The 72,089-nt window shown below is 42.1% G+C and overlaps 1 protein-coding gene across 1 annotated transcript; it reads left to right on the top strand.

The window, feature by feature from the left end:
* The first annotated feature begins 15,530 nt into the window (after positions 1–15,530).
* On the top strand, positions 15,531–54,954 carry LOC101596010 (zinc finger protein 585B-like). The gene is made up of 6 exons (XM_045139639.1): positions 15,531–15,662; positions 19,537–19,626; positions 45,088–45,214; positions 48,352–48,444; positions 51,153–54,173; positions 54,255–54,954. Exons 2-6 carry the CDS (start codon positions 19,624–19,626, stop codon positions 54,341–54,343), a joined length of 3,333 nt encoding a protein of 1,110 aa, XP_044995574.1. The 5' UTR covers positions 15,531–15,662; positions 19,537–19,623; the 3' UTR covers positions 54,344–54,954.
* The last annotated feature ends 17,135 nt before the right edge of the window (positions 54,955–72,089 follow it).

The raw sequence follows: 72,089 nt of genomic DNA, 5'->3' as shown, positions 1-72,089 counted from the left end.
TGTTGGTCTCTGGTGGAAGCTTCAGGCTTTGATGAACTAGTCTGAGGCCCACCATGTGATCTGTCCATGTTGGCATGCACAGGTGTGCAACTCCAGAATGAGACATCAGTGAGAGGCTAGTGAGAGGCCTGTGTCCCTAGGTGTGAGGACTCAGTCTTCTTGGAGGTAGATGAAGTTCATGGTATCCATGGCTGTGGGATAGTGTGTTTTCTGTTTTTTGTTTTTGAGGTAGGGCTTCACTCTAGCCCAGGCTGACCAGGAATTCATTATGCAATCTCAGGGTGGCCTTGAATGCACGGCAGTTCTTCTACCTCTGCCTCCCAAGTGGTGGGATTAAAGGTGTGTGCCACCATGCCCAGCAATTTTTTAAATACATTTTTCTTCATTTATTTGAGAGAAAGAATGAAAGAAATAGATAGGGATAGAGAGAGAGAGGGAGAATATGGGCATGCTAGGGCTTCCAGCCACTGCAAACAAACTCCAGACATGTGCACTTCCTTGTGCATCTGGCTTACATGGGTCCTGGGAAATTGAGTTTGAGTCCTTTGGCTTTGCAGGCAAGTACCTTATCCACTAATCCATGTTTCCAGCCCTGACGTAGTTTTACACTTCTTTCATAGAAAATGAAAGAGAAAGTGTGTCTGACACGAGGCTGTGATGTTATGGAGCTGTTCAGGGCATCTCTGTGTTATAGAGCTGAGAGGTTATTTGGAGGTCTAAATTTCCTGACTTGATATCTCTGGGCCTTGGCCTTGAGGTTTAGATCTGGTATTGGTAGGTCAACATCCCACAGATGAGATTTCAGCTGCTTACACTCTATATTCACAGGGTTGGGGGGCTGCATCAAGGGACAGCTATTGATGAGGCTCCCTTTTTCTTGGGAAAGAATAGCAAACAGCTTTGTGATGTGGTTTTGCATCTTAAGCACCCTCAGGCCTCAAGTATGGCCCATTTGTAGCAACTTTGAGTGGAATGGGTGACAAGGTCGTTCTGTTCCTCTCATGAAGTAGCTTTTCCCTTCTGTGTACCATCGCCAAGGATCCTACCTCCTTGACCAGCAAGGACAATTGTCCTAGACCAGTACTGGCTTCCTCCATCCTGGCTAGATGCAAGCGTCAAAACTCACCCTCTGCTTGTCCCCACTGCAGCATGTTAGCAAGCCAGCCCTGGGGAAGTCCTCTGAGATTATGAGGGGTGAGTAAAAGAGTGAGGATGTGATATAAGTGATGATGGCAGGAATTGCGGGGAAGAGTGTAAGTCTGAAAGTGTGAGGAACTGAGCCAGGGTGTGAGCGAGGCAGAGCCTGCTCTCAGCTTTCCCTTCCTCGTGCAGACTCCAGCTCAGGAGACTGGAGAGCTGCCTGGGTACAAGATCCTCTTAAGGGAGCAGGCACTGGTGCCTCTGGAGGAGGTGCCACCCAGTGCCTCAGCCTAGGCCTTGGACCTTCTGGGACAGGTCTTCCTCTACCCTCCATGCCAGGGTGTCACAGTCTCCCAGGTAGGGTAAGAGACTGTGGTCAATGTCTTTTCTTGAGTCACCCTCCCAACAAATACACTGTCCTAATACTTTGCATTCAGTAGCTGTGAGATCGTGTTTAGCCGCTGACTCTCAGAACCAGTAGTGGGTGTACTTTTGAAGAGCAGACTCTACTGGCATTGTCATTGTTCTCCGGGGTGGGAGTGGGGGTTCAAGAAGGCAAGGGTAATCTGTTTGGTCTCATAGGAGAGTGCAATCTATGTGACAGACACAGGAGATTGGTGTCATCTCCTCAAACAGTATGTCCTCATTGTGGGCCCTGGGACAAGTACTGCCCTGGTCCCTGCACAGACAGCTGCAGCCCCAGGTCCAGGAGATGACCCCTCCCATGGTCAGGCAGCTGCAGGGAGGGTGTGGAGGTGGGTGGACTCTCTCAGGGTGGGGCGGGTTTCAGAACCTCTGGAAGGAGTTGTTTGCCAAAGAGGAGGAGTGGTGAGCAGTGGGCCAGAGGAGATGTCCAGGGGCCTTGAACTTCTGGAAGGCAAGGAAAAGTATGAGGACACAACAGCATGGGCTCATCCCCAGGTGGCCTACCCGTCTAAGCTGCTTTCCACCAGGTAGAGTCTCACTCTAGTCCAGGCTGACCTGGAACACTCTATAGCGTCAGTGTGGCCTCCAACTAACAGTGACCCTCCTACCTCTGCCCCTCAGTGCTGAGATAAAGGTGTGTGCCGCTGCACTGGACAAAATCTTATCCTGTTTAACATCATTAGAACCTAGAAGACAGAACGATTTTGTCCCAGAAGTAGGTCACACTTGTCCTTTGCCAGGGCCCACCTTTGCAGCTCAGAGGAAGGGTGGAATCATTGTCATAGCCCACGGGTGCTCCTGGCTTGAGAGCTGCCACCTTCTCACCCTGTTTAGTCTCGTCCTGTCCCCTATGGGTTGTTGTCCCTCCCCTCCCATTCTCCTTCCTGTCCATCCGCAGTCCATCTCTGGGGACTGTGCTCCTCAATCCCTGCCCTCTAACCTCCTCTCCAGCCAGTCTGCACAGCAATCCTTGTTTCCAGAAAGACGATGTATTTTCTATGTTCATTTGGTTAGTTATCCCTAACACTGTTGACAGGGCAGAGTTTGGTTGTTCCACTCTCTGCCATGTCCCTAGCCTCTAGGACAGTGATGCAGACAGGTGGGCACCTAGGCAAGGTTTTCTGAGTCAGTGGAAGGAGACTGGGGGCAGATGGTGGCTGAACTTTCTTCTCCTGCTCCTTATTTGTCAGCCCAGGCCTTGCTGCATAAGTACATGATCCCAGCTGCCCCACCTGCCTTCTGTTCTGAGCTGTCAATCCCACAGCACCCACGGGTCCTGCATCCAAGACTCACCCAGGGTCCTCCCAGCCAATTTCTTCCACATGGTTTGCCTCTTGAGGAACTGCTTTTGAAAGTAGTGTGCTACTCAGCATTTGAGCTGGTAGAGAAGCTTGCCTAGTTTCTGCCTCATCCCTGCACCCAACACTCACCCAGGGACCCCTCACGCCCATTACTTCCACGTGAACAGCCTTGTGAGGAACTGCGGTTGAAACCAGCGTTGTCCTGGTTAGGTGAGCTATTGGACCAGGTCCTGCCTAGTTCTCAGGATCACCAAGATACCTGTTACTCTACCTCTTTCTGAATCCTCCGTGGCCTCCCATGGCCACACTGGGCCCACTCCTCATCCTATCTCGGTGCCTGCTTTAGGAAAAGGGTCACATTCCTCCTGAAGCAGTTAAGGTGTCCAGCCCCACAAGGAAGAAAATCTGCAGCCCTTTGACGTAGCCACTGGACTGTGGCCTTGCTCAGGGCCACCTAGCACTGGTACAATCTGCTCAGGATATGACCTCCCAGGCTCTGTCTCTGTTCAAGGACATTCCTTTCGTACCACCTCAGGTAGGGGCACAAAGTAACATGACTTCATGGTTGAACATAGCTTGGAGGGATGAGTAACCCAGGATATGATTACAGTCAGGTCCACTTTTGTGCTGAAGGATTCGGTGAGCCTCACATTACTAGGTGCTCACTTGGAAGTGATGGTCAGAAGTCTAGGCCCAGGGATGGGAGGGTGAGGGCCAGCAGCACACACTCCACCTGTCAGGCTGTTAATCACAGTCATGGCACAGACTGAGGGTGAGGGTGAACCATGGCAGTGTGCTGATAAGAAAACTGGCATTCATGGAGTTCACTTATTCAGTAAGTCCCAGTGGAACCAGCCATCTTGTTTATTTTATTTCATAATATCATTCTAAGTTATCAAAATGCTGAGGATCAAAAGGAAAAGGCAAAAGACAAAGACTTTATCTAAGAGATAACAAGATTTCCTACAAGGTATATGTAATGATTCAGACAGGGTTTAGGTTAGATTGGGTCTTTTAGTAACCTTTATTCAAATACAGATCATATTTTTTAATATATATATTTTATTGACAACTTCTATACTTACAGACAACAAACCATGGTATTTCCCCCCCTTCCTACTCTCCATCATATCCTCCCCCTCTCTTTTAATTTGATGTCATCATCTTTTACTCCTGTTATGAGGGACTTGTGTGAGTATTGCTAGGCACCGTGAGGTCTTGGATATCAAGGCCAAATCCTGTCTGGACAGTTGTACATAAGGAGTGATACCCTTCCTTTGGCTCTTCCATTCTTTCCACCACATCTTCCGCAATGGACCCTGAGCCTTGGAGGGTGTGAGATGTTTCAGTGCTTGACATACCTCTGTCCCTTCTTTTCTGGGTCATCCCAGTGGTCATTGCCATCTGAAAAGAGAAGCTTCTCTAACCAGAAGTGAAAGTAGCACTAATATATGAGTATGAACATTAGGCATAGTGCTTTCAGGGCAATTTGGTGAGAGTAATATATGTATTTATCCAGACAAGAGCAGGCTTTTTACCCCTAAGTCTCATGACCTCCCCTGCCATAGGCTTTTGATTAGATTTTCTGTATCAGGCATGTATTCCCTCCCATGGAGTGGGCTCTCAGTCCAATTACAGAGCAGTTAGTTTCCCCCAGAACAGACATCCCATTATTGCCTGTCTGGCCAAATTTGAGGTTTCCAGTATCCACTGTTTTCACCGCCAATGGCTTCTGTCTCCAATAAGGCTGAATACAGTGTAGCTCTTTCCAGATTTCAGTTGGCAGGGCTACAGGGAGAAGGTTTTCTGCTCAGCACCAGCTTGATTTCTCAGTGACTTTGCCACTCAGGTATGTGAAGACTTCAGCAATAGGGTCTTACCATCTCTATCTCATGGGAAACCAAGGGTCTTGGCAATAGCCTATAATGATTTGGAGGCAACAGGGAACTCCCTGGCCAACAACTCATTGGAAGGTATCCCATCCCTGGCACTGAAAATGTTCTAGTAACAATGTATGGCTTCTGGATGTGCCATTATTCAAGAAAGTAGATTTTCATATGTCTTCTTCAGAATATCTTGAATTTTGATTGTCCTCCCCCCAACCTTTCTTTTATACAATGCTTTCCCCTGACTTTGCTTAGGCCTTTCCCCTCCCTGTAATCGGTTCTTCTACTTACATATACACAATACCATACCGTTAAGACCTTCCCTCTCCTCCCTCCCTTTATAGCCCTTTTCTAGCTTGTGGGTCTCTGCTATTGATTTTTGGTTCTAGATCACACACAAGTCTATACCTTTGTAGCTCGGATCCACATATAAGAGAGAACATGTGATGTTTGGCCTGGGTTATCTCACTTAGTATTATCCTTTCCAGATCTATTTCCCTGAAAATTTCATAATTTCATTTTTCTTTACTGCTGAATAGTACTCCATTGTGTAGATGTACCACATCTTTATTATGCATTCATCTATTGACGGAAATCTAGGCTGGTTCCATTTCCTAGCTATTCTGAATAGAGCAGAAATAAACATGGTTGTGCAAGTATCTCTAAGGTAGTGAGAAGAGTCATTAGGATACATGCCTAGGAGTCCTATAGGTGGATCACATGCCAAATCTACTTTTAGCTGTCTGAAGAACATCCACACTGATTTCCACAATGTCTGTAGCAGATTTCATTCCCACCAACAGTGCAGAAGGGTTCTCCTCTGACCACATCCTTGCCAACATTTATTGTCATTTACTTGATGGTAGCCATTCTGATGGGAGAGAGATGGAATCTCAAGGTACTTTAAGTTTGTATTTCCCTGATGGCTAAGGTTGTAGAACACTTTTCCAGGTTTCTGTATTTCTTCCAGTGAGAATTTTCTATTTAGTTCCATAGCCAATTTTTTTGATTGGGTTCTTTGATTTCTTATTGTTCTGTTTTTTGAGTTCTTTTTATATTCTGGATATTAATCCTCTGTCAGATGTGAAGCTGGCAAATATTTTCTCCCATTCTGTAGGTTGTTTCTTTGCTCTCTTCATAGTGTCCTTTGCTGCACAAAATCATTAAAGTTTCATGAGGTCCCAGGATTTTATTAGTAGTTTTATTTTCTGAGAAATTAAGGTTATATTCAGAAAGTCATTACCTATGCCAATATGCTGAGGAGTTTCCCCTATCTTTTCCTACAACAATTTCAGAGTTTCAGGTCTGATATTAAGGTCCCTGATCCACTTGGATTTGATTCTTGTGCATGGAGAATGACAAGGATCAATTTTCATCTTTCTACATATAGATATCCAGTTTCCCCAGCACCATTTCTTGAAGAGGCTGTCCTTTCTCCAATGAATATTTCTGGCATTTTTGTCAAAAATCAGATGGCTTTAGCTGCCTGGATTAACAGCTGGGTCTTCTATTTTGTTCCATTGATCTACATGTCTGTCTTTGGTCCAATACCATGCTGTTTTTGTTACTATAGCTTTGTAATATAGCTTAAAATCGGTATGGTGATATCACCACCCTTATTTTTGTTGCTCAAAATTCTTTTGGTTATTTGAGGCTTTTTGTGCTTCAAATTGAATTTTAGGATTTTATATATATATGTGTGTGTGTGTGTGTGTGTGTGTGTGTGTGTGTGTGTGTGTATGTATATATAATCATTTTTATTTAATTATTTATTTATTTATTAGAGACAGAGGGATGGAGGGAGAGAGCAGTAGAGAAAGAAAGGGTGCACCAGGGCCTCCACCCTCTACAAATGAACTCCAGATGCATGTGCCATAATGTGAATCTGGGTAACATGGGACCTGGAGAATTAAACCTGGGTCCTTAGGCTTCACAAGAATGTGCCTTAATGGCTAAGTCATCTCTTCAGCCCAGGATAGTTTTTTTCTATTCCTATGAAGAATGCCATTGAAATTTTAATGGGGATTGCATTAAATGTGTAGATTGCTTTTGGTAACATTAACATTTTCACAATATTGATTCTTCCAATCCAAGAACATGGGATGTCTTTCCATTTCCTTGTGTCTTCTGCAATTTCTTGCTTGAGTGTTTCAATATTCTCATTGTAGAGCTCCTTCACTTCCTTAGTTTAGTTTATTCCAAGTACTTTATTTATTTATTTTTTTTTGAGGCAATTGTGAATAGGAGAGATTCCCTAATTTCATTCTCCGCATGTTTGTCGTTGGTATGTAGGAAAGCTACTGATTTCTGGGTATTTGTATTGTATCTTACTACATTGCTAAAAGTGTTTGTCAGCTCTAACAGTTCACTGGTAGAGGTTTTAGGGTTTTTATGTACAGAATCATATCATCTGCAAGTAGTGATAATTTTATCTCTTGCTTTCAACTTGTATCCCTTTTGAGTGTCTCTTGACTTATTGATATAGCTAAGAGTTCCAGTACTATATTAAATAAAAGTGGGGACACCCTTGTTTTGTTCCTGAATTTAGTGGAAAAGCTTGGAGTTTTTCATCACTTTGCATTATGTTGGCTGTATGTTTGTCATAAATAGCTCTTATTATGTTGAGATATGTTCCTTCTATTCCCATTTTATATAATACTTTTACCAGGAAAGGATGTTGGATGTTGTCAAGTGCCTTTTATGCATCTATTGAGATGATCATGTGATTATTGTCCTTCAGACCATTTATAAGATGCATTACATTTTTTGATTTGCATAGATGAACTTTCCCTGCATGCCTGGGATAAAGCCTACTCTGGTTGGGGTGAATACTCTTTTTGATATACTTTTGTATTATGTTTGCCAATATTTTGTTCACAATTTTTGCATCTATGTTCATCAGAGAGATTGGTGTGCAATTTTCTTTTTTTTTTCTGCCTTTGCCTAGTTTTGGTTTGAGGGTGGTGCTAGTTTCATAGAAGGAGATTGGTAGAATTACATCCTTCTGTATTTTATGGAAAATTTGAGAAACACTGGTGTTAGTTCTTCCATTAATATCTGATAAAATTTACCAGTGAATCCATTGGGGCCTGGGCTTTTTTTAGTTGGGAGACTTTTTATATCTGTTTGGTTATCTCTACTTGTTATAAGTCTATTTAACTGGTTTATCTAATCTTGATTTAATTTTGCTAGGTCATATGAATCAAGGAAATCATCCATTTCTTTCAGATTTTCAAACTTGGAGGCATATGTATTCTTAAAACATGTCCTTATAATTGTCTGAATTTCTTTGGTATCTGATGTAATGGTGCCTTTTTCAACTCTAATTTTATTAACTTTTGTCTTTTCTCTCTTTCTTCTAGTCAAATTTGCTAAGGGTTTATCAATCTTGTTTATCCTTTCAAAGAACCAACTTTGTTTTGTTGATTCTTTGGATTTTTTTTTTTTTTTTGGTTTCTACTTTATTAATTTCTGCCCTAATCTTTATGATTTTGTCTCATCCACTGATTGTTGCTTTGCCTTGTTCTTCTTTTTCCAGGGACATAAGGTGAAGAATAAAATTGTTTATTTGTGAACTCTCTAATTTCTTTTTATTAATTTTTGGAGGAGGGTCTTGCTCTAGCCCAGGCTGACCTGGAATTCACTATGCAGTTTCCGGGTGTCCTTGAACTCACTGCAGTCCTCCTACCTCTGCCTCCGAAGTGCTGGGATTAAAGGCTTGTGCCACCACACTTGGCTCTAATTTGTTAATATGGGCACATAGAGCTATAAACTTCCCTCTTAGGACAGCATTCATTGTGTCCCAAAGGTTTTGGTATGTTGTATTATCATCATCATTTGAGTCTATGAATTTATTGGTTTCCTTTTTGATTTCTTCAATGACACATTAATCATTCAATAGTGTACTCTTTAGTCTCCATGAATTTCTGTATGCTCTGTAGTTTTTCTTGTTGCTGATTTGCAGTTTAATCTCATTGTGGTCAGATGGAATACAAGGCATTATTTCAGTTTTCCTGTATTTGTGGAGATTTGCTTTATGTCCTAATGCATGGTCTATTTTGGAGAATGTTCCATGTGCTGCTGAAAAAACATGTATATTCTGCAGCATTTGGATGACATGTTTTGTAGATATCTATTATCCATTTGTTCCATGATATCATTTAACGCAGATGTCTCTCTGTTTATTTTTTGCTGGTATGACTTGTCAATTGATGAGAGTTGGGTGTTGAAGTCTCCCACTACAATTTCTTCTTGTATCTGCATTGGCATTTCTTTCCCAATTTGGGGAAAATTTTCTTCTATGATTTTATTGAAAACACCTACTAAGCCTCTGGATTAAAATTCTTATCCTTCTGTTATAGCCTGAATTCTTATGTTTTATCTTTTCAGAGCACCCCAGATGTCTTAAAACTCCCATTCATACCTTGCTATTAGCTTGCCTTTCTCTTTGTCGGATTGTATTAGATCTGCCACCTGGTCTTCTAGTTTAGATATTCTGTTCTCTCCTTCATCCACTCTACTGGTGATACTTTCCACAAAGTTTGTTAATTCATTAAATGTATTCTTCAGAGCTAGGATTTTAGCCTGGTATTTCTTCAGTATTTCTATTTCCTTACTCATTTCTTGTAATGATCTTATTTCCTTAAGCTGGTTTCCCGTGTGCTCTTTCAGGAGTGTGTTTTCTTCTTTATTTCCTTTCCTTTGTACTTTGATTCCCTTCATTTATTCTCTGATTTCTTTGAGCATAGATACCATGATTTTCTTGAAATCTTTGTCATGCATTTCATCTAAAACAGTATAATTGGTGATCATTTCTGATAGATTTATAGTTTTGGGTGGGACTGTATTGTCTGAATTCTTTGAGTTTCTTTTATTATATCGTAGTGACATTTGCATCCTGAATTGATTTGATACTTGGGTTTTCTATTTATTTGCAGTGTTCCCAGATGTGGCAATCCCCTTTTATATAACCCCAGGATATGAGTTCAAGGTTCCAGGTGTAGCTCTTGTCCCCCAATCAAGCCATAGAAGTAATCCTAGGTGTTTGTCTGTTTGGCAAGCAAGTATTATAGTGGACTGGGTGGAATAATTTACTGGCAAGTTGTACACTTCGACCGAGTAACATACACAATCAACAAAAATGAGCACAAAGTATGCAACTGTGGGGATTAAAACAAAGAGGCAGTCGTGTAAAGTCAAAATACCTAAGCGTGTGTGTTGTTCTACAACCTTATTCACGTCAGCTGTGAGGTAGAGATTTCTGTTCTGAATTGGGTTCTAGGTCAACCTGGATCTGGATAGGACCCTGTTCCCAATAATGACAGAAGCAAACAACAAAGGCCCTATATATATGAAAGCATCAAAGGCATCAACATTCAAGCCCCAAATACAGGTTATTTGAAAATCATGAAGCCAACCAAGAATATATATCCCATAGCCTACCCTGACAAGGAAAGAGAGATTAGCTCTTGAAGACCTGTGTACCTTTTTTTTTTTTTTTTTTTTTTGTTGTTGTTGTTTGTCAGTCAACCTCATTACCTTTTGGGGTGACTTCCAATCTCACTAATGCTGAGTGCCCACCTCAACATTTATTGTCATTTGCTTTCTTGGAAAGGATTATTCTAAGTGAGGTAACCCAGGCTTAGAAAATCAAATGTCACATGTTCTCGCTCATATGTGGATCCTAACTACAAATGTTTAGACTTGTGTATGAGCTGGAACCAAAAATTTGTAGCAGAGGCCAGTAAGCTAGAAAAAGGGTATAAGGAAGGAGGGGATTGAAGGACTTTAGGTGATTATATTGCATATATTTAAGTAGAAGAACTGATTATAGGCAGTGGAATGGCCTAAGTGAGGCCAGGGGAAGAGATTAGGAGAATGATAGGGGGAGGGTCAAAGAAAATGTAAGATATTCTGAATAAGACACACTAAATTCTCCTTTTGGTAGATAATGGCACATCCAGAAGCCATAGATTGCTACTAGAAAATTTTCAATGCCAGGGATGGGATATCTTCCCGTGAGTTTTTGTCCAGGGAGGTTCCTGTTGTCTCCAAAACATTACAGTCTATTTGTTTTCCTGTGAGTAACAGATGGTAAGACTCTATTGCTGAAGACCTCACATGTCTTGGCAGCAAGGTCATTGAAAAATCAAGCTGGTGCTGAGCTGAAGTCCTTCTCTCTGTAGACTAATCAATTGTAAACTTAAAAAAGGTGCATTGCATGCAGCCCTCTGGGCAACAGAAGTCACTAGTGGTAAAAACAGTGAATACTGGAAGCCTCAAGTTTGGCCAGCTAGGCAAAATGATCAATGCATGCAATAGTGGCATGTCTGCTCTGGGGAAAACCATCTGCTCTCTAATTGGACTAGAGGACCACTGTATGGGAGGGAATACATGCCTAATACTAAAAACCTAATCAAAAGCCTATGCCAGGGTAGGCCATGACCCTTAGAGGCATAAAGCTCGCTCCTTTCTGGCGAAATGCATATGTTGTTCTCACCAATCTGCCCTGAAAGCACTACACTTAATGTTAATGTTCATACATTAATGCTACTCTCACTTTTGGTTATTAAAATTTCTCTTCTCAAATGGCAGTGACACCCGGGATGACCAAAAAGCAACATAGTGCTGAGAAGAGGTGACAGAGGAGTGCTCAGCACTGAAACATTTCTATCACACCCTCCAAGGCTCAGAGTCCATTGCAGAATTGGTGGTAGAAGGAATGTAAGAGCCAAAGGGAGGGTACCACTCCTTACAAAACAACTGTCCAGACAGAAATTGGGCTTGATATCGATGACCTTGCAGTTCCTAACAAGACCATCATAATAGGAGAAAAAGATGATGACATCAATATAAAAGAGACTAATGGAGAGGAAAGGATTATGAGGGATAGTGGAGGTGTGAAGAGGAAATTGGGGGAGGGGAGAAAATTATCATTGCATAGTGTCTGCAAGTCTCTATCAAATTCCCTCCCTCTCTCAGTTTCTCTTTTATGTTGATGTCATAATCTTTTCCTCCTATTATAATGGTCTTGTGTAGGTAGTATCAGGAACTGTCAGGTCATAGATATCCAGGCCATTTTGTGTCTGGAAGAGCACATTGTAAGGGGTTCTACCCTTCCTTTGGCTATATTTTTTCCTCTACTTTCTGAGTTATTCCAAGGTCAGTGCCATCTGAGAAGAGAAGCTTAATCTAATCAAAAGTGAGAGGAACATTAATATATGGGTGTGAACATTAAAAGAAGTACTTACCAGGCAGTTTGGTGAGCATAGTATATACATTTAGCCAGACAGCAGGAGACATTGCACCCCTAGGGCTCATGACTCCCTGATGTAGGTTTTCAGTATCAGGGATGTATTCCCTCCCATGGAGCAGGCCTCCATTCCAATTAGAGGTTGGTTGGTTTCCCCCATAACAGATGTGCCACTATTGCACCCATTGGCTCATTTGGTCTGGCTAGTCAAGTATAAGGCTTGCAGTGTCCACTGTTGAGTATCTTTACTGGTGATTCCTCTGTCATGCCCATTGAACTGCATGTTGCATGGCTTTTTCCAGCTTTCTGTCAGCTGGTCTACATGGAGGAAGTTTTCAGCTCACTTCTAGCAGAATTTCTTAGTGACCTTCAGCCCAAGTATGTGGAGTCTTCAGCACTAAGGTCTTACCATCTATTCCTGGTGGGAAGCCAAGGGCCTTGGCAATGGCCTGTAGTGTTTTAGACACATCAGATACCTCCCTAGCCAACAACGCACTACACAAGATCCCATCCCTGGCACTGAAAAATTTCTATTAAAAATTAAGCCGGACGTGGTGGCATGCAGCACTCGGGAGGCAGAGGTAGGAGGATTGCTGTGAGTTCAATGCCACCCTGAGAGTACAGAGTTAATTCCAGGTCAGCCTGGACCAGAGTGAGACCCTACCTTGGGAAAAAAAAAACCAAAAATAGATAGCTCCTGAGTGTTCCATTGTCCAATACAGTAGGTTTCCATATGACTTATTTATATCTTGTTAGAGTTTGATTAGCCCTCCATCCACCTTTCCTTTATTCAATATCTTCCCCTCACCTCACTTGGGCTTTTTCCACCTACATTAATCTATTCTTCTACTTACATATATACAATACCATCCTATTAAGTGCCCCCTCCCTTTCAATAAAACTCACTCAGTAGCAGAGGCCAGTAAGCTAGAAAGTAGATATAAAGGAAAAAAAATAGAATTAATTTTTTGTAAAAGCCAGGCCTGGGGACTGGAGAGATAGCTTAGCAGTTAAGTGCTTGCCTGTGAAACCTAAGGACCCTGGTTTGAGGCACGATTCCCTAGGACCCATTTATAAGCCAGCTGCACAAGGTGGTGCATGCATCTGGAGTTCGTTTGCAGTGGCTGGAGACCCTGGAGTGCCCATTCTCTTCTGTGTTTGTGTGTGTGTGTGTGTGTGTGTGTGTGTGTGTGTGTGTGTGTGTGTCTCCCTGTTTCTCTCTGTGTCTGTTGCTCTCAAATAAATAAATAAATAATTTTTTTTTTTTCAAGCCAGGCCTGGTGTCTAAAGCCTTTAATCCTAGCACTTGGGATGCACAGGTAGGAAGATTGCCATGAGTTTGAGGCTACCCTGAGACTAAATAATGAGTTCCAGGTCAGCCTGTGCTAGAGTGTAACTCTACCCTGAAAAACACACACACACACACACACACACACACACACACACACACACGTAAAAACAAGAGTGTTTGGGCAAAAGTACCCTGGGATGGTATACAATGATGCAACCATAAGCTACATCTTGTTAAAAGAAAATACCTGTGAATTGTTGGTCATGGAGTTCCCAAAACAATACAAGTTTTGACCAATGTTGTTGTCAAGCATCACTAGATCATAGGGCCCAGGTGTGAAAGCCAACACAAGCTTTGTTTACAGTACACTGAGAAATCAAGCTGGAAGTGAGCTAGAATCTTTCTGTTGGAGAATTATCATAATACTGGAAACTGCTATTCAGGCTGTTGGGGAAGAAAAGACACTAATTATTTTACTCAGCAGTGGGCTCTGTGAACTATATACCCAGTCACCCAGTCAATTTAGTGTGCAGTAGTGGCTTCACTATCATAGGGTATCAACTTAATCAACTGCTTCCTGATTGTGCTTGAGGCCTGTTCCACAGGATGGAATTTATGCCTGGTACTGAAAAGCCAGTTAAAAATCTATAGCTGGGCAGGTGATAGGCCCTAGAAGGGAAGCTGCTACTTATTTTGCTAAGTGCATATGTTGTGTCTATCAAATTTTCCTCTAAATATTTAAGAGGTAAAGAATGGGGAAGAGTGCTTTGGAACACTGCTTTCCAGATGCAAACCCACATTTGCATTCAGCTTCACAGTGACTGTCATTTCCTGCACAAATTCTATATGATATTAGGTCCTTGTTATTGTGGATATATATATATTTGAGAGAGAGAGAGAATGGGCACGCCAGGGCATCTAGCTGCTGTAAACAAATTCCAGATGCATGCACCCCTTGTGCATCTGGCTTACATGGGTCCTGGAGAATCAAACTGTGATCTTTTGGCTTTGTATGAAAACACCTTAAACACTAAGCCACAAAACAATTAAAGGTATGAGAGAGATTCTATTGTCTTTAAAAGTATTTGGAAGTTGAGATTCCAATTTGAGTTGTCTTAGAGGATTGCTTCACATTTCAAAGCTCAGGCTGCATGCTAAAAAGAATAGTTTGTTTGTTACTTTCTGGGTTTTTTTTTGTTTGTTTGTTTGTTTGTTTTTTCAAGGTAGGGTCTAACTCTCTTCCAACTTAAGATGGAATTCATATGTAGTCCAGGGTGGCATTGAATGCACAGCGATTATCTTACCTCTGTTCTTCCCAAGTGCTGGGAAAAAGGCAGGCACCACTATGCCTAGTCCAAAAGAGTAGTTTTAAATATTTATGGGGGCTGGAGAGATGATTTAGCAGTTAAGGTGCTTGCCTGAGAAGCTTAAGGACCCAGGTTCAGTTCTGTAGAACCCACATAAGCCAGATGCACAAGGTGGCGTAGGAGTCTGGAACTCGTTGGCAGTGCCTGAACTCCTGCTGCGCCCATTATGCCTCTCTCAAATAAATAAATAAATAAATAAATAAACAAATAAATAAATAACTCATCAGAAATTAGAACAGCAAGATTGTCATCATTTTCACATTTGTAAATAAGATAGCTATATAACTTCTATGCTGATACAAGGTTAAGTGCACGTTATGCATTGGGGCCATGGTCTCTCATGGAAAGCTTTGCCTTAACAGCATTGAAGGCTGATTTTTTTATATTGTTCGTTTTAGTTTTTTTAAAATTTTATTTGCAAGGAGAGAGAGAGAGGCATACAAGAGTGTATGGACAGCCAGGCATGGTGGCACACACCTTTAATCCCAGCACTTGGAGAGAGAGATTGGGCGCGCCAGGGTTTCCAGCCACTGCAAAGGAACTTCAGAAGCGTGAGCCCCCTTGTGCATCTGGCTGAAGTGGGTCCTGGGGAACCGAGCCTCGAACTGGGGTCCTTAGAATTCACAGGCAAGCGCTTAACCAGCCTTTTCTCTTTATTTTAATTTTTAATTTTATTTTTTTTGCCGATGTCTCATATAGCCCAGCTGGCTGTGAACCTCTGATCTTCCTTTCTCAGAGCAGTGAACAGCCCCTTGTGGCTACCAGGTTGCAAGGCTTCATCTGCCCTGCGCTTCTTTCCGTCCGCTGTCAGTCACGGTCTGAGGGGCGGGGCTTGAAGCGCTGGCCAATCAGACGCGCAGGCCGGGCCGGGCGGGCTTCCGCTGTCCCGGGCCTTTGTCGCGGGTCGGCCACCTTGGGTCTGCGCCCGGCCGTGTTCTTACCTGGATTCGGGCTTTGGGTCCTGGGCTCGGTGGCCTGGGCCACAGGGCTGCCGCCACGGTGAGTGTGCCGTCCGACGGGGCCGTGAATGTGCAGGAGGCGGAGAGGCGCGGCGGCCTCGGCTCCCGGGCTCCGCTTCCGAGCCGCAGCCCGGCGCTCGGTCCGCGCCTCCCCGCGCTCGCGCCGGCTCCTGGTGCTGCGTGGCGGCGCGGGGCGGCTCCGGGCTCCGGCGACCTCCGGGCGGGGAACCCGTCCCACGCTGCAGCGCTCTCGGTGGCTGTGCCTTGGAGCGCGTGCGGACCGTGAGCCTGGGAGGGAAGCCTTCGCCCCGAGCCTGCACCGCGCACGGGCCCAGGCCTGCAGCCCGCTGCCCGGCACACCCGGAGCCCTTGGCGGGTCACGGTGCCACCGGGAGAAGACCTCCTGGGTTGCTGTTCTTTTGGAGGGGCTGCCCGGCGCCTAGGCTGTGGTGGTGGTGGGCGGGGAGAGGGGGACACTGGCCTCCGATTCCTGTCCATGGGTCCTGGAGGACAGTGGGAAACGGAGCAGCTAGAATGTGTGGCTTTCCTGGTGCCCTGCACCTGGCTGAGTTATTAAAGGGACTTTCGTCACCAGGTGGAGGATGGCCACTGCACTCTGGGCCTCGCTGGGTGGCTCACCATCACACACCCGGGTTTTCTGACACCAGAAATTCAGCATCAGTGCTCTCAGGACCACCGCCCCTCCCGGGTTCTCCCTGAGCCTCTGGTTATGTGTGTCTAGTCGTCCCTCACCTGATCTTTGAGTTCGTTTTCTGTGGATCTTCGTGATTATCTGTGTTACTGTAGAACTCCAGGCCTGTGAGCGGCACCCCCATGGTCTCTGTAATCCCTGGTTCATGTTTTCCTAGTGTAGCTCTGTTTCTCACTGCCATCTCTTCCAAGGATGCACTACTTTGAGGCACTAGGGTCACGCAGATGTGAATAATCCAGATACCATGCACTTCCTTAGTGGGTGACATTGAGTCCCTGGGTGTGGACATTACCTTGGGACTCACTTTGATCAGTTCCAGGCAGTGGCGAGTTGCTGAATGTGTCTCTCCCACTGGAATCTCCAGAACACAAGGTGGATCCTGTGAAGTCAGCATTGGATCCAGGTGGGGAGATTCTGAGAGACATGGAGACTTAGTAAGATACCTCAGTAGGCCACAGTTAGCTCTCAAGGCCCAGGGCTGGGGCTTGGGGTTAAATTCACTGTCTCCCATACCTGAACAGGTCCCGTGGGCTCCAGACAGGATTTGGAAGCACAGCATCTGGGGCGGCAGGGCAGCAGCATTCTCTTCCAGCCCTTTCCCTGGAGCACAGGCCCTAGCATTGGGCCTTTCCTAGTTTTCCCTGTGGACGGGACTGTTCCTGGGGTTGACTCCTTCATGAGTGATAGAGGTCAGGGAGGACGGCTTTGGATACTCAGTGGCAGAGGAGGGAGGCCCAGACCCAAAGGCCCTCCAGGGGGCAGAGATCCCTTGCTGGCTCTCCCTGGCACTGTATATTTGTCTCTCCATTCTTTCCCGATGTTCTTTCTCTTTCTTGTTTTTTCAGGCAATGTCACACTCTACTGTGAAGATGGACCTGAACTCGCTGTAAAGCAAAGGCTTGCCTGATGCTTACAGCAATCCTCTGACCTCTGTCTTCCAAGCACTGAGATTTCTACACATGAGCCACCTATCTTCAGCTATGTGTCTTTTTAAAAATGTTTTCTTCATCTTATCTGTCTGTGTCTCTCTGGCTTCTGTGGCCTGTGTGTAAGACAGTAAAAACCACTGTGTAGCTCTGGTTTGGGGAGGTATTCTTTCCTGACTGAGACCCCACCCAGGTGGATGGTTAACACTGGAGGCAGAATACCAGTTGCAGCTATGCTCAGAGGTCTCACTTCTTCCTGCCTCCTTCCATCTCTTTCTGGGTCTTCTGCCAGCAGTTCTCTGTTAAGGTGAAACGGGGGAGGGGGCCAAAACTGGGCGCAGTCTTACTTTCACCAAAGGCATGTGTATGCAGATTTGTAATTCCAGCCACTCAGAAGACTAAGGCAGGAGGTGGGGACCACAAGTTCCAGAGCAGTCTGGTCTGCAGAGCTATTTCGAGGTCAAACTTGGGTACCTAGTGGCTCTCTGTCTCAAATAAACACACACCAGGAGTGTGAATGTCAGTGACGGAGCATGGGACTGCTGTGACCTGTGCCTCACGTTCATTCCCAGTCACCTCTCAGTGGCACCGCTGGGCAGCCAATTCCTGCCCCTGACTCAGGCTTTTCCTTTTCTAAAAGGAGGAATGTTGCTCCCTGCTGGCTATAGCATGGCAAGAGTGGAAATTTGCTTGGGGGACAACAGAGCTCCTTTGAGGTCCACTAGCCCTCCTCCTGGGACCATAAAACCTAGGATAGCAGTGGGATATAGAGCTTAGCTTTCTGTGGAGTAAAGGACTCTGAGGCCAGGGACCAGGGACTTGGTGGGTGTTTCCCTTACTGCCTGCCAGCATGGGAAAAAAATTTTCCCATGGCTGTATCTTCACTATGTCCCTACGGCTTTAAAATGGATGGCAGAAGCATGAGCTCCTGGTGTTCCCCAATCTCTGAGGATGGATGAGGGGCTAAAGGGTCTGGAAGGAGGATCTGTGTGAGGATGACAAGCCTTATGGGTGTGAAGGAAGAAGTCGAGGCCAGAGAGAAGCAGTGAGGGTTTGAAGGAGAGACTTCAGGGAATGTGTTCTAAGGGAAGACGAGGCTGGAGGCCAGATCTCAGAAAGGAGGGTGGTTTAAGGAGTTCTGAGGTGTCAAGTCATGGACTATAGGCAAAGTGAGGAGACCAGACATGGGGAAAATAAACAGGATATGGGAGGAGAAAGGAGCCCTCACTCTGGGGTCTGCTTCTTATGAGTTGCAAGTCAAGAATTCCAGTGCAGTGGGCTGGAGAGATGGCTTAGCGGTTAAGCGCTCTCCTGTGAAGCCTAAGGACCCCAGTTCGAGGCTCGGTTCCCCAGGTCCCACGTTAGCCAGATGCACAAGGGGGCGCACGCGTCTGGAGTTCGTTTGCAGAGGCTGGGAGCCCTGGCGCAACCATTCTCTTCCTCTATCTGTCTTTCTCTCTGTGTCTGTCGCTCTCAAATTAATAAATAAAAATTTTTAAAAAAATCTTTTAAAATAAAAAAAAAAAAAGAATTCCAGTGCAGGTAGCAACATTTTATGTGATGGTTATTTATGTATATTGAACCATCCCTGCATCTCTGGGATAAAGCCTACTTGGTCAGGGTGAATGATCTTTCTGATATATTCTTGTATTCTGTTTGCCAATATTTTGTTGAGAATTTTTACATCTATGTTCATGAGGGAGATTGATCTGTAATTTTCTTTTTTTTTGTTCTGTCTTTGCTTGGTTTTGGTATCAGGGTGATGAAGGCCTCATAGAAGGAGTTTGGTAGAATTCCTTCTTTTTCTATTTCCTGGAAAAGCTTAAGAAGCAATGGTGTTAGCTCTTCCTTAAAGGTCTGGAGGTTCAGGAGTGATGAATGGGCAGCTAAGAGAGCCCTAGCTCCTGGTGAGTGGTGAGCCAGAGAGAGGGCTGATGGGTCTGGTCTAGTGGCTGGCTCCAGAAGAGGCCATCTGTGGTGTAGCCAATCACAACGTCTGTATTGGACTTAAATTGTAGGAAAGAGACACTCCATCCAAGTAGGGGCTCAGATTGTCCATGGAAAAACACAGGTTTAGGGATCACCTTTAGGCGAGAAGTAGGAAGTCAGATCATTCTTTAATCAGTAGCAAAGTGGAGATTTCATGAACAGAATTAAGGCCATTTCTGCCTTTATTTCAAGGGCACAGTCACTCTACCTACCTCAACAATGATAATAATTTATGTTTAACGCCAGAACATATATGACCTTGATGTGTGACTTTGTTAATTTTCCAGATGGAAACTTGAACTTTTCCAGAATTCTCTCTAAAACTTTGCTGCTGTGGGATCAAGAGAGGACACTTTATACCCCAGGATCTAGAAATGGTGAGTTTGTGCCTGACTTCATAAGATAAACGGTAACACCCTATAGCCATGGTTCAGTGACTCCCCATTGCCTGCGTCCCTTGGTTCCTGAGTTCTGTGACCCAGAACTCCCAGCCCTGTCATCTCCTGGAACCCTCATGTCTGATATACAGGTTATTGCAACATTGAGCCTGTGTAATTGAACACCTGCAGGATTTTATATCTGTTCCTGAGTCATCAGGTTTCTTTTTAGCTCTCAGCTGCTCAGAACTTTGTCTCTTGACTCTTATGATCTTGGGTGATGCCCACCTGCTACTAACCAACAGGAAGCTGTTCACCGTTCTGTGAGGAGCTTGTCATGAGTTAAAGGCATGTTGTGGCTGTCAGGCAGAGGTGTAGGAGGGCTTCAGAGTGGCCGCACGCTGTGGAAGCTGTATTACTGATCTGGATGCAAAGGAGCTTGGGCCTCCTGCCCATGGTTTGTGCCGAGAGGTAGTGTCTGGTCATGGCGTGTAGGAGATGGAGGCCACAGCATGAAGCAGTAATGTGGGTGGTTTGGGAAGTTGGTTTCACCAGGTACCCCTCAGCAGTGAACAGAAGAAGCCGCTCATCCTGTCTGATCATAGCCGAACACTTCCTACGGGCAGCCGTTCTTCTCTGTGCAGCCCCGCAGGGAGGTACATCTGTGACTGAGGCTGCAGCTCACTGTGAAGCTTTGTGGGTCCTGGGTTTACATCTTAGGCTGTTACCTCTGAGCCTTCAGTGCTTCTCAGTCCGAGTGAGTCTCTGTGACTTTCAATGTCTTAATCCAGGCATGTGTGTGCAGCTCCTCTTTGTCCTGTCAGTGGCCTGTCTCCAAGTTTTCTGTGTCTCTCACTGCCTGATCCTTAGGATCCTTCCCTACAGGTCCTGGGCTTACTAGATCACCGACTGGAATTAGGATTCCGACTTCCTGGCTGGGTGACCATGATTAGGCTGTTTCCCTCTCTGAGCCACTGACGCATGTGTCTGTGTTACCTTGGTCTCTGAAGTGACTGCGTCCCTCTTGGATGATAACTCAGGATGCAGGATTGCAGGAACAGCTGTGTGCCCCCATCTCCTTCCACCTTTGTCTGTATGTCCTCTTCAGTGCCCTGCTAGGGTGAAATGGGGAAGGGGCCTATCCCTTGTTTCAAATCTCCCCTCTACCCCAGGCAGTATAAGCTTGTATTCCTATTTAATGAAGAGGCTTAGACAGGAGGAATTTTCTTTACTCCTTTTGCTTTGAAAAATGAAAAGGGGGCTGGAGAGATGGCTTAGCAGTTAAGGCTTTTGCCTGTGAAGCCTAAGGACCCCGGTTTGAGGCTTGATTCTCCAGGATCCACGTTAACCAGATGCACAAGGGGGTGCACGTGTATGGAGTTTGTTTGCAGTGGCCGGAGGCCCTGCTGTGCCCATTCTGTCTCTCTATCGGCCTCTTTCTCTCTCTCTGTCTATTGCTTTCATATAAATAAAAATAAGCAAAAAGTTAAAAAAAAAATTAAAAGGGGTCTGTAGAGATGGCTTAGCGGTTAAGCATTTGCCTATACAACCTAAGGACCCAGGTTCTGTCCCCCAGAACCCACGTTAATCATATGCACAAGGGGGTGCACATGTCTTGAGTTCGGTTGCAGTGGCTGGAGGCCCTGGCATGCCCACATTCTCTCTCCCTCACCCTTTTTCTCTGTCAAATAAATAAATATAAGATATTTTAAAAATTGAAAAGGAAATTTTAAAATAGTGAAGTCATAATTTATAGTGTTGGTGGGACAGGAATGCTAGGTTGACAGTATAAGGGAAGAAAGGGAAACAGCCAACAGGGGCAGTTCTGTGGAGAGGGGATTGAGAATGAAGTATAATGTCACATACATGTGTCACAGTTTAATTCCTTTGTCCACTTGATCAGGTCAGGAATTAAGGGACACGCCTCTTGGCTGGTCCTCGTATGGCCAGCTGTTCAAGTGACAGCCTGTATAAAAAGAAGCTCCAGAGAAACAGGGCCTTTGGCCTGGCTGCCTTGCCACTCGCTGGTGCCTGCGTCTACCCTGTTGCTGCTTTGCATGGACATCTGCACGCAGCTTCCTCAGCCTTCCAGCATGGACTGAAGACCAGCAGTTCCCGGGAATCCTCTAGGCCTCCAGTGCCAGACTGGAACTGCTGAGGCATCCAGCCTCATGCACTGAGCAGCCAGAGTTCTCAGACTCTTCTGTCTGCAGAAAGTACCTGGTGGGCTGCCCAGCTTGTAGCCTGTTAGCCAATGCATTGCATTTTACATCATGTATGGTTATCAGTTTATGGGGGCTGGGGGCGGAATGTGGTGGATTGATTCAGGTGTCCCCCATAAACTTAGGTATTCTGAATGTAAGTCTCCTCAGCTGATAGCAATCAAAAATTAAAGTCTCTTGGAGGTGGTGTATTGTTCTGGACTAGCTTATGGGTATTATAGCTAGTTTCCCCCTGCCAGTGTTTGGCACACTCTCCTGTTCCTGTTGTCCACCTTATATGGGCCAGGGTTTGATGTCCACCCTCTGCTCATGCCATTGTTTTCCCTGCCATTCTGGAGCCTCCCCTTGGGCCTGTAAACCAAAGTAAACCTCCTCCCTCCCCCCCCCCCCCGCCAATCTCCATTAGCTGGGAACCCAGTATTCAGAATAACCTAAGTTTATGGGGGACACCTGAATCAAACCACTACATTCCACCCCTTGCCCTCATAAACTGATAACCATACACGATGTAAAATGCAATGCGTTTATCCAACTTTAAAAGTCCTCATAGTTTTTACCAATTCCAATGATGTTCATATATCCCCATAATCCAAGATCTTTTTTTTTGGTGAGGGCAGGGGAGTTAAGGTAGGGTCTCACTGTAGCCCAGGCTGACCTGGAATTCACTATGTAGTCTCAGGGTGGTCTCGAACTCACGGCAGTTCTCCTACCTCTGCCTCCTGAGTGCTGGGATTAAAGGCCTGTGTCACCACACCCAGCTTAATTCAATGTCTTTTAACTGAGCTATAATACCAAAAAATTCCCCCAAATTCCCAATATGGCACAGAATAAGCATTCACACTGCAAAAAATGGCATTGGGTGTAGCAAAGAAATATTCAACCAAAACAAGATTTAAATAGGGCAAATATCAAAATCTAGCTGTAAGTCCAAAAACAATAGTGGGTGACAAATCTCCAAATTCGATAATTCTAACCAGCAACAAGTCTGTGGAGTTTCAATTCCCTCCCTTCAGCTAGGCTACTCACAGCCCTGGAAAACTTCATCCAGGCTGGCAGCTCTCCTTTGCAGCCATCTTGTGGTCCCGGCATCTCCACTGGGTCTCCATTGCGATCCACAGTTCATCCTCATGGCCCCATAGGGTTTCCATGCAGGCATCCAGCAAACCTGCTTCACACTGCCATGGCCCTTTCCAAAATATGACCATGTTGCAAACTGAATGACCCTCTTTTTCCTGCATTTCTTATACTCCACAATACCAGATAGGGTGCCAATTTGTTAACCCACAGGGAAATAAAGCAGACTTTGAAGAACAGGGCACTGCTTGAGCACTCAGGCCCCTTCAAAAGAGTCTGCATTCTTCCTGTTACCCCTGTGCAGGTCAATTGGCCCAATTTCAAAGGTTGTAATCTCTCATTTGCAGCTGAGCAGGCAGCAGTTCACCCAAAGATAATTTTTTTTCCCCCCTGTGGTATATCCCTCTGTTCACACCAGTTCATTTCTACACAAAGCAACTTGCTCAAATTCTCAGGATATGGGCATAAGAGCAAGCTTCTCACTAACTGCTAGCCCAGTCCAAGCAATGCTCTTTCTCACCCAAATAAGCCAAACCTTACAGTCATAGTTATTATTGCATTCAGGCCTTTCCACACTGGACAGAACAGTCCATCAAGCTGTACTTACAGCACTGTAAGGCATCTCTTAGGCCAAGGTTTCAAATCCTTCCACGTTCCTCTTGAAAATCAGCTCCAAAAGGCCAGTGTCACATAGTCAGGTGTCAGCAGCCATCCCACTCCTGGTACCACTTTACTGTTGCAGTCAGGTTTGCATTGCTGGCAGAAATCACCCAACCAAGAGCAGCTTGTGGGAAAAAGATTTATTTTGGCTTACAGGCTACAGGGGAAGCCTCACGATGGCAGGGAAAAGGATGGCATGAGCAGAGGGTGAACATCACCCCCTGGCCCACATAAGGTGGACAACAGGAACAGGAGAGTGTGCCAAACAATGCCATGGGGAAACTGTCGATATACACATAAACGTGCCTCCAACAATACAGTATCTTCAGGAGGCTTTAATTTCCAATTGCCATCAGCTGGGAGACTAGCATTCAGAACACCTAAGTTTATGGGGGACACCTGAATCAAACCACCACACCCTTATAACATATATTCATTCTGTTAATTCTGTACCTCTATAAATCTCTGACTAGTATTAATTGTGGTACCAGGACTGGTACTAAAGAAACAGAATTTTAAGAATGAATTTTCCATGTGGGCCCAGTGTTAACTATGTCTGTATGTTCAACTGTAATGCTCCTGAAGACCCTCTGCCTCAGCTTGCTAAAGAAGGGGATTCATATCTATTGACCACTATCCTGAAGACGTGCCCACTTTTCTCTCTCCATCTTTGTTACTGTCTGTGTCTTCAGTGATCTGTCATTGAACGTGGGAATGAATCCTGAGCTAGGAAGTAACTTTGGCTGGCTAGGGCCCCACTCTTTTGGAAGGTAAATTTGGGATGAAGGATTCCAGGAGCAGCTGTTCACAAAGGCTTCATCCCCTCAAGACTCCTCCTCTCTCAGGTCTTCCCCCAGTACTCTGTTAATTTAAGTAGGCGGTGTGGCCTAGACCTGCGTTCACATCTCTCTTTCAAGCCAGTCATGCTGGTGGATGCCTATCATCCACCTTCTGATGAGGGTTATCAAGGAAGAAGGTTGCATGTTCCAGAACAGCCTGGGCTACATAGTGTGTTCTCAGCCAGCCTGATGAACTTAGTTAGACTCTGTATCAAGTAAAAAGTGAGTGGGTGACGTTCGGTGGTCGTACCTGTGATTAGCATGGACCGAGCCCTCATCTCCATTCCCATTCACCTTCTCTCTGTGTGATCTCAGAGAATCCAGGTCCTCTCTGGAGACCCACTTGGTTCTTCTGAAGAATGGAGGATGGCATTTCCTGCTGGGCAGTGGGGTGGACAAAGCAAGGCAAGAATGATTGCCTTGGATTGGCCCATCTGCTGTCACTTCTGTGACCATCAAGACAAGGAGAAGAAGGTAGTGTGATGCTTGGTTCAATGTATGAAACGGGATGCTGACTTCAGGAGGGCAGGGCTTAGTCCTGCACTGGCTACCACGAAGGGTCAGGCAGTGCAGTGCCTTGGCTATCACAAGATCCAGAAAGCTTTGTGCAGAGGGGCCTTAATAGTATGTGAGAGAACAGTTGTCACAGGTTCCTAGCCTCTGAGGATAGATGGTGGACTAACTGGTCTGTGAGAGGAGAAGCTGTGCCAGGATTACAGACAGGTGAGAAGGAAACAAGGCATGGTGTGAGGGAGGATGTGAGCGCCTTCTGGAGGTAGCCATTGACCAAAGCTGGGGACTCAGAAGGAGGTAAGCAACTGAGGAAAGTGACATTCAGTGTGTGGAGGTGGAGATGAGATCAAATGTGAGGGAACAAGTGAGGTTGTACAGGAGGAGGGAAGAGTCTGAGGGAGGGGATGCAGCGTGGGGCTTAGTGAGCAGAAGGGAAAGGGGTCTGAGAGAAGAAGTGGATTGGAGGGATCTGGAGAATGAAGGCCAGATCTGATGCAAAAAAAAGGTTAGAGGAGATCTGCTGGGTGAAGGCATGGCTTAGAGCAAGAAGGAAGGAATGAAAGTAAAATTAAGGGGACATGGAACAGGAAAGGACTCCTTCACTCTGGTATCTGACTTGTCTCTAAGAGTCAAGAATTTCAGCATGGTTAACAATATTTGCTATGAAGAGTGTCAGCGTACAGATAATAGTGCTTTTTTTTTTTTTTTGGTTTTTCAAGGTAGGGTCTCACTCTAGCTCAGGCTGAACTGGAATTCACTATGGAGTCTCAGGGTGGCCTTGAACTCACGGTGATCCTCCTACCTCTGCCTCCCGAGTTCTGGGATTAAAGGCATGCGCCACCATACCTGGCGAATATTGCTTCTTTATAATGGTGGTTCAAGTAATATTAAGTAGTAGTGAACTGTGCTTAAGTCCTAAGTATAAATGACCTTTGAGTATGGCCTTACTCCTTTTCAGATATAAGCCTAAAAATTTCTCATATTTTGTGGAACAAGCTACTGTGAAGGAATTAGGTAAGGGCACTGTGGTAGTTTGAAATCTTGACCCCCTATATATATATTCAGGAGTTTGTTAAAGATTGTAGTTTAGATTTGCAGCCTCTTGGCTGGAGGAGATGTCACTGTGGGTGGATTCTAGGGTCCAGCCCTAAGGAGGATCTGAATTCCAGCCTAAGATATGCAGAGTGCTGGGTTCTGCCTGAGTTCCTGCAGTGTGCTCCCTGATGTGTAGTGGTGGTTTCTGTCTCTGTGTGGGCCTGTGAAAGTGTGCCCAGCTTCTTCTCCCATTATGGAACTTCCCCCGGATTTGTAAGCTTCAAATATATCCATTCCTCCTCCCATAAACTGTCTCTGGTCTGGGGGGTTCATCCAGTGACCTGAGGCTGTCTACTACATGAACTTCATGCCCAGGAAGCCAAAAATGGTGAGTTTGTGGACTGGATTCCTTAGCTAGGAAACAGAAGCTGTAACTTCTATATCTCTGCCATAGGACAGTATCTTCTAGCTCCCCATTGTCTATCCCCTTTGGATCCTTGGTTTTGCTCCACAGTATCCCATGAACCTCAATTCCTGAGGTGCACTTTTTTGTTTTTTTTGGAGATTGCAAACAGGTGTCTAGTTCTGTTCAATCTGCCAGCTGCCCACAACTTCCATCTGTTTGTGTGGTGAGCTCTGTCTGTGGACTCTGGTGTTCTTAGATAGCCCCAACCAGGCCCTGGCCCTTGAGAGGCCATGTACTCTATTAGCCATTCTGCCTTGAACCCGAGCTCCAACAATCAGCAAGTTTAGCTGCCAGACACAAGGTCAGGAAGACAAGCTGGTTAGTGCCACAGTGGTATGTGGACTCCATTGAGGCTCTGCATAGGGGAGCATTCAGAACAACAGCATTGTAGGTGGATCTTTGTTGTTATCTGGGTGGTGAGCTGTTGTATCCAGTCCATGGGGAATATGGGGGTGGGGTGCTTGTTGTGGCTGGAGATGGGGCTGTGGCTATAGTGTGTTGGAGTACCATAAGGTCATTCCTCCAGAGACTTTGGTCAGAATGTTACAAGGGCCACCTCCTGTCTGTCCTAATCTCTCCTTGGGAATGGAGTCAGGGCTCTTGATCCCACTGTCTCAACCTGTCTCTGCAGCTTTGGGTGAGTCTCCAGATTTGTTTCTCTGAGTCTCTGATCTATCATTGAATCTTTGTGACTGTCTCTTTGCCTGGTCTAATACAGCTGTTTGAGCTCTACTCTCCTGTTTTTGATGTCACTGGCCAGTGTTTCCCTAGTATCTCTGGGTCTCTCACCACCTCTTTCCTAGGAGGCCTTTCCGTCAGGACCTGGGGACACAGGACAGGAGCTGGGAACAGGATTCCCACTTCCTGGTCCTTTGATTTGCCTCTTCTCTCTCAGAGTCATTTCACTTTCTCTCTTGCACTGTGTGTATGCTTTACTGGGGAGCAAACCTAGAGATTTGTGTATGCTTGACAAGTTCTGTCCCTGAACCATATTCCATGTATCTTTTCTAAACTTACTTTTGGAGACATGGTCTCACTCTGTAGCTCAGGCTGGCCTTGCACTATGCAGGCTCCTCCCTTGGCTTCCCGTGATCTTGGGATTACAGACCTGCGCCTTCAGGACTTGCAGTGTGTCCTTTGTGGACGTGAACAGAATTGCCCATGGCAGCATTGCATTATGTACCCCTTTGACTTCCTGGCTCAATTCTGCCTCCTGCATGCAGTTCCTAGCGTTGTGTGTAGAGGTGGGGCTTGTGCAGTAACACTCAGTATGTCCGTCCCTGTGCGCTTCTTATTCCCAGCCAGAGCCTTTGAACACCAGGTGGTGGCAGCAAAATCCCAGCTGCATATAGCAGAGCTTTGTCAGAAGAGGTGCAGAAATGGCAGTGCATGTCTGTAATTCCAGGCCAGCCTAGTGTACAGAGTTGTTTCAAGTCCAAGCTGCACAAGTGGAAAAACTCTGTCAATTAACATAAAAGTTAGTGATAGAGGATCTACCTTGCAAGGCCTGTGACGTGAGTTCCTTCTCAGTCGCTTTCTCTGCATGACATCTAGGTGAGTGACCTCCCATCCTTGACCTGCCCCTCCCCCAAGAATGGAGTGATGTGGCCCCTGTTCGCTGGTGTGCGGTTTGAACTCTAAATTTAAGAGAAAGGAGTCACAAGTAAGCTCAGATTTATCCCCAGGGCATGACAAAGACTGCATGCAAAGAAGTTGGGAGAAAGAGAGAATAAAGGAATGAGCCCTCTGTCTGTATCCCAAGCAGCAGATAGAGCTCTTTTGCAGATCCAGTTCCTCATCCTGGGGTAGCTAGCTATGAGTTCCAGCAAAGGCTAGGGTTTCAGATGGTGTCAGATCAGTCTTGGTTTCTCTTTTCACTCCTTCCTGCTTTCTTTCCTTCCTTGCTCCTTTGGACCCTCCAATCCTGATAGGAGACAGAAATTAGATAGGCAGTTTAGGGGTATTAGACCCCAACATGAACAGTCTTCTCTTGCGGAAATTCACTGCATTGTCCTTGGACTTGTAAGAGAAAAAACAAACAAACATCTAGTCATGTACGGTTAACTACAGGTTAGAAACCATCTGAAGGGTCTGGCCTTTCCTCATCTCTCCCCTTAGGCAGTCCTTCCAGTCCCTTTGAACAGAATTCTAAAATCTCTGACCCCAGACTCCTGGCATCAGGAGTGAAATGGCTGAGCCAGCCACCCATCATCCATGGGGCTTGTAAAAAAAATCTACAAACTTAGTTCCCTTCACATAGCCCGTATGTACTTAGCACATTATCTACTTTTCCAAATTCCCATAAGGGCTTTTTCTATCCTCATTATACCTTTTCAGTTGTGTGTGTGTGTGTGTGTGTGTGTGTGTGTGATGCATGTGCATGTATGTATATTCATGAGTAGAAGTGTGCATGCATGTAAGTGTTTCAGCATGTGGAGGACAGAGGTTAATGTTAGGAGTCTTCTTTAAGCACTCTCCTTTTTTTTTTTTTTTTTGAGACAGGGTCTCACTCTAGCCCAGACTGACCTGGGATTCACTATGTAGTCTCAGGGTGAACTCATAGTGATTCTCCTACCTCTGCCTCTGGAGTGCTGGGATTAAAGGCATGTGCCACCACACCTGGCTTGAGACTGTGTTTTTTGATCCCAGAGCTCACTTCAGCTTGTCTAGCTACCTGCTTACTCCCAGGGCACCCCTTGTAAGGGAATGTTCAACTTTGGTGAAGGCCTTTTCTGCATCCAATGAAAGAACCAATGTAATTTTTTTTTAATTTGAGAGCGACAGACACAGAGAGAAAGACAGAGGGAGAGAGAGAATGGGCGCGCCAGGGCTTCCAGCCTCTGCAAACGAACTCCAGACGCGTGCGCCCCCTTGTGCATCTGGCTAACGTGGGACCTGGGGAACCGAGCCTCGAACCGGGGTCCTTAGGCTTCACAGGCAAGCGCTTAACCGCTAAGCCATCTCTCCAGCCCAAGAATCAATGTAATTTTTTATCTTAAGTCTAATTAAGTACTGTCTTATGTACATTGTTTTGCATATATGTTGAACCAAACTTGTATCCCTAGATTGATGCCAATTTTGTCATAGTGTATGATAGTTTCAATATGTTCTTGTATTCAGTGTGTCATAATTTTATTGAGAACTTTTGTGTCTACAATGGAAATTGGTCTTATCTTCCTTTTTTTGGTACTATATCTGGCTTTGCCCTTAGTGTATGTGAAACTTTGTAGAATAAATTTGGCAGTGTTCCTTCCCCTTCCATTTTATGGAACAGTTTGTTCACTCTTTCATATTTTAGTAAAACTCAGTGGTGAATCTATTTGAACCTGGGGTTTTCTTTCTGGGCAGATTTATTTATTATTACCATTTACTTATTCAGAATTTCAAAGACACAAGATGTATTTGGATCATGTCGCCCCTCCCACTCCTGCTGATCCCCCTCTTCCTGGGGGAAGCTTGTTCCTGCTTCTGTCGCGTTGGTAGTCCACATTTGTTTTTATATTCCCTTGATTTGGTTAGGGCATATGTGTCTAGGAATTTATCTATTTCTTCTGAATTTTCTCTTGGGAAAAACAACATTTTAGAATATTCTTTAATGGTTCTCTGGATTTCATGGCAATCTGTGATAACCATCTCATATCTAGTTTTATTACTTTAGGTCTTTTCTTTTGTTAGTTTGGCTAGGGGTTAGTCAATTTTGTTCATTTTTAAAAAATTTTATTTATTCATTTATTTATTTGACAGAGAGGGAAGAGAGAGAGAAAGACAGAGATAGAGAGAATGGGCACGCAAGGACCCATCTTTTTTTAATTTTTGAAAAAATAACTGACTCTGGTTGATTGAATGTATTATTTTTCAGTCTGAATTTCACTGATTTCTATCCTAATCTTACTATTTTCTCTGTTTATAGACTTCAGGTTTGCATTTCTATTGTTTTTTTTTTTTGTGGCCTTGAATTGTATGGTTAGGCTTTTTGGGGATTTTTAGTGGTGTCTTTTGTTTGTTTGCTTGTTTTTTGTTTTTCAAGGTAAGGTGTTACTCTAGTTCAGGCTGACCTGGAATTCATGATGCAGTCTCAGGGTGGCCTTGAACTCATGGTGATCCCCCTACCTCTGCCTCCTGAGTGCTGGGATTAAAGGTGTGTGGCTCCACTCCAGGTGATTTTTAGTTTTTTAAAGGGAAGTAGTTATATGCGTGTTTCTTTAACCACAGTGGTCTCTCTACAATTCCTACTTTTCAATCAATTTTGAATTCCAATAAGGATACCTATGTCTCCTCTTCTAAACTGCATGCTTCCTAACATTTGAAACAACTAATGCTTTTACTGTGTATAGCACTGCTGAAACATACGATCTCCCACATAACACACTTCAACTCAGAAGTAGAACTCATGTTTCCTTACGTATTCATGTCTGCATAGGTGTATGTGTGTATTTATACATGTTGACATCAGAAGACCACCCTTCTTCAGCTCTTATATTCTTTCCTCCACCTCTTCCACAATGGACCCTGAGCCTTGGAAAGTGTGATAAGAATGTTTCTGTGCTGAACATTTGTCAGTCACATCTGAGCACTATGGTGCCTTTTGGGTCATCCCACTGTTCACTGCCATCTGAAAAGAGAAGCTTCTCTAACCAAAAAAGAAATGGGTATGACCATTAAGGAAAGTTTGTACAGGGCAGTTTGGTGAGCATAATATATGTATTTACCCAGACCAGAGCAGGCATTTCACTCCTAATGCTCATGACCTCCCTCACCATAGGCTTTTGGTTAGATATTCAGTACCAGACATGTATTCCCTCCTATAAAGCTGGTCTCCAGACCAATTAGAGACTAGCTGGTTTTCCCCATAGCAGACATGCCACTATTGCATCCATTGGCTCATTTGGCCTGGCAGGCCAAACTTGAGGCTTGCAGTGTCCACTTTTTTCACACTGATGGCTTCTGTCTCCCATAAGGCTGCATGCACTGCAGCTTTCTGTCAGCTGGTCTACCGGGAAAAGGATCTTAGCTCAGCCTCATTTTGATTTCTCAGTGACTTTACAGCCCAGGCATAGGGAGTCACCTGCAATCAGGTCTTATCATCTATTCCTAGTGGGAAACGAAGAGCCTTGGCAATGTCCATGATGTTTTGTTGGCATCAGGGGCCTCCCTGGCCAACAACTCACTGGATGGTATCCTATCCTTGGCCCTGAAATTTTTCTAGTAACAGTCTGTGGCTTGTGGGTGTGCCATTATCCAGAGAAATAGGTTATCATGTGGCTTATTCACAATATCCTGAATTTTGATTACCCCTCCCCCTACAATCCTGTTACTCAATCTCTTCCCCGGACCATGTTTAGGCCATTACCACTGAATGGAATTAAGTTGTATAAATGTACAACATCTTCATTACACTATTGAGGGATGAATTGAAGAAATCAATAAGGAAATCAATAAATTCATGGTATCAAATAATGATAAGAACATAACATACTAAAGCCTTTGGGATACAATGAAGGCAGTCCTAAGGGGGAAACTTACAGCTCTTAGTGCCTATATTAAGAAATTAAGAGTTTTCATAAGTAAAAAATTTAATGCTGTACCTTAAGGCCTTAGAAAAAGAACAAAGCAAACCAAAAATCAGTATATGGAAGTAATAATAAAGATTAGGGCAGAAGTTAATGACTTAGAAACCAAACCAAAACAAAACAAAACAAAACAAAACAAAAAAAACAATAGAAAGAACCAGTGAAGCAGAGTTGGTTCTTTGAAAGAATAAACAGGATTGATAAACCCTTAGCAAATCTGACCAGAAGAGAGGGAAGAGACAAAGATTAATAAAATTAGACATGAAAAGGCACCATGACAACAGATACCAAAGAAATTCAGAAAATCATAAGAACATACTTTAATAATATATATGCCTGTAAGTTTGAAAATCTGAAAGAAATGGATGATTTCCTTGCTTCGTATGACTTAGGAAAATTAAATCAAGAATAGCTAAACCAAAATTTGTGCAATATGTTCATAACGATGGCTGTGGTTGCCACGAAGTGCCTCATTTACTTTCACTACTGTTACTGTGTCGTGCATGCAGATGGGAGGGGTGGAACTGTGCACTAAAGTAAAGTGGGGTTTGAACTAGTATGTGTAATTCTGAACAAAATATTGGCAAACAGAATACAAGAATATATCGAAAAGATCATTCACCCCAACCAAGTAGGCTTTATCCCAGAGATGCAGGGGTGGTTCAATATATGCAAGTCAGTAAGTGTAATATACTACATAAATGGGCTGAAGGACAAAATCACAGGACCTTCTCACTATATGTAGAAAGTCCATTTGGCAAAATCCAACATCCCTTCATGGTAAAAGCCCTACAGCAACTGGGAATAGAAGGAACATATCTCAACATAATTAGGTCTATTTATGACAAACCAACAGCCAACATAATGCTAAATGGCAAAAAACATAAAGCTTTTCCAAAATCAGGAACAAGACAAGGGTGTCCAGTTTCCCCACTCTTAGTTAATATAGTACTGGAAAGCTTAGCTGTAGCAATAGGGCAAGACACACGCATAAAATGGATACAGATTAGAAATGGACAACTTTTTAATAAAGACAAAGCTGCACCCTGGGGGGGAGATGTCTCCCTGAAATTCAGCATAGTTTTGAAAGCAAAAGGGGCTTTGTGAGCCATCTAGTGAAATCAGATCTCAGATAATGAGTTACATAGAACAATGATCAAGCCTGGTTAACTACATGAGCGATTTTATCTAAAAATTTAAGTGTATTATGATTTAAAGTGAGTCTGAACTCAAAAGTTTCAATTTATATGGCCATTTTTATATAAATATAAAATAACATCAAGCTACGTCAACATTTTGAAACATAAGCACAGGTAGACAGTACTTATTTATAATATAATTATGCATATGTTCATATACAATATCTAATGGTATATTAGGTAAAAACCAAACACTTTATAGTTTTTATTTAGATGGACCATTGTTACTTTTAAATTAGACTATCAGTTTGCTTACTTTTTATAAGATGCAACAGTCTTTAATCTTAAGCCTAGACACTTAAACACATGTGTTATTAGAAATAAAACACAAAGCTTAGAACATAAAGACAGAAAGCCTTTCATATGACAGTGTTTTGTTTAAGTTGCATGAGTTAAAACTTTAAAAATGTGTTGAAAAATAAACACAAATAGAGTAGCATTTTATAAGGATGCCACAACTATGAGTTTAAGTTTCTCTGTAAAAATTTTAAAAAGTTAGACTTAAAAACAAAGCAACTTTTATTATGTACAAAAAAGCTTATCCAGATTCTGAACATTACCAATTTTGGGGATTGTACTTCTGTAAATTATTATTATGAAATTCAAATGTAGAATAAAGATTTTTGAGAAGCACATTAGCTAAAAATTTATATTTGATGCTTATATATTAATCTAAATAAGAAATCAATTCCAAGTAAGGTAATAAAAGAAGTTTAAGGCACATTATTTTAGAGGAATAGATCATAAATCAGTTTTTGTCTAATATTTGTTATTCATGATTATTTAAAAATGGGATAGATTTAAATATTTTCTCTCATTTTTTTTATAAATTGTTTTTGTTTATTTATTTATTTGACAGTGACAGAGAGGGAAAGAGGTAGAGAGTGAGAGAGAGAGAATGGGCATGGCAGGGCTTCCAGCCACTGCAAACGAACTCCAGACATGTGCGCCCCCTTGTGCATCTGGCTAATGTGGGTCCTGGGGAACCGAGCCTCGAACCAGGGTCCTCAGGCTTCACAGGCAAGCGCTTAACCGCTAAGCCATCTCTCCAGCCCGATTTAAATATTTTCAAAACTGTTTTAGATAGGAAATCATTACTAGGTAGTGAGCCGCTGGTGTAGGTAGCATGCTAGACTGTGGGCTGCAGGGGTCACTGCACCTGCTGTAGATGAATCTAGATCAGAGAAGAGTTCTGTTCTTGCCAGGAGTTCCGTCCCGGCCAGGATGGAGGGGCACCTTCTGGTTCTCTCTCTTAGACTCTGTCCCTAACTGAAACTGTCTAAAAGAGGCAAGCCTACAGTATTTATCCTCATGCAAGTACACTCAATTAAGTCCTCTAAAATCATAGTCAATTTTGGTTTATAGACTTGTGTGGCCATTTTATCCATAGACAACCAAGTGCCTTGGAGTCATTCTCCAGTCCTGCACATGTCATTCACAGCAGTCATTTTGTTCACGTGTCTACCTTCTTTGACACTCAGAATGGCTCAGGTCCCATGTGGATGAAAACAGAAGGCATTAAACTCCCTCTTGCAGTGCTGGGAATGAATTTATGCTAGGCAAACCACTGAACCACACCCTCAGCCCAGGAATCTAGTGTGAACAACAAATACCACTGAGTAGCTATTCTTGCACATCTGTTGTTTCTTATGAGTCAGTTCCTTGTGAGGAGGGATAGTGTTATGAAGCAGAGTCTCATTCTAGCCCAGGCTGGCCTGGAACTCACTGTGACCTTCGTGCTGCAGGTTTCCAAATGCTGGCATTGATGTAATTCACCACACTCAGTTTCTTAATTGTTAATCACAGCTTATTTCTGTAATTTTTTTATTAGTTGTCAATCTCTCACTGTGACAACCAATTAAATGAATCCTGTGCATATTAGGAAAACATAGTTAAATTTTTAGGTACAATATGTGGCTTCAGGCTTCTGTAAACATTCTACAATATATCTTTTGAACTTACAGGTGGATTATTGTTTTAAAGCTTGGTAAACTTAGGAACAACATCTAGAGAACAACATTTTTGTGTTTTGTGTTTCCCAGAAGGAAGTCAGGCCCTTGTGCACACAGGTCAAGTGCTACCGCAACTCTGCTTCCCAGACCCACCTCAGTGTCATAAAGAGCAATGGCCAGCCAGCCTTTTAAATCGTAACTTTTGGAATGTCTTCTTGGCTCCCTTGTCAGCCACGCCTTGCCTCTCTCTGGCCTTGCTTCACATCCAGGATTCACACACTTCACCAGATCAGCCATTCAAATCGTGCATCCAGGCCGACGGTGCAGCTCAGTGGTGGAGCCCTTATCTACCTGCAGTATGTGAGGCCCTGGATTTCTGAACATGTTCCCGGGGGGATGGGAGGGCATCCCTGTGTTAAGCATTCTACATAGCTAATTGATCACTTAGAAAGTCTGCACTGTGGAAAGCTGGACATGCACAGGTTTGGAACAAAATTAGTCACAGGTTTAGAACAAAATTATATTGGGTGATCTTTGTTCACATAAATAGACATGAATTGCTCACCTATGTGTTTGACCTAACTTAGTGAATTACCAAGTAATATTTTTATGGAAATGTTCAAACAGTTGTGTTAAGCTCTGCACACCCATAGGCTTAAGGATGGCATCACAAAACATATGAGGTCTATAGCTGAGACTTCTCTGCTTTGCACACACTTGATGTTTCCATGAATAGACTTAAAACTGCCTTGATTTATAACTTTCTTGGTTGTATTGCTATGGACATTCTGTTAGCCATGTAGGGTGCTTCACATCTTTAATCACAGCACACAGAAGTCTGCAATAGGAAGATAGCTGAGTTCAGGGCCAGTTTAGTTCACAGAATGAGTTTCAGATCAACGTGGGCTCCAGGGAGACCTGCCTTAAGAAGCCAAACAAAACAGAAACCCATTTTGTAAATTTTACTTCATTGAAACATCTTATTTGGCATAACCTAAAGCTGTATTTCTAGACCATCATCACTCATACTTGGCTGCAAAGTAAAGTACCTCTTCTTCATTTTGAGGTGAGAGCTATGGTTTTATATCCATATGTATCATCCCCAGCAGCACAAGAGTAAAACAAGAAAATGAAAAATTAGCACATATTTCCCCCATGAGTTTCAGGTTGCTTCACACCTCCATGCCATTGCAGTTGACATTTTGTCTGCCCTATTGACATGTTGAGTCACATTATGTCGTTGTGAGGTCGACCTGCTCATTGCAGCAGGCTCAGCAGCATTCCTGTCCTCCACAAAGTCAGGTGTGACAGTGTGTGCCCAACCCACAATAAAATAATCAAAAATGACCTCTGACATTACAAAATTCCCACTGAGTGGTAAAAGTCACCCTGCTTGGGTAACAAGGCTTTGGAGGAAGCCAACTTATTCCTTCTGGGCTGAAACAAAGCAACACCCTTGATGCTATTTTTTCTGGGAAGGCCAGAGCAGTTCAGGGAAAAGTGAAGTATGGGTTGGACGTGAGACACATGCTGTGCCTTTGGCTTTGAATAAGTCAGGGCTGGAGCTAATCTACTGTTAAGTGGACATCAAGGAACTATCTTAAGACGGGTGGGGAGGTCATAACCCCAGTCTAATGGTCCAGGCAAGAGAATCTAGGCCATTATGGGGAAAGATTTTAGGGCTTAGAGTGGGTTGGGGTCCCCATCATATCATGTCATGCTGGTAAGAGTAATAGAGGAAAGATAGTGAAATATACATGATAAGCAGCCCAGCATATACACGCTGGTAATGGTTTATCCTGCGTTAACTTTTTATCTAGATATAGTCAAAGCAGGGCTGGAGAGATGGCTTAGAGGTTAAGGCATTTGTCTGCAAAGCCAAAGGACCTAGGTTCAACTCCCCAGGACCCATGTAAGCCAAGTGCAGAAGGTGGCACTTCTGGAGCTCATTTACAGTGGCTGAAGGCCCTGGCGTGCCTATCTGCCTTTTTCTCTCTTGCTGTCAAATAAATAAAATCAATAAATAGATATAATCAAAATAGATATTTAGAGAAACGCAAGACTCACTGGCCTTGGTGTATGCGAATTCCTCCCTACATGGGAAAAAGAGGGCATAAAGAGAAGATAAACACACCAATGGCATAAACCTTGGAAATAACACTGACCAGAGTATCAAGACTAAAGCTTGAATAACTGCCTTTGTTTCCTCTCCTGTATTTAATCTGTTAGCTAATGATAGTATACAAGAAATTTCTAGGAGAATAATCCTCTGTTCTACGAAATTGCCAATTCTCTGAATACAGCAATTTTAACATTGAATACCTGTCTCTGCTCACTGGCTTCTCAAACTGACAAGTATCAAGGACTGAATTCTGGTTTGAGGAATACAGGCACAGTGAAATACATGACAGTTGTAGGAGGAAAAGTCAGGAGTCACTAAACTAACCAATCAAAGCAGTGAGTGGGAAATGATGGAACAAAGACTGTGTCTTGATACCCCACCAAGCAGTTCTCTCATGCATTACAGCCTTGAGCGAGAGGTCTGTCAAAGCCCATAGCACTGTCCCTGCTTCTACACCTGGTGACACTTCCTCCACGTCACCCCACAACCAGCCCACAGTTCTGAGGTAAGCCAAAACTCCAACTTAGGACGGGAACGCACCCATCCTCCCTCCTCTGCCTGGCAAAAGTTCTCTTAGTCATCTCCCACACATTGCAGGCGGACAAAACCTGATCTCACCAGGCCCAGCTTTATGAGAGTTAGGAAGACTCTTTATGTGCAGCATTATCCAAATCTTTTAACTTGAATGTTGAGCGTTTACATATAATGAGGAGAGGAGGTACTCATTTACTTTTCTCCTTTGAAAGTGTGCTTAGCTAAATTCCAATGTCCTCTAAGAGGCAGGCAAGGTAAAAGTCCCAATGAATGAATGTAGTGACAGGCTGTCACCATTCTACTTAATAACCATAGCGGATAAAGGCAATCAGGTTCAAACTTGTGCCATAATCCCAGCTATACAGACAGAAACGCGAGTCTACTTTGTCTACGACTTGACGGACATAGCATTCCTGAAACTGCAGGCATACACAGTGCTTTGAATTTGCCCCGTTTCCATTTCTTTTATTTTATCATCACTGGCTGCTGCACTTGACAGGTGAGAAGTAAAAAACAAAAGCAGCTGGGCCATGTCTCAAGCAGGCAGAAATTGAAAAAAACATTTCTAGAGTTGTCATTTTTGTTAACGAGCCCACATCCCAAAGGCTCCACCAGCTGAAGATTAACTGGGATGCTAAGACACAAACACATGAGGGAACAGGGACATTTTACATTTAAACCACACGGCCCTCTTCTCTGAGCACCAGGGAGCCGGCCTCAGTCCATGTATTCTGGGGGGTCTGCACTTACAGCTCCAGTGGTTCCAGGTGCCCTCACAGGGTCCCCTTGTTGATCTTCACCCCACTTCTGGGTAGCAGGGTCGCTACCTCTTTAAACTTTTTTTTTAAAAAAAACTAAAAACTAAAAAGGAAACTTTCTGTTCCTTATCTAGATAACAATTTGGCTTTTTATTTTCTAGCATTGAAATTATAAAAAATACTTTCTCATATGTTTATAAAATTTGTTTTATATATTTCTTCCATAAGTACATGGCACAAAACTAAACTATCAGTCAAACAAACACTGATGCCACATCTCCTTTTAGATCTAGGTTTTGTAGGTTTGAAGACGGAAAATAAATTCCATCCTTGCAAATTGTAAATTTCTTGCCATCAGGGCAATAGTTATTTCTGCTCTCTTTAAAACTTCTCTGAGGTATTCTTTGATCACGTGCCCCTAATTAGCTCCTACTTTGAGGTATAGTCTTAAAAAAATAAATCTATTGTGCCTACATGATCAGTATGAACACTGGTAATTCTCCAATCTTCTGTACCTCAGAGACAATCACAAAGGAAGGTAGAAGGATCACTGTGAATTCGAGGCCACCCTGAGACTACAAAGTGAGTGAATTCCAGGTCAGCCTGGGCTAGAGCAAGACCCTACCTCCAAAAACCTAAATAAATAAATGAAATAAATAAAAAGAAATTAAACCAAACACACAAACCAAAGAAAGTATATTGAAAGCAGTTAGAAAAATCTAGTCACATACAAAGGCAAGCCTTTCAAGATGACAGAAGATTACTCAACACAAACTTTACAAGCCAGAAGGGCTTGGAATGATGTATACAGGAGAGTAAAGGGGGAAAAGCACTACAAAACAAGAAGAAAGACAAGTACAAATACATACATTTCAATAATAACTCTTAATGTCAATGGCCTCAATGCCCCAACCAAAAGATACAGGCTTGCAGATTGAATTAAAAGGAAGGATCTTTCTATTTGTTACCTCCAAGAAACTCATTTCTCCATGAAAGACAGGCATTGTTTTTGGGTGAAAGGATGGAAAATGGTATTTCAACCAAATGGGCCTAGGAATCAAGCAGGTGTTGCTATTTCTGACAGGATAGACTTCAAACCAACATAAGTGAGGAAAGATAAAGAAGGTCACTTTATATTGATTAAAGGAAAAATTCAGGGGGAAGACATTACAATTTTTTTATGACATTACAATTCTAAACATATGTGCACCTAATATGGGTGCTCCCAACGTCATCAAATAAACACTACTAGATTCAAGGTCAGATAACACCAAGCACAATTCCCTGAAGTGTTCTCTGTAGGTTTGGCTTTGTGTTCACATAATCATAAAGCTGACTCGCTGAATCTTTTCCTGGAAAGTTTTCTTTTTAGCATATATTATGAGTGATACTTTTGCTGGCTAAAGTTCTTTGGGTTGGAAGCCATAGTTTTTGAGACTGTGAAGTGTTACATTCCAGGACCTTCTGGTTTACAGGGTTTCCACTGAGAAATCTGAGGTAATTCTGATGGAATTGCCTTTTTGTATGTAGTGAGCTATTTCTCTCTTGGTGATTTTAGCAATCGCACTTTGTTTTCATTGTTACTTGTTTTAACTATGATGTTGAAGAGATTCTTCTTTGGTCCTGTACATTTGGTGTTCTGTAAGCATCTTGTGTCTGGATGGGCCTCTCTTTTGCAAGATTAGGAAAATTTTCTTCAATAATTATGTTGAATGTGTTCTCTGGCCTGGATTTCATCCCATTTTGGTATACCCTGATCTGAATTTTGACCACTATAGGTTGTACCATATTTCCCTTATATTCTCTTTGCAAAGAACTTAGGAAAGTTTTTGCATTCCTGGTCAATTTCTTCTGTCTTGTCTTCCAGCAGTCTTCTACATGAGTATCCATGTGAGGGGCTTTAAAGAGGTTTTTAAAAGCTTTATTTATTTATTTATTTTTCTGTAGTGTTATTTTGCATTTTGTCTATCTCTATTTTGAGGTAAGATTTCAGTTCAAGGTCTGGTTTTCTTGGTGCTTCCTGGAATTCATTCTTGCATTTGATTACTTCTTCATTAATCTTAATCAACTGGATATTGAGATGCTCTATTTGTGGACTCACCTTCAATTCGTTTATTTCAGTTACAAAGCCAGAGGAAAAGCCTCTTTTCTGCAGCACACATGCAGGGCCCAGGCAACCCCAAGCCAGCAGCAGGAGTACCAGGACCACAGAAGTGGGAGGTGGGGGAAAGGCAGGAGCTCCAGCCTATCCACCCTGTACATGACCCCGTGGAGCAGGGAAACCAGGAGTTGGAGACCCAGGAACAGGTCAATTCACAAATACACTTTTTGAAAGAAAAAACAAACAAACAAACATATATGTCATGCTCTTGAGCTTTGTATGCCTAAATGTCTGTTTATCATAGTCAATTATGATATATGTAAATTTTTCTTCAATAATTCTGTTGAATATGTTCTCTACGCCTCTCATCTGAATTTCCTCTCCTTCTGGTACACCCGTTATCCGGATGTTTGTTCGTTTCAAGGTATCTCACAGTTCCCTCATATTCTTTTCACCTGATTCTTTGAGCTTTGTGTAATTTTTGGCCATTTGATCATTTTCTTCTGTCTTATCTTCCAGGTCAGAGTTTCTGTCTTCCACATGAGTACTCTGTTTCTGGTGGGTTCTAGAGAGGTTTTTTTTAATAAGTTTTATTTGATTTTTATTTTCTGTTGTGTTATTTTAAAACATCATGTCCATCTCTTTTTGAGGTATGATATCAGTTGGAGTTCTGACTTTCTTTATGCTTCTTGGAAGTCACTCTTACATTTGACCAAGTCTTCATTAAGCTTAATAGGTTGTTGAGATCTTCCATTTTTTGACTCACCTTCAATCTCTTTTGAGGGTACTAATGTTTTCTCCAGTCAAGTTAAGCCTACTGATGAAAGCTGAATATGCTAAGAGACAATTCTGTTCAATTTCATTGATATAATTATTGATTCTTTGATGGTTTGCTTCCAGTTTAGCAATTGTTTTGATCAGGGTGTCATTGGTTGTTGTGTTTTTATTTTGGTTTGAATTTCTGTTGATTTCTTTGTTTCCATTTGAGGCTTCCATTGTGGGACTAGGCATCCTTGGTGGAAATCTGTTTTCTGACTTTTGTTGGCTTTTTTGATTATGGTCCACCCATTATAAGAAGACTCTAGTTTATTGAGTATGAAGCAAGTTTTGGTCCTATTTACCCACTGACTCAGGTGAGCAGGGATGTTTGTACCCAGTGGCCAGTCAGGCTATCAGAGCAAAAGGCCTGATTCCACAGCCCACAAGGGGTCTAGGCTTCCAGGGCACTGAGAGGAACCAGGAAGCTGGAATCTGGCCTACTCACTTCACTCCACACTTGCCTGCACTCCATCCAACCCAGGGCAACCCAGACCAGGAAACTGGTAGGAGCCAGGAAGCAGGGATCTGGCCCATTCAGTCCATGCTCCCGTGCCCATCTGCACACCCTCTGCTAGAGAGAACCCAGACCAGGGAACCAAGAATAGCCGGGAAGCAGGGATCTGGCCCATTCACTCCATGCTCCTGCGCCCATCTGCACAGCCTCTGCTACAGAGAACCCAGACCAGGGAACTAGGAATAGCGGGGAAGCAGGGATCTGGCCTACTCACTCCACGTCATTCCCTGCCAGCCAACTATGGGGACTTTCAAAGTGCCATTGAATACCCTGCATTTTACATCATGCATGGTCAACAGTTTATGGCTGACAGATATATTAACATAGCGGATTGGATTTAGTTGTCCCCCCTAAATTCATATGTTCTGAATGCTTGACCCACTTTTGATGGCAGTTTGTAGGTGGAGCCTTGCTGGGGAATTGTGCTGTTGGGGGCAAGCTTAGTCTGCTGCGGCTGCTGTTGACCATCAGATGTTGGGCCGGGAGGTGGTTTTTAGCCTCTGATCAAGACATGCTTTCCTTTACCATCATGAAGTTTCCCCTTGGAATTTTAAGCTAAAATATGCCCTTTTCTCCCATGAGCTGCTTCAGAATGGGTGTTTTTTTTTTGTTTTTTTTTTTGGTTTTTTTTTTTTTTTTTTTTGGTTTTTCAAGGTAAGGTCTCACTCTGGTCCAGGCTGACCTGAAATTAACTCTGTCATCTCAGGGTGGCCTTGAACTCATGGCGATCCTCCTACCTCTGCCTCCCGAGTGCTGGGATTAAAGGCGTGCGCCACCACGCCCGGCGGGTGTTTTTTTTTTTTTTTTTAAACAGCAGTGAAAAGGTAATCATCTACTCATAAATCCCCATTGTAATATACATATGCATTCTTTCATTTCTGTTCCTTGACATAATACTGACTTACATTGATTGGATTATCAGAAGTGGTTCTAGAGAAAGAAAATTAAAAGGTTGAATTTCCTAAGTGGATTCATTGTTAAGTGCAACTGCCTGTCCAACACCAGCACCACCAAAGAACTCTCCTGGTGATATGAAGAGCACTGATAATTCATGCTGTGAGGTTTTTAGATAACTGTGTATTTGATCTTCCTCATTTTCCTCTTGTAAGGAGTAAGGAATTTAGTTATTTTACAATTAAAACTTTGTAATATTTGTGAAAAGTAAATAATATAATGAGATTGTCAGGTTGCTTCTAGCATCTTTAGAGAAAGTATATAAGCATATACAGATAAAATTTCCATTCTCCATGTGTACCTAAAAGATCAAAATATCTATGACTGTGTCCTAGAGTCTTCTTTCCTGGAATCATAAGGCTGAGATTGTCAAGAACTAACCCAAACCCCTCATCATACAATGTCTAACTTACTATGCAATGTCAAGTTCCAGTCTGGTGGAATCATGGCAGTTCTAATATGGGTCCTGATTGCAACAGTGAGATCCTGTAACTTGAGATGGAGATTTGTGGGAAGACCATGGTAACATGAAGGACATTGAACTGTCACATTCTGGTGGGCTTATTTTGCCTAAGGATGTGGCTTTCCCATACATAGGGACAATTATATCTCCAACCCCTGTAGTATTGCTGTCTCTGCCTTTGCCTCTTCAATCTGAAATTGGAAATGACCTTACATGAAGACTATCCTAAGTAGCACAATACTGATATTCCTCAGCACCCAGTACTCAGTACTTTGCCTGTAGACCTATAATGAGAGTTAGCAGGTAGAATATGTGACTAGTGAAGATGTATGATACTCTCTTCTTAAGAGCATCCTGAGTTTTGCTACTCACTCAAGCATAAATATGAAATATATCTGTGGGTGAATATATTCAGTGTATGGGATGATGGGCAAAGAAATATGAAAGTAGTTCAGGCTTCAATTATCAATATGGCCTAATTGTTCAGAGAGTGATCATTTACTAATGAAGCTCACACAGTTAAAAATACTTGATAAGAGTTTACTGGAATGGTTGGCTGAAGCATGGGTCAAAATATGGCTAGCATTATATGACCTGGAGCTCCCTGAGTTCTTTTTAAAGGTGAAAGCAGGTTTGTACACTGATAGATGCATTTGATTACCTAAGAACACAGTTCAATTCTATACCAATTTGATATTTAAATGTTGGAAACTAATGGTACGAAATCTTAAAAACCTTTTGTCTGGTAGTATGGTTCTATGAGAATAGATATATCCATGTTCTCTATATAAACACTGGTATTTGTGCCATATGTTTGAGTGAAGGTATTTCAAGTTGTGTGTATTCATTGGATTGTACTTGCATGGCTTCATGGCATACACAGTGCAGTGTGTGTGCGTGCATGTGTGCATGTGTGTATGTGTTCCAAATAGAGGGTGCAATAAAATTAACTACTGCAGTAAAGTACCTGTCACAACATGCAGAATTGGTGCCAGAAACACCCTGGGTTCATTTTTTATTACATATTTGATTCTGAATTAATATCTCGTCGTTGTTCAGAGTCCTCTGAGTTTTGCCATATTTTCCATGATTCCTACTTCAATTTATTAAACTCCATATGGAGTCTTGATCCACACATTAAGAATACTTCCTGTTCTACTATCAGTGTTGGAAATGTAACTCATGGCTTTACATTTTCTAGATACAATGTAGAATGTTATGGTGCCAGCCCCAACCTATGCATTTTCTTTCTAGTGTCATCACACACACACACACACACACACACACACACACACACACGCACACACAATCTATAATGATTTTTTATTCAATTATCACAGTAAGCCACTGGTAAGATATTTTGACTCTTCTCCTAAGATGCAGCATATGAATCAGCTGTACTTTTTTGTAATTACTTGCTAAGATAAATGAATGAACCCTGTTTTCTTTTCTTTTCTTTGTCTTTTCAATGGAGTGTCTCTCTTCAGCCCAGGCTAACCTGCATATCACTATGTAGTCTCATGGTGGCCTCAAACTCAAGGCAATACTCCTACCTCTGCCTCCAGAGTGCTGGAATTAAAAGCATGTGTCACCATGCCCAGCTTGAAGTCTTCTTTTATGTTCCTATTCATATGGTCTTATATTGAAGAAAAGTATCTCATTATAGGAGTTGGTGTCATTTGAAGATATAGCTGTGGATTTCTCCTGGCAAGAATGGCAATACCTTGATATTGTTCAGCAAACTCTTTATAGGGATGTGATGCTAGAAAACTACAACAGCCTGGTGTGCTTGGGTAAGTTTCATTCCCTTGAAACTCTTAGTAGCAATGACTTCAATTACTTTCCTTTACATTCATGAGTATAGATATCACTGCTAACTTTTAATAATTTGATGTTGTGATTTTTAATTGACACATTAGCATTGGACACATTATATACAACTGTGCAGCTTTGCTGTTCACATATGTAATGACTAGAGTCTGTCAGGTCACCTATTACTTATATGGGGAACAATTAACAATTTTTGCAGCTGTTTTGAAATTCTAATTTGTTGCCAGGTGCATAGTTACTACTGTACTTTAGAATATAAGAAATTATTCCCTCCAAATGCACTCAGTACTTTAGAATATAAGAAATTATTCCCTCCAAATGCAGTCAGTTTTTTCTTGTTAATTTATTTATTTGATTTTCAAGGTAGCATCTCACTCTAGCCCAGGATGACCTGAAATTCACTAAGTAGTCTCAGGGTGGCCACAAACTCATATCTATCATCGTACTTCTGCCTTCTAGTGCTGGGATTAAAGGCATGTGCCACCACACCTGGCTCACCCAGCTAATTTCAACCATACCCTCTCCATCCCTTTTCCTTCTACTCCTTTTCTATATTCTAATTACCTGTTTCTGCAGGCAGCTTCACATAGCTGTCAAAGAGGACTCGACCAAATCTAGCTTGTGGGAGGAAATAGGTTTTTTGGTTTTATTTTATTTTATTTTATTTTATTTTATTTTACTTTATTTTATTGCTTACATACTATAGGGAACTCCATGATTACAGGGGGAAATTATGGGATGAATGAAAGTTGAATAACATCTAGCAACCATCAGGTAGACATTAGCAATAGGAGAGTATGCCAAACAGCAGCAGGTGGACGCTAGTTGTAACACCCATAAGCCTGCCCCCAACAATTCAATTTTCAGCTGAGGACCTAGCCTTCAGAATACATAAGTTCGTAGGGGACACCTGACTCAAAACACTACAAATGTCTTATTGTTTTATTCTGTATCTCTATTAAGTCAATTTGAACTTTGTAAGTGTAATGAGAACATGCATGATTTTTCTTTTCGTTCCTGTCATATTTAATTTATATCCTATGACTATTCTGGGAAGAAATGAAATATTCAATTATGAAATGATTTAATAGCCCTAAGGGAGAAAATCAACAATTCCATCTTTATTAGAGAACAAAGGCTAGTTTCATAAAGATTTGATCTCTTTAATTATTTTATTTTATTTTTGTATTTCTTATGGGCGAGAGAGAGAGAGAGAGAGAGAGAGAGAGAGAGAGAGAGAGAGAGAGAGAGAGAGAGAGAGAAAGAGAGAAAATGAATGATTTGGCACACCAGGGCTTCCAGCCATTCAATCAAACTCCAGACACATGTATCATCAATTTCACATATGTGGCCTTGCACACTTGCATCTCCTTGTTTATATGGTTCATGTGGGATCTGAAGAGTTGAACCTGAGTCCTTAGGCATCACAGGCAAGCACCTTAACTTCTGAGACATCTCTTCATCTCAGACATTTTTGTTGTTGCTTATTCAGATAGGGTATTAATAGGGCCTGGATTATCCAAGAAGTCACTCTAGAGCCCAGGCTCGCCTCAGACTACAGTGATTTTCATACCTCAGGGTCCTCAGTGATAGGGGTAAGGAATATGTCACTGCACCTGGCTCCATTTCTCTCTTCCTGTGTATAGTCATTTGGTCTACACACAAACTATTCTAGTCTCCATTGTGATTTGGAAATGCATTGTTTATTGCCCTCATCTTATATCCTAGGCTAAGAGTTCATCCTTTTTTCATCTTTAGGTGCTTTTAATTGAACATAGGGCCTCATGCATGTCAGATAACTCCTGTAAAACTAAGGTACCTTTTAGCCTTCACACTACAGTAGTCATTGTAGAAGAGTGGGGGAGAGAGTGTCTTTATTTTGTTGAATGCCCCATGCACTCGCCTCTGGTAGGCGTCACTCATCTGCAGTGACCAGGATGGACATCTGATGACCTTCACTGTCACTCTTTCACCAGTTTTTTCTTTTAAGACAGAGTCTCCTTTTACTGATTCCAGAACTTGTAGTGCTGCAAAGATTCTTGGTTCTCTGTTCCCCTGCAGGCCAAGGGTAACGGGTGTACATGGGCTTGCACAGCTGTCTTACATGGGATCTGGAGTTTTGAACTCAGGCAGTTTCATATACCCACAGGCCCTCATGCTTACATGGGAACCACAATTATTTGCTGAGCCCAAGTTTGTAATAATTTTATATGCCCTTCTTTACTTCCTGTTTCGTTGAGAACTTTATCACCTTTTTGCACTGAAGATACTGGTCTTGTAATTTGTTTTTTGTGACTAGTTTCAAAAATCAGTATAATGCTCAGATGTGAGTTTTCAGTTGATAATTCACCTGGTCCAATAATGGGTGTTTTTTCAATGGCTATTTTTGGCCTTTTTGTTGAAATCATTAGAATTCCCTGTTTTATTAGCATTTTTCTAGTTTGAATATATTGGGACGGAAGAATGTTTTAGTCAAATATATTATGGTTTTCATGAGATAGTAGAACCTCTGTGTCAATCCCTTTCCTATAATAGAAAATTCTTTCATGGAAACTATTTTTTTTGTTTGTTTTTAATTTGGTTCACTCTTGAATATAATTATTAGAAATGTTCACTTTTTTGAGTTCAAATGAATCAAATAGCACTTATATTATTTCCAGTTCTTTAATTTGCCTGAGCTGTTTTTAAATCTGTCATTTTGTAATTTTTTGTCTGCCTTATCAAATTTGCTGTCTTGTGTCATTTTTTTTATTCATTCTTTTATTGAGGTCTTAGCAGTCTTTCTTGTCCATTCTTTTCTATGACAACTCTATCTGTCTTCTACCTGTCAAAAATGTCTTCAACATTCTTTCTGATTTTCTTATATTCCCTCATTATCTTCATTTAATTTTTATTTTTAAATCATTTCTTACACTTCATGTTGGCTAATGTCACCTGAGGGTGATATTCCAGTCAGAAAACCTCATGAGGGTAGACCTTCTCTAAGGAAGCTTTTTAGTTCACCACGTAGAGCAAAGTTCTAGAAATGGAATCATCATCTTCCATGAGTCCTCCTGATTTAATGTATTTGCAAAATTTGTCCATTATTTCCCGTTTGCAGGACACTGTATGAGCAAACCAGAGTTGATCTTCAAGTTAGAGCAAGGATATGCACCATGTAGTGTACCAGAAAGCTCAGCTCAGAGGCATCCAGGCAAGTGAATACAAACTGGGGAAAGAAGGTCACTGAGATAAGTCGTCTTTGGGAATAATTGTGCTAACTTCTCTTTATCACCTTCTATTAAAGTCCTAAATACTTCTGTGACTATGAATCAGACATATGTTTTCTGTAGTTTTCAAAGCACTTTGTCCATATCCACCCATAACCCTGTTTGTACCATTGCCTTTATAATTTTCCTTGGAAAATATTACATTAGATTTTGCATCTGAATTGCCATTTATCCATGTTTTGTGATAAGTGCTACTGCTTTCAACTTGTTATGATAATATGCTGACAAGAAACAGTTTAAGGAAGGAAAGTATGTATTTAAGTGCACAATTCAGTGATGGTGACCATGCTTACAATGGTGATAGGAAGTTGAAATCAGGACGGTAAACTTAATATTTACCATAATAATTGTTGTAGTCACCTTTGGAATTTAAAAGGAAATGAGAAAGGAGAGGATCAGAGATTCCAATGTAAGATAAGAGACTAGAAATTTTCTCCATGCTACAATTTCCATGAGTAGACTGAAGTTGACAAGGAATATTGCATATTTGAAAGAGAGGAAGTGTGCCAGTGATTGAAAAAGAGGAGTAGAGACATCTTAAAGGCAAGAAAATTGAATGAGAGTTCAGTGAAAAAGAAATTATCCATTCTCATCTCCCAGATGAAAACACAATACAAAGCCACAAGTGCAAGATCAGAGTGGCAGTACTAAAAGCTCTTGTGCCAAAATCTTATTATATTTGATATTAGTAGAAATCTGTCTCTGACAAGTGGTAAATTCAAAGAATAGTTCTGTTTGACTGTGACTCAATCTATAACATGTAACTTGCCTTAGAGAAGTTGCATCAATTTGCCAAACTACCTTGGAGTGCTGGAAGACATCATCTACTTTTTAAACCAGGAACCAAGGAAAAACCACAATTCTGAGAGGCCATAGACACACGGAATGTTTCTGTGTGTCAGACACAAGATGTAGTAGTGAAATCTGACAAAGTTGGGTTTAGAATCACTGAAAAATGATAACCTTAGGGAACTCAAGATATGGAGGGTTTGGTGGCATCACCCATAATGGTAAAGATTCATTCATATTGCTTATCGATACAAAGAAGGAGAATACTAAGCTTATACTTACCATGTTGGTTTTTTTTTTCCAGACTTTTATCATAGCTTTCCAGATTTAGCTGTCATGTGCAACTGGAAAGTATGAATCCAGGTTGACCACATGGCTGAATTCTCCATTCTTTCACTTATCATGTGGTTGTTTCTTTGTTGAATAAGCAAAGCTTGAAAAGTAGCTACATGAGTCCTGGTTGTCTCTGATATTTCATTGTCTGACCCACATGGAAGATGCATTGCACGTTTGCCTGTATCTCTAAGAATTGTGGGGCCTTGATAGTGAGCAAAATTTTTCCTAGTCCCATCATCTGAAAAGGTTATTGATGGTCAGCAATGAGTGACTTGTATGCAAGCATCTTTCTTACATGAATACAGCCCTGTCATTGATGTTTCTCATGTGTCCACTCATCATCGAGCATACATTAACAATTGGAGTAACTATATTAGCCTGCAGCTAAAACCACAATTATGCCTCCCAGTCTCTGAATTTCCAGTATTAGTGAACATGGCTATAGGGATTCTCCAATTTCTTTGTGTGGGTTTTTCACGTATTTTCCTACATTGTTTGTTTTCTCTTTGTTCCATATGCTGATGTCTTTTATGTTTGAATTTTAGTTTTCTTACCTATATTTTACTTACTATTTTTCTTATTTTGCTTTCACATTTTAGTGTGGTTTGTTTGCTTTTTGTCCCTTGAAGTCTTTTCTGGAGGGTTTTTTGCTTTTTAAAATTGTTTAAAAAATTTATTTGCAAGGAGAGAGAGAGAGAGAGAGAGAGAGAGAGAGAGAGAGAGAAGAGACAGACACAATGGCCCTCTAGCCACTGCAGACGAACTCCAGACACATGTGCCCCTTGTGCATCTGGCTTATATCGGTCCTAGGGAATCAAACCTGGGTACTTTGGCTTTGCAGGCAAATGCCTAACCACTAAGCCACGTCTCCAGCCCACTTTCTTCCCCATTTTCCAATGTCAAAAAAAAAAAAAACAGACCATTTGCCACTAGGTTATCACACTGAAACTTAAATTCAAATTAGATTAAAAATCTTCCAATGTCTTCAGAAAAGTTAGATAAATTGCTCTTGAGGTCACATTAAAAGTATCCCCAGCCAGGTTTAGTGGCTCACACCTTTCATACCAACACTTGGAAGGTACATGTAAGAGTATTGCAATGAGTTTGAGGCAACCTTGAGACTATGTAAATAACTTGTATATCAATGATGGCTAAAGTAGAACCCTACCTCAACCCCCCTCCAAAAGGGAACCCCAGATGTCAATGTTATTCTCACATGGAGACGCTTCACAATCAAGAGACCTTCAGTAAATTGAGTGAATATAGGAAATCTGTAATTTTGTTTGCACTTAATTGTTTAAAACATCTCTCATAGGAAGGAACAATCCACCAAGTATAATTTGCATGGGGTATTCATCTGTACCAAGATTAAATTTAGTAAATATAAGAGTAAAATAGTATTAATATAATTGTTGTGAGACATCTTACAAAAGTATGTGTCCAAATATTGGAAGCACTTGTAAGTCAAGGCCCTATTGTGTATAAACGTTTCTTTTTCCTTCCATAGCAGAACTAAAACCTCAAGTGAGTATCTACTATACAAACCCTCATGAATATAAACAATTCCAGAAATTTGTCTGTAACAAGTTACATCCCACTCATCAGAATGCTCAGAGATGTGAGAAACCATATGAAGGTGATGGATGTGAGAAATCTGTCTTCGGGAAGTCACAACTCACTCTTCACCAGAGAACTCATACAGTTGGGAAGCCATATGGCTGTGGGGATGCTTTTCTGAAGAAGACCAATTTCACCATTCATCAGAGAACCCATACAGGTGAGAGGCCACCTGAATGTAATGAACATGGGAATACTTTTCTGAAGAAGTCAGGTCTCACTAATCAGAGAACTCATTTGGGTGACAAACTGTATGAATGCAATGGATGTGGAAATGCTTTCTTCTCTAAATCACAACTAAGTGTGCATCAGAAAACTCACACAGATGGGAAGCCATATGCATGTAATAGATGTGAGAAAACTTTCTTTCAGAAGTCACATCTCACCATTCATCAGAGAACCCATAAAGATGAAAAACCATATGAATGTGGGAAAGCTTTCTCTCATAAGTCACAATTCTACATTCATCAGACAACACATACAGGTGAGAAACTGTATGAATTTCGGAAAAGTTTTTACCAGCAGTCAGACTTTACTGTGTATCACAGAACTCATGTAGGAGGGAGACCCTATAAATGTCATAGATGTGGGAGAATGTTCTTGACTAAGTCATCCTTCATTATACATCAGAGAACGCACACAGGTGAGAAACCATATGCATGTAATGAATGTGGGAAAGCTTACTGCAGTAAGTCAGCATTCAATGTGCATCAGAAAACTCACACAGGTAAGAAACCATATGAATGTAATGAATGTGAGAAAGCTTTCTCTAATAAATCACTCCTTATCAGTCATCAGAGAACACATACAGGTGAGAAACCATATGAATGTAATAAATGTAGGAAAGGTTTCATTTCTAAGTCCCAACTCACCATCCATCAGAGAATACATACAGGTGAGAAGCCATATGGATGTAATGAATGTGGGAAAGCGTTTTCTCTTAAGTCACGCCTCACTACTCATCAGAGAACACATACAGGTGAGAAACCATATGGATGTAATGAATGTGAGAAAGCTTTCTCTAATAAATCACAACTTATCAGTCATCAGAGAACACATACAGGTGAGAAGCCATATGAATGTAATGAATGTGGGAAAGGATTCATTTCTAAGTCACATCTCACCATCCATCAGACAATACATACAGGTGAGAAACCATATGAATGTAATGAATGTGGGAAAGCGTTTTCTCTTAAGTCACGCCTCACTACTCATCAGAGAACACATACAGGTGAGAAACCATATGGATGTAATGAATGTGAGAAAGCTTTCTCTAATAAATCACAACTTATCAGTCATCAGAGAACACATACAGGTGAGAAGCCATATGAATGTAATGAATGTGAGAAAGCTTTCTCTCATAAGGCACACCTCACTACTCATCAGAGAACACATACAGGTGAGAAACCATATGAATGTAATAAATGTGGGAAAGGTTTCATTTCTAAGTCACAACTCACCATCCATCAGAGAATACATACAGGTGAGAAACCATATGCATGTAATGAATGTGAGAAAGCTTTCTCTAATAAATCACTCCTTATCAGTCATCAGAGAACACATACAGGTGAGAAACCATATGAGTGTAATGAATGTGGGAAAGGTTTCATTTCTAAGTCACAACTCACCATCCATCAGAGAATACATACAGGTGAGAAGCCATATGGATGTAATGAATGTGGGAAAGCGTTTTCTCTTAAGTCACGCCTCACTACTCATCAGAGAACACATACAGGTGAGAAACCATATGGATGTAATGAATGTGAGAAAGCTTTCTCTAATAAATCACAACTTATCAGTCATCAGAGAACACATACAGGTGAGAAGCCATATGAATGTAATGAATGTGGGAAAGGTTTCATTTCTAAGTCACATCTCACCATCCATCAGACAATACATACAGGTGAGAAACCATATGGATGTAATGAATGTGGGAAAGCGTTTTCTCTTAAGTCACGCCTCACTAGTCATCAGAGAACACATACAGGTGAGAAACCATATGGATGTAATGAATGTGAGAAAGCTTTCTCTAATAAATCACACCTCATCAGTCATCAGAGAACACATACAGGTGAGAAGCCATATGAATGTAATGAATGTGAGAAAGCTTTCTCTCATAAGTCACACCTCACTACTCATCAGAGAACACATACAGGTGAGAAACCATATGAATGTAATAAATGTGGGAAAGGTTTCATTTCTAAGTCACAACTCACCATCCATCAGAGAATACATACAGGTCAGAAACCATATGGATGTAATGAATGTGGGAAAGCGTTTTCTCGTAAGTCACTCCTCACTACTCATCAGAGAACACATACAGGTGAGAAACCATATGGATGTAATGAATGTAAGAAAGGTTTCTCTTTTAATTCTCACCTTATCATGCACCAGAGAACACATACAGGTGAGAAACCATATGGATGTAACGAATGTGAGAAGGCTTTCTCTAATAAATCACACCTTATCAGTCATCAGAGAACACATACAGGTGAGAAGCCTTATGGATGTAATGAATGTGGGAAAGCGTTTTCTCTTAAGTCAAGCCTCACTACTCATCAGAGAACACATACAGGTGAGAAACCATATGGATGTAATGAATGTAAGAAAGGTTTCTCTTTTAAGTCTCACCTTATCATGCACCAGAGAACACATACAGGTGAGAAACCATATGGATGTAATGAATGTGGGAAAGCGTTTTCTCTTAAGTCATGCCTCACTACTCATCAGAGAACACATACAGGTGAGAAACCATATGGATGTAATGAATGTAAGAAAGGTTTCTCTTTTAAGTCTCACCTTATCATGCACCAGAGAACACATACAGGTGAGGAACCATATGGATGTAATGAATGTAAGAAATGTTTCTCTCAGAAGTCACACCTCATCATTCATCAGAGAACACATACAGGTAAACCATAGGGATCTCATGAATGTGAGGCAAGTTTCTCTTGTAAATCATAACTTACCACTCATCAGAGAACACATACAGGTGAGAAACCATACGGATGTAATGAATATGAAGAAACTCTCTACCATAAGTTATTCATCATTCATTCATCAATGAAGACATATAAGTGAGAAACTGTGTAAATATAATGAGTGTAGGAGAGCTTTTGAGTTACTTCACATCAGAAAATTTACACAGGTGCAAAAACATATGCATGCAATAGATGTGAGAAATCTTTCTTCTGGATATCACACCACACCACATTTGGGTAGGAATGTAATGAATGTTGTAAAGCTTTCTTCTTCAAGTCAGCACTCACCATACATCAGCATATTTACACAGTTGGGAAGCTGAAAAAATATGTGAAAACTCTCTTGTGGAAGTTACACCTTATCATTCATCACAAAACAGAGTTGCGAAGCCATATTAATGTAATGAATGTGAAAAAGCTTTCTTCTGGAAGTCAAACTTAACTATATACCAGAGAATCCATACTGATGATAACCCATAAGAATGTGTTTAATGCAGCAAAGCTTTCTTCAAGTCACAAGTCACTGTACACCAGGAGCTCGTTCAGTTGAGTCATATGGGTGTAATAAATGTAAAAGGGTTATCTACTGAAAATTTGCTTAGGAGCCCTGTGAGTATAAAGAATGCAAAGGAAAATTTCACTGCAAGTCATACATGTGAGAACTTATACAAGTGAGATATCTTGCAAATAAAGAACAAAGCTATCATCTTCTCCTTGTCTTCCATCATGTCCTTCTCTTCATTCCCCTGTTCCTTCTCCTCCTCTTCTTGTGTGTTGTTTGGGGAGGTTGACTCTCTCTTTGGTGTATGTAGTGTGGTATATTTTTGTGATTTAGTGTGGGGCATGCATGTATATACAGGTGCATGAAGACTGTACACACATTTGCAGAAACCTGGGGTGCATGTTTACTTTCCTCTATTGCTCTTCTGCCTTATTGCCTTGAGACAGAATCTCTCACTAAACCTGAAGTGTCCACCTTATTCTAGCCCAACTGACTAAACAGTAAGCCACGATATCCTGCTTTCTTGGCCTGTCCCAGGACTGAGGTTGCTGACATACATGGCTATACCCAGCTTTTTATGTGGGTGCTGAGGATCAATTTACATCTAGTAGAGAAATACAAGAAGAATAAAAGCGTTAACATTAATATTGGTGTAGATATGTACAAACACTCTTAACAAGGTAGGACAGAAACACTCATGGCAATTACAGTCCTCATTTTTGTAGCTGGTCATGTGGCCTTAGCTGGTATTTGTAACTGTCTTCTACTACCCATTCTGTTTCCTCCATCTTCAGAAAGCACCTCACCTCAGCAGGTCTTGGTTCTTTACCTGGAGGAATGACCCATACCTTCATTCCTGAAGGATCTGGACTATTTATCACACTGCTTTGATTGGATTGTTGCAGTTGTCCATTGACTTTGATAACAAGGCATGGTAACACCAAGAGATGCCCTGAAGGATCTCCTGCACTCCAGACACACTCTTACTTACCTCCATTGTGGAGGAGCAGCCCAATTTCTCCCTGGTAGTCTGGACCAGTCACCTGTGCTACCACTGTAACTCCTTTCTTAGCCTGTGAAGGGCATCAGGAACAGGAAGTGGCCAGGGGGAAGTCTTAGCTTCCAGTTCAGTGGAATGTTCTTTGTGCCTCCTGGCAAAAGGACTCCCCATTTTGGAACCAAGACCTCTAGGCCAGCAGAGTGTAAGGTTGTGGGAGCAGGAAACAAAAATTTAGATAATGGGTCACTTAAGGTGATGGTAAGTGGGACCATTCCCATTTCCACCCCTTGACTCCTGGACCCATGAATTGGAGTTATAGAAGAAACAGCACCATATATAGAATGCTGAGTCAGAGCATATATAGCCTGCTGGAGGACACTCCCCCAGCCCACCAAGCTCTTACCATATAGTGCTCTAGCTGTTTCTTACTTTTCTTCATTTTTTTATATTAATTATTTATTTATTGTGTTTTTTGAGTTAGGGTCTCACTGTAGCCCAGGCTGACCTGGAATTTATTATGTAGTCTCAGGCTTACCTTGAGTTCACAGAGATCCTCTTACCTTTGCCTCTTGAGTGCTGGGACTAAAGGTGTGTGCCACCCTGCCTGACTTGTAGCTATTTCTTTAAAAGGCCATTCCGCCATTCTATCAAGCCATCTTGTTCAGTGTGATGGGACACATGGTAGTACTAGTGAATTTCATGATCATGCATCCACTGCCATACTTCCTTGGCTGAGAAGTGAGTTCCTTGGTCAGTAGATTTGGTGTATGGAATACCATGGTAGTGGATAAGGCATTCTGTAACCCCACAGATGGTAGTTCTGTCTAAAGCATTACATGCAGGAAAAGCAAATGCATACCTAGAATAAGTGTCTATTTCAGTAAGGACAAAACAGTGCCCTTTCCATGATGGAAGAGGTCCAATGTAGTCAATTTGCCACCAAGTCACTGGCTGGTCACCTTGAGGAATGCTACCATATTGGGGGCTCAGAGTTGGTCTCTGCTTCTGGTAGACCTGGCACTCAGCAGCAGCAATAGCCAGGTCAGCCTTAGGTAGTGGAAATTCATGTTGTTGGGCTCATGCATAAACTGCATCCCTGCCACCATGGCCACTTTGTTCATGGGCCCATTGACTAATGACAGGGGTGGCTGAGGAAAGAGGTTGACCACTATCCACAGAACGGGTCAGATTATCTACTTGATTATTAAAGTCATCCTCTGATGATGTCACCTTCTGAAGAGCATTAACATGGGATACAAGTTTCTTTATAACCTTTACCCATTCAGAGAGCTCTATCCATATATACCTTCCCCAAATATCCTTCTCACCAGTTTTCTATTTGTGCTCCTTCCAAGTCCTGGACCATCCAGCCAAACCATTGGCCACAGCCCATGAGTCAGGATATAACTGCACATCTGGCCATTTTATCCTTCGAAGCAAAATGCACAACCATGTGCACTGCCCATAGTTCTGCCCATTGTGACAACTCCCATTCATCACAGTCCTTCAGAGTTGTTCCAGAAAGGGGTTGTAATGCTGCAGCTGTCCACTTCTGGGAAGTGCCCGCATAACGTGCTAAATCATCTGTAAACCATGTCTTAGTCTTTAGTCAGTTGATCATAGGGAATACAACATGATGCCATAGGTGTATGCTTGGGGACAGAAGGCATTGTAACTGGAGTAGTAACCATAGGCATTTGGACAACTTCCCCATGTTACTTACTTGTGCCTTCAGGGTCTGCTCGAGCCCAATCACAGATATACCACTTCCACTTAATGATGGACTGCTGCTGTGCACGTCCAACTTTATGGCCTCATGGGTCATATAACACCAGCTCATAATGGGCAGCTCAGGTCACATAGTAAGTTGATTGCCCCTTGTCAAGCGTTCAGTCTCTACTAAGGCTCAATAGACAGCCAAGAGCTATCTCTCAAAGGGAGAATAATTGTCTGAACATGATGGCAGGGCCTTACTCAAGAATCTCAAGGGCCTCTTATGTGATTCACCTTGGGGGCCTGCCAAAGGCTCCAAATGACATCCCTATCTGCCACTGACACCTCAAGTACGTACCATTGGACCTGTTGGATCATATGGCTTAAGGGGCAGAGCAGCCTGCACAACAGCCTGGACCTGTTGAAGAGCTTTTCCTTGTTCTGGGTCCCACTGAAAACTAGCAGCTTTCTGAGTCACTTGGTTTATGGGAAGGAGTAAGACACCAAAATGAGGGATGTGTTGTCTCCAAAATCCAAATAGGCCCACTAGACATTGTGCTTCTTTCCTAGTGGTAGGAGAGGCCAGATGCAACATCTTATCCTTCACCGTAGAAGGAATATCCCTGCATGTCCCGCATCACAGAACCCTTAGAAATTTCACTGAATTGAAAGGTCCTTGAATTTTGGATGGATTTATTTCCCATCCCCTGATGTGCATATGCTGTACCAGCAATTCCAGAGTTGTTGCCACCTCCTATTCATTTGATCCAGTGAGCATAACATCATTGATATAAAGGACCAATGTGACACCTTTTGGAAAGGACAGGTAATCAAGATCCCTGCGAACTAAGATGGAACCTTGAGGTAAAACAGTAAAGGTGTACTGCTGACCTTGCCAGCTGAAGGCAAATTGCTTTTGGTGGTCTTTATGGACAAGTATGGAGAAGAAACCATTTGCAAGATCAATAGCTGCATACCAGGTGCCAGGAGATGTGTCAATCTGCTCAAGTAAAGAAACCACATGTGGGGGTGGAAAAGATGGCTTAGCAGTTAAGGCTTTTGCCTTCAAATTCAAAGGACCTAGTTTCAATTCCCCAGGACCCACATAAAGCAGATGCACAAGGAGGTGCATGCATCTGGAGTTCATTTCCAGGGGCTGGAGGCCCATGTACATCTATCTATCAATCATCTATCAATCTATTTCTACCTCTTTCTCTCTTAAATAAATGGATACAATATATATATTTTTTAAAAACCATATCTAGGCTTAGCGGCTAAGCGCTTGCCTGTGAAGCCTAAGGACCCCGGTTTGAGGCTCGATTCCCCAGGACCCACGTTAACCAGATGCACAAGGGGGTGCACATGTCTGGAGTTTGTTTGCAGTGGCTGGAAGAAGAGAAGAAAAACTAAGAGATAGTGTTCAAAAAAACTGCAAATTGAACATGGTTGGGTTTGTTGCTGGCCACAGTTTGGAAGCATCAGGGAGCAGGGTGGCCAGGGCAGCGGGGGAGAAAGAAAGGGTGATGTGAATTTGAGGGTCATGAGCTCCAGGGGGTTGGGGGGTGCAGAGTGGAATCCTTGATTTCCTGCTGTGACCCTGCTTTCTGAACAGCTATCTAACTAAGCGAAAATGGAACCCTAGTTCCTGTTGCAAATTCACCGTATTGTGCTGCGTGGAAGCACTGTTGCACTGTGGCCTTGTGTCTGTCCCTGTGTCTATGGATTCATGGCGGCATCTGAATCACTTGCTTCCATCCAGTGCCTAGGTGGGGAAATGTCTAGCCTTCGCACCTAGGAATGCCCAGAAAGCCCCTCGTTCCTGGGCAGGAAGAGTGAGAGCCACAGTACTTGCCCTCTACCCCCATGCAGGGACTTGGGATCCATTCCAGCGACCGCAATGGAAAGGTGCAACACATGGCAGAGCCCTGTTTTCTTCTCTGGGCAATGCCCTTGTTTCCTGAGCTGGGCTCATCTCCTGCAGCAAAACTGCTTGTAATCTCTTATGGATTTGGTAGAGTGGGGCGACTTTCTTGGTGGTGACCCTGCGGCCTTTGGGGGCTGGGCCCCAGTGAGTGCTCGAGAAAGCCAGTGGACAAACAGGCTGTTTGGGCAGAATCAGGACCAGATCCTGAGCAGGAGCTGCTGGCTTTCCCAGAACCAACTGCCCGTCCTGTGGCACACTGCTCCTGCCTTTGGGTAAGAAGGATAAGGCCTGCTGGCCGTGTCCCACTGTTGGCAAGGATCGTCTCGGTTGGCAGGCTTTGGGGCCTCTGGGCTTTAGCAGCGTCCCAGATGCTTTGGGTCAGTGCTGGGAGCCCCTGCTCTGGAGCCTCCTGCAGCCTGGGGCCCATCTGGTTGCAGGTCTCCCACCCCTGGGTATTCTCCTTCAAGGCTCTGTGGAAGTGAAGCTTCTGTAAGCCAGGTGGCTCTGCAAGGACTTCTGGGTGACTTTTCTCCAGGGTACGGAGCTGCGTGGGCGTGTGCTTGTCCGGAGAGAGCCAAACAACAGGATTCCCCGGGATTCTGCTTGCTTCCAAGGTGGAACACGCTTCCTCCTTGTCTTCCTGCTCCTCCCGCGTGGGGCTTGCATGTGGCTCCATGCACTGGACTGGACGCCTGGCTTTTTGTAGGGAGTGGTGACCCTGCCTACGTCCAGAGTAGACCAGTGTCTTGGAGTGCACTCTGGCTCCCCTGGGTGCAGCCTCATCTCCTTCTGTCCCAGGACAGGAGAGTTCCACGTCCTCGGATGGGGAGGAGGAGGCCCTTTCCATGCCCAAGCAGTGCCATGGAGAGCAGTTGGTTTTCCCTAGAGCAGATATGCCACTATTGCACTCGTTCGGTCATTTGGTCTGTCAGACCAAACTTGAAGCTTCCATTGTCCATTGTTTTCACCGTTCATGACTTCTGTCTCAAATTGGGCTGCATGCAGTGCAGCTTTTTCCAGCTTTCCATTGCCTGGTCTATATGGAGGAGGTTTTCAGCTCAGAACCAGCTTGATTTTTCAGTGACCTTGCCACTCATGCATGTGAAGTCTTCAGCATCTGTTGTTACTCATGGGAAACCAAGGGCCTTGGCAATAGCCTGTAATGTTTTGGAGGCTACAGGGACCTCCCTGACCAAAAACTCACTGTTAGGTATCCCATCCCTGGCAATGAAACTTTTCTAGTAGCCATCTACATCTTCTAGAGATGCCATTATCCAAAAGAAGTAGGTTTTCATATGTCTTATTCAGAATATCTTGATTTTTTTTTTTTTTTGAGGTAGGGTCTCACCCTAGCCCAGGCTGACCTAGAATTCATTATGTAGTCTTAGGGTGGCCTGGAACTCATGGAAATTCTCCTACCTCTGCCTCCCAGAGTGCTGGGATTGAAGGCGTGTGCCACCACGCCCAGCTCAAAATATCTTGAATTTTGAATAACCCTTCCCCAACTCTTTTCTTACTCAATATCTTCCCCTGGCCTCACTTAGGCCACTCCACTCCCTGTAATCTGTTCTACTTATATATATAAAATATCATCCCCTAAAAGTCCTTCCTTCTCCTCCACCTTTTCCCACCTTACTGGCCTCTGCTACCAATTTCTGTTTCGAGCTCATAAACAAGTCTAAACATTTGTAGCTAGGATCCACATAGGACAGAGGACATGCGACATTTGGCGTTCTGGGCCTGGGTTATCTCAGTATAATCCTTTCCAGATCCATCCATTTCCCTGCAAATTTCATTTTTCTTTACTGCTGAATAGAACTTCATTGTGTATATGTACCACATCTTTATTATTTATTCAGCTGTGGATGGACATCTAGGTTGGTTCCATTTCCTAGCTATTGTGAATAGAGCAGCAATAAACATACTTGTGTAAGTATCTGAGAAGAGTCATTAGGCTATATGCCTAGGAGTGCTATAGCTGGATCGTATGCTAAATCTATTTTTAGCTGTCTCAGGAACCTCCACACTGATTTCCACAATGGCTGTACCAGATTACATTCCCACCAACAGTGTAAAAGGGTTCCCCTTTTTCCGCATCTTCACCAAAATTATTGTCATTTGTTTTCGGATGGTAGCCATTCTGACAGGAGTGAGATGGAATCTCAACGTAGTTTTAATTTGCATTTCCCTGATGGCTAAGGATGTAGGAGACTTTTCAATTTTTATATGCCATCTGTATTTCTTCCCTTGAGAACTCTCTAGTTCTACAGCACATTTTTTAATTGAGTTATTTGATTTTTTTTTTTTTTTTTTAGTTCTTTATATATTCTGGATCCTGTCAGATAACTGGCAAATATTTTCTCCCATTCTATAGATTGTCTCTTTGATCTATTCATGGTGTCCTTTGCTGTACAAAAGCTTTGTAATTTCATGAGATCCCAGTGGTTGATTAATTGTTTTATTTCCTGAGCAACTGGGGTTATATTCAGCATGTCATTGCCTATAGAAATATGTTGATGATTTTACCTTACCTTTTCCTCTATCAATTTCAGAGTTTTAGGTCTGATATTAAGTTCCCTGATCAATTTGTACTTGATTCTTGTGCATGGAAAAAGACAAGGATCTATTTGCATCATTCTACATATACATACCCAATTTTCCCAGCACCATTTGTTGAAGAGGCTGTCTAGTCTCCAAAGAATATTTTTGGCATTTTTGTCAAAAATCAGATGGCTGTAACTGCCTGGATTAGCATCTGGGTCCTCCATACTGTTCCACTGATCTATGTATCTTTGTGCCAATACCATGCTGTTTTTGTTACTATGGTTTTGTAATTTAGCTTAAAATTGGGTGTGGCGATACCACCAGTCTTATTTTTGTTGTTCAAAACTATGGCTATTCAAGATTTTTTGTGCTTCTAAATGATTTTTAGCATTTTTTTTATTTATGTAAAGAATGCCTTTGGAATTTTAATGAGGATTTCATTAAATGTGTAGATTGCTTTTGGAAAGATTGACATTTTCACTATATTGCTTCTTTCAATCCATGAACATGGTATGTCTTTCAGTTTCCTACTTTTTTCTGCAATTTCTTGCTCGAGTGTTTTAATGTTCTCATTGTAGAGATCCTTCACTACTTTGGTTCAGTTTATTCCAAAGTACTTTATTGCTTTTATTTTGGGGATTTTTTTAGTTGTTATTATTTTTCGAGGCATTTGTGAATGTGAGAAATTCCCTGGTTTCATCCTACACATGTTTTTTGTTAGTATATAGGAAAGCTACTGATTTCTGTGTATTTATTTTGTATCCTGCTATATTGTTAGAAATGTTTATCAGCTCCATGAGTTTGCTGGTAGAATCCTTATGGTCCTTTATGTATAGAATCATATCATCTGCAAATAAAGATAATTTGTTCTCTTCCTTTCCAATTTGTATAACGTCATGAGTATCTCTTGAAATATTACTATAGCTAAGACTTCCAGTACTATATTAAATAAGAGTGGGGACAGTGGACACCCTTGTCTTGTTCCAGAATTTAGTGGAAAAGCTTCAAGATTTTCCCCATTTAATATTATGTTAGCTATAGGTTTGTCATAAATATCCTTTGTTATGTTGAGATATATTCCTTCTATTCCCAGTTTCTGTAGGACTTTTACCATGAAGGAATGTTGGATTTGTCAAATGCCTTTTCTGCATCTATGGAGATGATCACGTGATTTTTGTCCTTCAGTCCATTTACATAGTTATTACATGTAATGATTTGCATATGTTGAACCATCCCTACATGTTTGGGATAAAGCCTACTTTCTGATATACTCTTGCATACTGTTTGCCAATATTTTCTTGAGAATTTTTGCATTTATGTTAATGCAGAAGATTGATCGGTAATTTTGTTGTTGTTCTTTCTTTGTCTGGTTTTGGTATCAGGGTGATGCTGGCTTGGTAGAAAGAGTTTGGTAGAATTCCTTCTCTTTCTATTGTATGGAAAAGTTTGAGAAACAGTGGTGTTAGTTCTGTCATGAAGATCTGGTCAAATTCACCAGTGAATCCATCTGTGCCTGGACTTTTCGTTAGTTGGGAGACTTTTTATAAGTCCTTCGATCCCCATACTTGTAATAGGTCTATTTAAATGGTTTATCTCATTTTGCTTTAATTTTTGCAGGTCATATTAATCAAGGAAATCATCTATTTCTTTCAGATTTTCAAACCTAGAGGCATGTATATTTTTAAAGTGTGTCCTTATGATTTTCTGAATTTCTTTGGTATCCATTGTAATACTGCCTTTTAAATCTGCAATTTTATTATTTTTTTTTCTCTTTTCTCTTCTGGTCAGATTTGCTAAAGGTTTACCAATCTTGTTTATCCGTTCAAAGAACCAACTTTTTGATTCATTGATTCTTTGGATGGTTTTTGTTTGTTTCTATTTCATTAATTTCTGCCCTAATCTTTATTATTTCTTCCCATCTACTGATTTTTGATTTGCCTTATTCTTCTTTTTCCCAAGGCTTTAAGGTTTGTTTGGTTGGTTTATGTGTTTCATAGTTTAATAATAGCATGGTGAGGAGAGGTTCTTTCTGGGTTTTGTCTTTTTGGTGTTCTTAAAGCTTCCTGTATCTGCATTGGCATTTCTTACCCCATTTGCTAAACATTTTCTTCTATGACTTTGTTCAGAAAATTCCTACTAAGCCTCTGGATTGAAATTCTTCTCTTTCTACTATACCCTTAATTCTTATGTTGATCTTTCATAGTGTCCTGGATATCTTGAAAATTCCATTCATACCTTCATATTAGCTTGCCTTTCTCTTTGTTGGACTGTATTAGATCTTCTACCTGGTCTTCTAGTTTACATATTCTGCTCTCTCCTTCATCCATTATACTGGTGAGACTTTCCACAGAGTTTTCATTTGACTGATTGTGGTTTTAGAGCTAGAATTTTTGCCTGGTTTTACTTCAGTATTGCTATTTCCTTACTCATGTCTTGTAATGACCTCCTTGTTTCTTTAAACTGGTTTCCTGTGTTCTCTTGGAATTCCATAAGCAGTTATTTTATTAATATATACATATTATTAATTTATTTGTTAGAGAGAGAGAATGGGCACACTATGGCCTCCAGCCACTGCAACAAAATCCAGATGCATGTGCCCCCTGGAGATTTGAACCATGATACTTTGACTTTGCAGGCAAACACCTTAATTGATAAGCCATCTCTCCAGCCCCTGATTTCTACTTTAACCCCTTGATTTCTTTGAATATAGATAAAATCATTTTTTGAAATGATTTATCAGGCATTTAATCTAAAATAGTCTCATTGGGGACCATTTCTGATGTATTTATAATTTTTGATGGGATTTTATTGTCTTGATTCTTTGTGCTTCTTGTACTATAATGTTGCAACTTTTGCATCCTGAGTTGATTTGATGCTTGGGTTTTCTCATTATGTGGTGCTTTTAGATTTGGAAATCCAACTTTATGGACCTTCAGAGTAGGAGTTTAAGTGTAGCTCTTGTACTCCAATCCAACCACAGAAGTAATCCTAGGTGTTCACTTTTCCTGCCATTCAAGTATTCTAGTGGGTATTGTGGAAAATTTACAGGGAAATTCGAACTTCAAATGAGCAATATACATATTCAATAAAAAGCAGCACCGAGAATGCAAGCATGAGGATTGAAACAAACAGAAAGCCTAACAAAGCCACAGTCCCTACCATGTGTGTTGCCTTGCCCCCTTAATCCTGTCAGCTGGGAGGTTGAGATTTCTGTTCTAAGTCACCCTGGATCTGAATCATACCTTCCCCCAATAATGACAGAAGCAAAAGACAAAGCCAACTCTCAAATACAGCTTAATTGAGAATGGTGAAGCCAAGCAAGAATATGTAACCTATAACCTGCCATGACATGCAAAGAGAAATTAGCACTTCCAGTGAAGGCCTGTGTACCTGATTTTTTGTCAGTTGGCCTTGTTACTTCTTGGGGTGGCTTCCAATTTCACCAATGCTGACTGCCCACCTCGATCCCTCCATGTTGTGCTGTGGAGCTAGTGTTCTGATCAGTACTGCTGGATGCCCTGTCACAAGGAGCTGAATACCTTGTCTGGAGGTTCGCTGTTCTGATTGTTGTGGGATGGGTGAGTTCAGGAAGCCTGTAGTTGTATTGGAACTGCTCAGCTGGTCCCACCTGTATCCCTTTCAGCAGCTCCTCACCTGATCTCCACTGTCTTCCCTTCAGGTTTCTTGACTTTGCAAGCAGGCTGATGAGGTTGGAAAATTGCCTTGTTTTGGTCTCTGCTTCTGAAGCTAGGTGCCAGGTAGGTGACTCTGAGCACTGATCTGGGCCACAGGAACCTCAGTGGGATTCTGGCTATTTTCCTCCTTTCTGGTGGATCTTGGTTTTCCATGCTTCTGTGATGTGGCTGATAAAAATCCTATACACCTTAACTTTTAGAAAAAGAGTGCATTCTGCTGAGGTTTTTGCTTAAATCTCTCCCTAGCCTGGTTTGGTGTGCCTCCTATGTGGCCATCTTACCTGGAAGTCTCCTGAAAATTTTCTCTTTTTTTATATTTATTATTATTTTTATTAACAACTTCCATGATTATAATCAATATCCCATGGTAATGTCCTCCCTCCCCCTACCTTCCCCTTTGAAACTCCATCATATCCTGTCCTCTTTTCAATCAATCTCTCTTTAATTTTTATGTCATGATCTTTTCCTGCTATTATGATGGTCTTGGGTAGGTAGTGTCAGGCACAGTGAGGTCATGGATTCCAGGCCATTTGGTGTCTGGAGGAGCACGTTGTAAGGAGTCCTACCCTTCCTTTGGCTCTTACATTCTTTCCTCCACCTCCTCTGCGATGGACCCTAAACCTTGGAAGGTGTGATAGAGATATTGCACTTTTGAGCACTCCTCTGTTCCTTCTTCCCAACACCATAATGCCTTCTGAGTCATCCCAAGGTCATTGCCATCTGAAAAGTGAAGATTCTCTACCAAAAATGAGAGTAGCATTAATATACAGGTATGAATATTAAGAGAAGTTTGATGAGCACAATATATACATTTAGCCTGAGAGCAGCAGAAATTAATCCCTAGGGTTCATGACTACCTCTGTTTTAAGTTTTCAGTATCAGGGATGCATTCCCTCCCATGGAGTGAGCCTCCAGTCCAATTAGAGGGCAGTTTGTTTCCACCATGACAGACATGCCACTATTTCACCCACTGGCTCATTTGGCCTGGCTGGCCAAATATAAGGCTTTCAGTATCAACTGTTGAGTATCATCACTGGTGATTTCTCTCTCCCACACTGAACTGCATGCAGAATGGCTTCTTCCAGTGTTCTGTCTACTGCTCTACCATGGAGGAGGTTATCAGCTCAGTTACAGCAGGATTTTTCAGTGGCCTTGCAGCCCACGTATGTGGAGTCCTCAGCAATAGGGTCTTCCCATCTATTCCTGGTGAGAAACCAAGGGCCTTGGCAATGGCCTGTAATGTTTTGTGGACATCAGGGAACCCCTGGCCAACAACTCACTGTAAGGTATCCCATCCCTGGCACTGAAATTTTTCTAGTAACAATCTACAGCTCCTGAGTGTTCCATTGTCCACAAAAGTAGGTTTCCATATGATTTATTTATATCCTCTTGGATTTTGATTAGCCCTCCCTCCACGTTTCCTTTATTCAATCTCTTCCCCTGACCTCACTTGGGCCTTTTCACCCCCATTAATCTATTCTTCAATTTACACATATATAATACCATCCTATTAAGTACCCCCTCCCTTCATTTCTCTTCCCTTTATATCTCTTTTCTAGCTTACTGGCCTTTGCTACTGAGTTTTCTTCCTACTCACACAGAAGGAGGGCAGGATACTTTCCTTCCCAGTGCCGCCAGCACTCTGGAGGCAGAGGTAGGAGGACTGATGTGAGTTTGATAGCAGCCTGAGACTAATTCCAGGTCAGCCTGGGCAAGACTCTACCCTGAAACCTCTGCCCCAAAAATAATAAATAAATATACTTTTTTTTTTTTTTTTTTTACTAAAAAAAGCTTTGGCTTTGACAGATAGCTGATGCAACTGTACTACAGCTTTCTATTGATGAAACAAATCTAATTATGTGGACTATATGTGTTGAGCACACATGTAGAGATGGTGACTTGTGTTTTCATTGGTACATAATACACTTAAAGAGGGTAGACCAGATCTCTCTTATGAAACGTGTGTGTACAAGGGTCAAGTTGGCCATCAATAAAGAAGAAAGCAAGATATAATCATAAAGGCATTTGGAGCTATGGTGGAGATGAAGTGGCGACTGCTGTCCATGGAGCAACCTGCAGACCACAAGTGTCTCTTATGGCTGATGAGTGAAGTTAGAAGTGAGCTCACAGCACCTATCCTGTGGATATTTTGTCACTAGAAGACCATAAAGTGTCTTATTATTTTTTAAACTTAATTTTAATTTTTGTTTTTTTGAGGTAGGGTCTCACTCTAGCTCAGGATGACCTGGATTTCACTATATAGTCTCAGGGTGGCATCAAACTCATGGTGATCCTCCTTTCTCTGCCTCCTGAGTGCTGAGATTAAAAGGATGCACCACCATGCCTCGCCTTTAATTTTAATTTTTAAAAATATTTTATTTTTATTCATTTACTTGAGAGAGAGAGTGAAAGAGGCAGATGTGGAGGGGGGGAGGATGGGTATGCCACAGCCTCTAGCCACTGCAAAGGAACTCCAGATGCATGTGCCCACTTGTGCATCTGGCTTAAATGGGTCCTGGGGAATCCAACCTGGGACTTTTGGCTTCACAGACAAGCACATTAACTACTAAGAAATTTCTCCAGCCCCACATAGGTATTTTTAATAGAGAAATATGTGTTTATTTATTCCAGTAGCCTTCCACACAGTCACTTTGTTCTTGTATTATTTTTGTTGTTGTTGTGGCAGGAATGGTGGCTCATGCCTTGTTTATTTTATTCATTTATTTGAGATTAAGAGAGGGGGGAAAGAGGCAGAGAGACAGAAAGAATGGGTGCATTAGGTCCTTTAGCCACTGCAAATCAACTCCAGATGCATGTGTCTCCTTGTGCATCTATCTGGCTTACCTGGGTCCTGGGGAACCCAACCGGGATGCTTAGGCTTCACAGACAAACGCCTCAACCACTCAGCCATTTCCCCAGCCCTCTCGTATTTTTTAAAAAAATAATACCATGCCAAAAAAGCTTTTTGGCTCTTAGCTTTTGCAAAATATTGTCATTTTCATTTTTTTATCCTCAGTAAATCTGCAGATAACTGATGTCACCTGCAAGGGCTAGGGAGACAGTGTGGGTTTGTTCATAGCCTTCTCCTAGCTCGATGCATCTCCTTGTTTTAGGTGGGCACCATGGGTAGGCTACTGTCCCCTGGATTACAGTCACCACTGAACAAGAAGATGGCCAGGATTTCCAACTCTTTTTTTTCTCTCCCCTCTCCCTTTCCCACCACCCTGCTTTAACCATGTTGAATTTATCACCCTGGAGAACGTCTCCGCTTGACAGCTCTGGATTAAGGGACGACTGTACTGAAGTACTGAAGGGACATGTGTGATATTTTCATTTTCTTCAAAAAAAAAAAATTGAAACAGGAACATAGCTTTATACTAATGAAAGTGCTGCCCCAGAATATCATAGAATCAATGCGTGTTAAAATGCCAACACTGAGCTGTCCCTAAAAATGTGCATGTTCCCTGTGCCATGCTTCCCTTCTGATGGCTGACTGAAGAGCCCAGTGCAGAGGAGGAGAGGGTTGTGGAATTTCACGTGGGATGGGTTCTTTTCTCTTTTCACTAGCTGACAATTAATTATCAGCTTTGATTAACTTTCAATCTGCAGCACTATGGCTTTCAAGCCTGGAGGGCCCAACATCAAGAGGGGTGGGGGAGCAGCAAGCAAGGGTGGTGTCAAGGCTGTGATTCAGAGCAGGGCAGAGCAGTCACTCTTCTTTCTATACCAGTGCTAGCTTGTCAGCTCCTGTCCAAGTGCTGCAGGGGCACTCAACGCCCCAAGGCAGTAAGGGGCAGGTCTTAGAAGGCAGTGAATTCTAGAAAGACAGGAATGGAGGTAGACAAGCCTCACAGGAAAGAGAACATAATATACAGTAAGCCTAATGTGGCAAGCTTGCAACCCCTGCCACCAAAGAGGCTGAGACAGGATGACGGCTCAAGTCTAGACTGGGCTACAGAAAGGACAAGGTCTGTATGGACTGGATAAGTGGAACCTGGGAATGAGACCTCATGGGATGAAAGTGGGCTTTGCAAATACAAGTAAATGAAGGATCTCAAGATGATGTTAACCTGGATTCAGGGCCCACTCATCTTAGTGATAGATGTGTTTAGAAGTGAGGAAGGGTGCTTCCCTAGTAGGTGAGGAGGAAGAAAGGTCCTGCAGAGGCAAAACATGGAAAGTTAAGGGAACATGGAAAGGCTGTCTCATGTCGTCTTTGACACTGTCAAGCCTTGATTTTAGACCTCCAGCCTATACCATGTAAGAGAACAAATTTCTATTGCCTTAGGCTACCTATTGGTTCTGGGAACCTGTTACTTCAGTCTCATGTGGATTCTTTTACCCCAAACATGTATATGTATGTATGTATAGGTTTTTGGAGGTAGGGTCTTGCTCTAGCCCAGGCTGACCTGAAATTCAGTCTGTCATCTCAGGCTGGCCTCAAACTCATGGAGATCCTCCTACCTCTGCCTCCCAAGTGCTGGGATTAAGTCATGCAGCACCTTGCCAGGCCAAACTTTATCTTTTGAGGAAAAATGTAAGAGATCAGAAGCTCACATTTATTATGTACAGCATTCATTGCATTCAAGCATGACCTGTTAGAAACTGTTTATTATTTTTGTATGAAATATATTTTTTGTTTTTAATTCTTTTAAAAATGTTCAATTAGTTTATTTATTTGAGGTGTATGATAGATATCTGAAAATGAATTCCAGATGTATGCGTCACCTTGTACATCTGTCTTTACATGGTTACTGGGGAATCAAACCTGCATCCATTGACTTTGCAGGCTAATGAAGACTGAATCATCTCTCCAGCCATTTTTAATTTTTATTTTTTGGGGGGGAATTTGAGGTAAGGTAAGTTTTTGTTCACCCTCCTCTCCCCCAAAACTTTACTGAGGAACAACTAATAAAAATTGAACCTATTTACCATGTGTAATGTGGATTTGCATCTGCAATATAAAATAATTTATGCAAAACAACAAATTTTCCTGTCCATTGCTGACATCATTAGCTATCCTGTATGTGTGGTAAGAACATTTCCAGTCTATGCTTGTAGAAAATTTCAAGTATACAACACAGTATCATAAAGGATAATCACCATATTATATATCAGATTTCCAGAATTAAAAAATTTTTATTTACTGGAGAGAGAGAGAGCCCAGATCCTTAGGCATCACAGACAAGTGCCTTTAATCACTAAGTCATCACTCCAGCCCCCCAGAATCTATTTGTGCCGTAAGTGAATATTGGCATCCTTTGACCAGTATCTTCCCCAGCCTTCCAAGTGACTGGACCCTTGTCAATAAAATAAACTTTTTCCTTGTTTAAGTTGCTTCTGAAGAGATATTTAGTCACAGCAATGAGAAAGTAGCTGGTCTAGTTGGTAAAGGGCTTACTGTGTCAGCATGAGGATATTAATTCAGACCCCCACACCCATGTAAAGGTCCAGTGGGTGTGATGGTGCAGGGCCGTCATCCCAGCATGCAGGAGCTGGAGATGAGATTTCAGGTTCAAGCTAGTTAGCTAGACTCTTCAAGTCAGTGTTGCTCTGGGTTCAAATGAGAGACCGTGCCTCAATAAATAAGCTATTCTATTAATCAGTCCCTTCATACATGTCGATATGTCTGTCTTCTACCTATTATCTATCCAATACTTGTAGATTTCTCTTCCATCGTTTATTTATTTATTTTGGTTTTCAGGTAGGGTCTTGCTGTAGCCCAGGCTTACCTCCATTATTTATTTTATTTATCACATTTTGTTTTCTTTTTTTCTTTTAACAATAATTTATTTATTTGCAAAGAGAGAGAGAATGGATGTGTCAGGGTCTCTTGTCACTGCAAATGAACTCTAGGTACTTGTGCCACTTTGTGCACTTGGCTTTATGTGGGTATTGGGGAGTGTTGAACTCCAGTTGTTAGGCATTGCAGGCAAGTGCCTTAACTGCCGAGCCATCTCTCCAGCCCTCACATTTTGTTTGTTATCCATTCCTTCACTGGTAGTTATCCACCTACCTGTTATCTTCCTACCTCTATGTTCATTCCATTAATCAATCCATGTGTATATAGATGTATCATTTTGGGGGATGTACCATGATCATTTATCCTCTATCAATCTATCCACCCATGTATGTAATCATCTATCTATCTATCTAATCAGCTATCATCTATCTCTTCATCATCTGTAAGTATATGTATGCAATCATCTATCATTTGTCTATCCATCTATCAATCATCTCTTTATGTATCTAAATTTTTCTCAGTGCCCTAGAGTTTTTTTTTTTGCAACTACTCACATAGATGACTTTTATAAAATTAAATTCATTTAAAATCTTGTCATCAATTTTATTAGTTTGAAGTGGAACTTATTCCCTGGTGAACATCACTCTTTTTATTAATTTATTTTTGTTTTGTTCTTTCTTTCTTTCCTTTTTTTTTTTTTTTTTTTTTTTTTTGAGGTGGGTCTT

The sequence above is a fragment of the Jaculus jaculus genome, chromosome 23 (genome assembly GCF_020740685.1).
Source record: "Jaculus jaculus isolate mJacJac1 chromosome 23, mJacJac1.mat.Y.cur, whole genome shotgun sequence".
In the NCBI taxonomy this organism is placed as follows: domain Eukaryota; kingdom Metazoa; phylum Chordata; class Mammalia; order Rodentia; family Dipodidae; genus Jaculus; species Jaculus jaculus.
The sequence above is the reverse complement of the archived record's forward strand: the minus strand, read 5'-3'. Positions and strand labels throughout refer to the sequence as shown.

Excerpts from the sequence above, each read along its gene's own strand:
- LOC101596010 (XM_045139639.1), top strand. Across the intron at positions 48,445-51,152 it reads CTCAGCTCAGAGGCATCCAG|CAGAACTAAAACCTCAAGTG; the intron begins GCAAGTGAATAC and ends TTCCTTCCATAG. Across the intron at positions 54,174-54,254 it reads TCATCAGAGAACACATACAG|GTGAGAAACCATACGGATGT; the intron begins GTAAACCATAGG and ends GAACACATACAG.